Source organism: Kogia breviceps, chromosome 4 (genome assembly GCF_026419965.1).
Source record: "Kogia breviceps isolate mKogBre1 chromosome 4, mKogBre1 haplotype 1, whole genome shotgun sequence".
Taxonomy (NCBI): Eukaryota; Metazoa; Chordata; class Mammalia; order Artiodactyla; family Physeteridae; genus Kogia; species Kogia breviceps.
Genome location: NC_081313.1, coordinates 77,406,208 through 77,478,296, shown reverse-complemented (window position 1 = coordinate 77,478,296; position 72,089 = coordinate 77,406,208).

Genomic DNA, 72,089 nt, shown 5'->3' with positions numbered 1-72,089 from the left:
GGGGACTGCTGCCTTAGCATCTTTTCATCTCAGTTCCCTTATTTGTAAATGGAAGGTTATAGCATTTTTCCCAGCCTGCTTCAGTGTTTGGAAGATGACAAAATAAAATTTTATATATATATAAAATATGGCTACTTCGAAAACTATTAAGAGCTAAATAATTGAAGAATTGTTACTGTTTGCATGTTGACGTGTAAAAAATGGATATGCATAAAAATAGTGATGCTGGTTTGGGAAACCAATATCAACATACTGTATATCTTTAGTATGGGTTTTATTTTGCTATTTTGACACTACAAAACTATACTTAGTCATCTCATCCTACTCTGGAGGCTTGACGAGGAGAGGGAGAAAATTGTGTCGCATCACTTCTCCAACTCTATCCCCTAAATACTCTAAGGATTTGAAAGAGTTAAAAGCACAAAGATCTGCCAGGAACCACTAGGAGAAGAAAACATTGCATGCAAACATGGTGACTTAGCAAATGTCAGTTTAGTCAAAAAGACTACTGGCAAAGGAACACAGTGCATGTTTCTATTTAGAGCATTAAAAATTTTATTTTAAATAATAGTATTGGAAAAGAATGTAAAGTGAAGGGAGAACAAAAGGAGCTTTTTGCATATGTACTCTTTTCAGCTGTGCTCTTCTTAATAAATGAACTCTCCTCCAAAACATTTGTTAGATAGAAACAATCAAGGCTGAGGCTTTATCCTCCCTCCACTAATTAATTACCGCAAATGAGCCTGTAATGTGCATCATAACAACTTAATAAGCTGGGCCAAACTATTTTAGATTCTGCTGTGCTAGTATTTCATCATGGCTGGGCTATTTAAAATAGGTAAGTAACATCTGAACACAAATAGCTTTTGAATTACTGGTGTCCTTCAAAAGAAACTCTATGTCTTAAGCAGATGTACTGTTTCCCTGGAAGGAATGAAAGCAAAGAATGTCATAGTAGAAGTGAGGACAGGGAAAGGAGGATGAGACAGGGCAAACATGAGAGCTTACACAAACTGTCTTCAATAATATAATATCCATTCCCTCTGCAGCTGTCACACTGGCCGACCAGATGCCATTCCAACAGGTCCTTCACATTTTTCCATATTTGTTGGACATGAAGAGTGGAGTATCCAATAGCTGTACTGGCCTCTCTTTTTTGACATCATTTGTTTCGTTGCCCATTCTTACCTCAAACTTCTAACTGAAGCTGGATCAAAGTGTGACTAATACAAGTTCTTTAGTAATGTCTCTGCTTTTAATGAAAATTTAAAGGAAATTAGTGACTGACTCATTGAGTCGATGAATAGACTTTGTATATCTGAGGATGGGTTAAAATATGGCTTACTGTCGATAAAAGAGCCAAGGGCCCCAGATGAGCTGTGAATTATCTAAGACACAGTTATCTGAACCTTGACAGCCCTGATTTCTTTCAAATCAAAGGTCAATGTATCTTCCAGACAGTAACATCTGCTACCATCCCAAAGTGTTAATTGACTAACATCAGCAAAGTCAGGCAGATCTTCATTTCTCCCTCCTTGAAGCACAAAGAGTTTACCACCCATGAACGTACAATTCAGGCATTTCCAAAAGGAAGGATAAAAGGGGGTATTAGAGAGCCGATCTGGAGCTCAAGGAGAGCTCTATAAGGTGGTCTTTGCAGTGGACTATTTTTTTTCCTGTTTATTACTTGTATCAAGTTTCTCTACAACGTATAACCAGGGATTTTCATGACAGATGGAAAAAAGTGGAAGAATTCTCTCAAAATATTTTTTAAACATGAGCTGTTTAGAGGCAGGGGGAATGTACTAGTTTGATGGGTCAGAAGAAATTTTAGAGGCAAAGACCAGTAACAAGGAGAAATAATTAATTGTCTCCCTTCCTCTCTGTTGTCACACCCATCATCTCTAGGAGGAAATGGCTGAAAATGGAAACATATAAAAAAAATCTATGTTTGATCTCAGGGCAAATTTAATAATGGCAGAAAATGTATTTGATCACATTTCTTTTTTTTTTTTTTTTTTTTTTTGCAGTACGCGGGCCTCTTACTGCTGTGGCTTCTCCCGTTGTGGAGCACAGGCTACGGACACGCAGGCTCAGAGGCCATGGCCCACGGGCCTAGCCACTCCGCGGCATGTGGGATCTTCCCAGACCGGGGCACAAACCCGTGTCCCCTGCATCAGCAGGTGGATTCTCAACCACTGCGCCACCAGGGTAGCCCCGATCACATTTCTTGATGTCTGTTCCAAAATACATTGTACCCTCAAATTTGTGATGCTCCTGGGATAAGAAATAAATGTATGTATAACTTTTAGGAGTGTTACTTTGGGTAAATTTTTTGGACAGAATCAAGACTGGACTGTAAAATTGGGTCTCGAACTCATTTCTTCTCTCATAACTTCCCTCCCATCTCCCCCTCTTTCCTCTGCAGGATCTATTTTAGCAAATCCTTGCTAAGATGTCAAATGAGAAAAATTTCAAGTGGGTCCTCCACCAGGTTTACATGTAGTTTTAAAAGTTCATTCCGAAACCCCGAAGCCTTCAAAACTCAAAGGAATACAGCAGTTATAGAAAGACGGACACAAGGACAGATGGTCAAGCCTCAGGGCCCTCTCAGTACAGCACTGACCCATTTACTGCTAAGGCCGACCCAGAACACACGTGAGCAAGAATTGACAGGTGAAGAGAGAGATCTGCACTGTGGGTGCTCTTGACCCATGGAGTAGAGGTCAAAGAAATTAAAGTTAGGAGAAAACTGTCCTTGATTTAAACATTTTCTTAAGAATATTCTCGGGCTTCCCTGGTGGCGCAGTGGTTGAGAATCCGCCTGCTGATGCAGGGGACACGGGTTCGTGCCCCGGTCCGGGAAGATCCCACATGCCGCGGAGCGGCTGGGCCCGTGAGCCATGGCCACTGAGCCTGCGCGTCCGGAGCCTGTGCTCCGCAACAGGAAAGGCCACAACAGTGAGAGGCCCATATACCACAAAAAAAAAAAAAAAAAAAAAAGAATTTTCTCTGTGTAGAAAAATATCTCAACAAGCAATTTGGAAAGATTTAGGATCAGTTTAAATTCTGTTGATGCTTCAAAGGATAAGATGGTTCAGTCAGCAATATATGACCAACTAAAATCTTTTTCTCCAACAAGGAGAACCAGTCCTTTTATATACTGTTGTCACTCACTGACAGGCAATAAATCCCCTGTGTATTTGCTTAGAAGAGAAAAATGAAGATAGGGCCAGATAATATTGCTTATTATACTTCTGTGACTCCTGCTTTTCTCCAGCTTTTCTATTCTTGGTTGTCACACTGCCCATATGGTCTTGAGCAAAGCCCCAAATGCTCGAATCTGTTAGTTTAATGAGTTTATCCAACTCACCTAACTGTGGACGCCTTCTCTGAAGTTCCATCACTGCACTTCACAGAACAGCTTGGCAGCCTTGAATTCCAATAACAGAAAAGGACTCTTAAACAATAGCTCATTTGATTTAAATCAAATTTCATCCATGGCATATCAACTCTAGAACAGTATTCTCATTCAGAAAACAAACTCCATCAGAATAAGGTCTTCTCTAGCTTGTTCTTTCGGCACTAAGGCTGACCATCTTTTGAGGAAGATATAACTGATACAAAATATCTAAAGATATATCAGTCATACATTCCAAAATGACTGCATCATTTTCCTTCAATCTGTTCACATTTATTATACATTAAATCATTTGATTTCAGTGAAATCCTCCTCTTTGAGAGACAACAGTTGTTCCTTTTATGACCAGGTAGCTGAACAATTTAAGAAAATGACTGTATTAGCCTAAGAAAAGGGAATTTGATTTCTCCAGGACATTGTAGCAGTAAAAAAAGAAGTTATGAAAACTTCTAGTGAAAAAGTAGGATAAGAAATTTGTCTATAAGTTATTAAAATAACCATAATAAAACAAGCAGCAGAAATTACTTATAGATGGCCAATAAACACGACAGATGCTCAACTTCAATAGTCACCAAGAAATCGCATATTAAAATCACAGTGTGATCCTACACACACACACACATACACACACACACACACACACACACACACACACACATATACACACACGAGGATGCCTAAAATGAAAAGATAGAAAAGGCCAAGTGGAGGTACCAGGGCTCTCATACACTGCTGGTGGACAGGAGAATTAGTACAACTACTTTGGAAATCTGTTTGGCAGTATCTATTTAAACTGAATGCACACATTCCCTATCACCTGACAACTCCAATTTGAGGTATATTCCCAACAGAAATTTGTATATACATTCACTGGATTACTTGTACCAGATTGCTCATAGCAACAACTGTAACAACCTCAAACTGAAAACTATCCTAAATATCCATCAACAATTGAATGGATAAATGGATTTAATGGATAAATATTCACACAGTGGAAAACTCTATCGCTGTGAAGGTAAACGATCCACAACTACACACAACAACAAGAATAAATCTCACAAGCATAGTGTTAAATGAAAGAAGCCAGACACAAAAGTGTACACATTGTATGATTCCATTTATATAAAATACAAAGACAGATGAAACTAAGTGATGCCTTGTTTATGTTATCTATGAGGGTACAAAGAGGAAGTCAAGTGCCCTGAGGATAGGAGTGCTTGTCGTCCTCAAGCTCCCCCCTTCTCCTGCGTGAGGTCCCCACCCTGAGCGCTACACTCACCATAAAATGAAGATAGTTTTTCAAGTGAATGCTGATGCTGAAGCACGCGGCAAGCAGGCACAAAGCCATGGAGACATACTGGATGTAGCCTCCAGGGAGCACAATGTCCTCTTCCCCCAAACACAGAACCTTGAGACCAACAGGGAAGTTTTCCTTTAATTCTCCCATTTATGGCCCCCAAAACGCACAGAAAATACTTTGATTTAAGCTATGGTTAGAAATGGAAACTTGTTAGTTGTGATGTGGTAGAGGGAATGGGTTGGCAAAGGGGTATAAAAGAAGATGAGTGGACTTATATAATGCATTTCCAAAAACTATTAGAGACATTTACTTCACACATAATCCTTTTAGGAGAAGTTGCTGGTGGACATGGCACTCAGGTTCCTTTCAATTTGTTTAAACTGTGCACAAACAGGCCACATGAAGGCTAAGAAGATATAAATAGAGGATACTGCTGCAGCTGAATACAACTTACAACTTACAAAGAGAACCTGACACACATTTAATGATGTGTCTGAGAGCTAACTGTGCTGGGTAATAAATGGCAAACGTACACAAACAGTTAAAAGCGGGTTACTCCTACTTGGTCAGATGAGGTTTTTTTCCCCTAATTTTTCTCTTCTTTTTGTTGATTCCAGACCCTGCAACTTTTTCCATGGGAGACACCCTTCTTATCTATCTTTGTGCTGCTACAGCAGGGGCTGGTACAAAAGGTTCTCAACAAGTGACATCAAATGGAAGAAATGTCACTATTGATAGTTCACCCTGACGCTCTCTCTTCCATCAGGGATTCCTGTTCTCCATCCATTATCCATAAGGGCTTGTGAAAAAAGCCCCCTGAGGGGCTCCTGCCACTTCTCTTGTGTCTTCCTCACCTTCAGGTTCTCTGAGTCATTGTCAAACTGCCTGTTTCTTATCACCTGCAACACTCACCCTTTTCCACCCACACCCCTCATCTACCTAGTGCCCTGGGTTCGAAATATCTGGGAACAATAGAACTCTGGAAGGCACACAGATGGCTCATCAGCAAGGACTGTGCTTCTCAGCCCTTCCTACACACCAAAGTCACTTGGAAAACTGGTAAAACATACTGATGGTGGGACCCCCACTCCCAGAAATTCAGACTCAGTGGGTTTGGGCAGATATCTGGCAGCTGGATTTTTTTAAGTGCAACAGTTAATTCTGATGTAGCCAGGGCTGAGAACCACGACCTCGAGGATGAATGCATATTCACTAGATGTGGGGAACAGCCATGAATAAAGCAGAACACAGGACAATAAATACGGACTCTGAGCATCTTAAGAAATAAAGGAAGAGAGGAAGTGGAAGGTGAGGGGAGAAGCCATTCAACAGAGGTCCTGCCCTTGGCAGGGTTTGGGCTGTGAAGAGAAGAAGCTGGCAACTCCCAGATGTACCTGTACTCAGTCCTCAGCAGCGACTAATAAGCGAGCTTCGGATGGTTCTATTTAGAGTACTAAAGCCCAATTTCAATCTGACGGAGAAAGGAAATAGTAAGGACAGAGCACAGGACTCTGCATATGACACGCTGAGGAGGCCACACTGAGGGAAACCTGTTGTCACCGGCACAGTGGCTTTGGCCCCTCCTCTTCCCGCCACCACCCCCAACACCCCGCCCCCCACCCCGGTCCACTAGGCGTTGCTTCTCCCCAGCACCAGCGCACACTCCCTTCTCTCTGGGCAATTTTCTTCTTATCATTCGGTGACGTTTGATGGCAGTGTTTTGGTGGTTATCGTTAATGCTTTCATTCTAAATTCCGTTTCTAACTCTTCACAGTGAAGACCACCTCCCCAAGAAAACTTCAAGCACAGGCTTTAGAAGCAAAGTGACCAAGGTTTGAATGCTGATTTGATCACTTATCAGTCATATAATATGGGCGATTGATTCTCTGAGCTTCCGTTGTTTTCATTCTATAAGATGGAGAGAATAATATCTACCCTGCGAGGTTTCATGAGATTAAATAAGATTAATTTTTTAAAAAGTCCCTGAAGATGGGAAGGTGCACAACAAATATTAGTTTTCTCCCACTCTAGATAAGCCCTCTCTCTCAGACCTGCACTGTCCAGTATGGTAGCCACTAGCCACCTGTAGCTATTTAAATTTTAAATGAAATTAATTAAAAGTATTTAAAATTAGAAGTTCAATCCCTCAGTTTCCCTAGCCACACTTCAAGTGCTCTGTACATAGCCACATACAGTTAGTGATACACACACACATACATACATATACACGAACATATCTTATTGGGTAGCACAGATTACAGACCATTTCATCATTGCAAAAAGTTCCTGTAGACAGCACAACTACACCATCAGGCCTGCTTAAGTGCAACTGCAATGAAGACAGGACCCATCCATGGAATCCACTGGCCAGGCAGTGAGGTGCAGGGCTAAATCCTTCTATCAGAATATTCCATGTGTAACATAGCTGCCTTTTCTAGGTGTTCACTTCCAGGCAGAAGGGGAAAAAAAGATGTTATAGAAAGAAAAATACCACATGATCTCTCTTATATGTGGAATCTAAAAAATAAATAAATAACCATGCTAATAGATACAGAGACCAGATTTGGTAGTTGACAGAGGAGGGGTTGTGGGGAGTGGGAGAAATGGGTGAACAGTTTTTGTTCTGTTCTGTCTTTTCAGTTTTAATAAATTGAATAAAAAATAAATTAAATTAAACTAAAAGTATCAGCATGCTAAAAAAAAGATAAAAGTAAAAAGATGCTGAGGAATCTGAAAATAAGCGCAACTTAGCGATTCTGTCAAGACTGGGCAGGTTATGTTAGTCTTTAGCTCTGCGTAAGCAAATAAATACATCCAAGGTTGTCAAGCAAAGGGTATATTTGTCATGAATTTAATTTATTATTCACGCAGTACTTCTAGACACCGCCTTGGTCAATTTTGAATTCATTTCCCTAGCAATCTGGGCTAAATTAAGCAACATGACAGAGCCATGAGGCAGGAAGCCTTTTGAGAATATCTTAACCCATCATCTCAGACTTTAAAGTTGCCTTTTATCTTAGTTGCTGTGCCCATACCAGCCTGCCAACGATTGTCATCTGGCGCCTATAGTCCCCAGGTCACTAGTTCAGGTCACGACTTGTTTAAACAGGAAAAACAAGAACATGATGGGTCACAGGGTATGCTTGTGCAGGCTGTGCACTGCACAACGCCATGGGGAACCATTTACAAGGTTATCAAAAATTTGTATATTTATTCCAACAATTTCCCAGAAAACAGCAAAGTACCTGAAACAATGAAGACACCATCTAGCTTCATAAAGGTACTGTATGCACTAGCTGCCAGGGTGACTGGATGTGCCACTCTGAAGCTAGAGGGAAGAAACAGACAAAGAAGTCAAAATCCTTAATCTAGATACAATTCAGCATCGGGGACCAAGAATGTTCTGGATATCCACAGCAGTTCTTTGTTCCAGTAGCTGCCAGAGATATTCTGCCTTGTGATTCACTAAGCTGGACAGGCCTTGCCCTCTGATTTAGAGATTTTCACTGGTTTTGACCAGGTTTCAACACTAATACAATGTTTCTCAAACCTGGCTCTACAATTGCCTGAGGAGTTAAGAAAAACAAACAAACAAACAAAAGAAACAAAAACCCAAAAACCTCATAGATAGGGAGAGTAGATTGGTAGTTGACAGAGGCAGAGGGTGAAGGTTGGGCAAAAAGGGTAAGGTGGTCAAAAGATACAAACTTCCAGTTGTAAAATAAATAAGTCATGGAGCTGTAATGCACAGCATGGTGACTACAGTTAATAATAATATATTGTATATTTAAAAGCTGCTAAGAGTAAATCTTAAAAGATCTCATCATATACAAAAAAATATGTAACTATGTGTGATGGTGGATGCTAACTAGACTTACTGTGGTGAACATTTCACAATATATACAAATATCAAACCATTATGTTACACATCTGAAACTAACATAATGTTATATATCAACTATATCTCAATTTAAAAATATTCTGATTCTGAACCCTACTTCAGACCAATAAATTAAAATCTCTCTGGATAGAGCCTGGGCAGCAGTATTTTACAAAAGTATCTAGGGTGCAACATGGTGGATAACCGCTCCTCCAGCAGATAGAAAGAATGGAACAAATGTATAGAAGGGGAATCTGATGCCCCAAGTCTGGGAGAAAAATTGTTAAGATAGAAGAATTTTTAAATGTGTTGTATAGGGCTTTTAATTATTAGAACCAAAGATAAGCAGAAAATAGGAAGAAAAATGTTAAATAAGCAACATGATCTGGTGTTCATGATAGCAGAGTGGGTCTTCATCACTTGTTTTTAAAGTTTAGATTTATACTGCAAATATAAAGACATAACCTCAACCTTTATTGATAAACTGTTCTGGAGCACTCAAACAGAGCTTTAAAGTGTTAGAAGAAGCAAGGAAGGAAATAACTGAAAAGAGAAAGGGGGGACTTCCCTAGTGGTACAGTGGCTAAGAATCCACCTGCCAATGCAGGGGACAAGGGTTCAAACCCTGGTCCGGGAAGATCCCACATGCTGCGGAGCAGCTAAGCCCGTGAGCCACAACTACTGAGCCTGCGCTCTACAGTCCACAAGCCACAACTACTGAGTCTGCGCACCACAACTGCTGAAGCCCATGTGCCTAGAGCCCGTGCTCTGCAACAAGAGAAGCCACCACAACAAGAAGCCTGCACACCACAACGAAGAGTAGCCCCTGCTTGCCGCAACTAGAGAAAAGCCCGCGCGCAGCAACGAAGACCCAAAGCAGCAATAAATAAATAAATAAAAATAAAAACAGTAAACTGATTTTTTTTAAAAAAAGGGAAAGGGGAAATCTGGTCCATTTAAGAATAAAAACTAGGCCTCAGCTAAGCCCTGCAGGTAGCACAGCATTTCATAGTCCGAGCTCAGGAAGAAGGGGCTCACTGTGATGACTGGAAAGGTAAGTGGCATAACCGCAAGGGAAGCTGAGACTATTTTGCCAAACTGTGGCTTGTTTATTTAGAAGACCTCATAATTTCCTGCTAAATAATCCAAGTGTGGCCTAGTCCAGCTTGCTTCAGATGAAACTGGCTTAGTCATTTTACCCATTTTAAGAGTTCTCTGTGAATCATGGGTTATACTCACTTCACACTCAGGTCTAAGATAGCCAGTGCCCTTGAAATCTCTCTGGAGTTAAGTCTGCCCAGCTAATCCTTTCTGCACTATCTCAAAGATGAGTCAGTGCTTTGTTGTCTTCCTTTGCCACCCCAAGTTAGTGAAAAATATTCAGAATTCCCAGAAAAGCAGATATATTCTAATTGGTTCTTAATAAAACAGCCAATGTCATAAATATATGCTGTATTTTCAAGTGCATGTTCAGGGATAGGGAGGGTAGGAGGGAGACGCAAGAGGGAGGAGATATGGGGATATATGTATATGATAGCTGATTCACTTTGTTACAAAGCAGAAAGTAACACACCACTGTAAAGCAATTATACTCCAATAAAGATGTTAAAAAAAAAGAGCCCAAAAATACATATTCACTTTGAATTCCTCTAATGGAGATAGATGTTTAAAAAATTTTAGGGAAGAGAACATATTTTCCCTCACCTCCATTTCTTCTTATCCAAATCTTTTATTGTTTTCAAAAGCCAGTTTACCTCTCATACCTTCCATTAACTTTTCCCAACCCAAAGTAACCTCTTCCAGCTCAGGATTTATACTGAGTAACTGACCCTGTCATTTGGTATTATTCATATATTGTATTATTACATCTCTCATAGTCATTTAGCTTATTATATAGGAGTATCTTTCACACCTGTTATATTCTTCAAATATGTCCATGGGTATAGTGCACAGTGGAAGAAAATATACTTTGTAGCATTCCCTGAATGTTAGATGAAGTCATTATGAAACAGTATAAATTCATGAACCAATTTTATCCCATATCTGTCTATACCATTGTTCCCTCTCTCACAAAGGAGAGGACACAATAATATGTCAGGATGTAAGATAAGGTGCCCTGGTTTTCTCACAACTGTAGGACCCAAGGGGCTTGAATCCCTGAATTCCTTTAGTGTGTCAGGTACTAGAAACGTGGGCAGGGGTGGAGGGCCTCCAATGCTCCCCTAGTTGAATCATATGTCTTTAAGATTTTTTTAAAGAATAAGGAGGAATACTGGCAACTAAATGATGGCAGGCCACTGATTGTAAAACACATCCTGATTTCAAAAATGTTAAAATACGAAAAAATATGTGCTTTAAAATCAACGATTTATGGTAAGTGAATATGATCTTTTAAAAGAGGTAATATGTAATAAAAGTTAGAAACCTCCTTCATTAAAATATTAAAATATTTATTATCATAAATCAGAGAACAATTTGTCTTAAAGAAAGGCATATCTTAGACCTGCTCCTGAAACACTGAGCACCAGACAAGACTGTAGACCATGCTGGAGGCTGGTGATAACCTACAATATACCAAGTACCCACTTATGTTCCCAGAAGGTGAACTTGTCCAAAAGGAACAAAAGCTATGGTGTCACAGCCTGTTGTTTCAAGAGTGCACAGAAGTTTCAAAGTGCAGTTCTGAAAGAATACAATAACATGAGTTCCATGTTTATACAAAATGAGGTTGCCATTTTGTTGCCTGGGGTCCTTATGCAGCATATTCACAAACTGGTCCACACCAATCCAACAGCGGCCAGAATCTGCCTAGTCATAATCATATTCTACAGAGCTGTTACAACTTCCTTTACACCACCTTGTATGGAGTGTACCACACACATTCCATGTTTTGTATCATGTTTACTTTTGCCCCTGTCAATGATGGCAGGGAGCGTGCCTTGTGCACTGTTTTATTTCCCCAGGTGCCTTGCACAGTGCCTGCCACATGGTGAGTAAGCTCTCAGAAAACTGTGAAGAACACATGCACAAAGAACTGACCAAAGGAAAAGCAGTGCTAACACTTAGTTCTGGGGTCAGCATTTACCTAATGAACCCATAAAGAACAATGCATGAGACTGTTGCTTTGCATAATATTAATCAAAAGAAGGATGAGTGATGGGGTTCTGAGGAGAAGGCCCAGGAAGAGTATCTTTCCCCACTCACTGTCTCTGTCTGGCTATGAATGAAAAGTAATCCAAAACAATTTTTTAGCAACTGGTGTCAATGTCAAAAGTAAATTCAGTAATTTTGCCTTGTATCCTTTCTATCCCAAGATAGCCCAACTTTCTTTAACTGTGAAGTATACTCAAACTGATATATCTAAACTTCCTGGATGGAAATCTTTCCTTTTTTTTAACCCCAATAGATATGTAACCTGTCGATGTTCCTGCATACAATTTACAACATATTTAATCAGAACCCAACAGTGTAGGGCTCCCTCTACACTGCAGTATTGAACTTGAAGCCTAGGAAGCCATGAGTCCAGAATCCTTCTAAATTCAGATAAGAGAACAAATTAATTTTTCTATTGCCCTGGACTTCTCTTCTTCATCAAGGCCTGCACTGAAGCACAGGGATGAATAGCCCACAGGCAGCAAAGATCCACACAACTGCTACAGAAGTGTTCCTTCTGGCAGTGCTATGGATGCTGCTGCCATATTCTTTTCCTGCCCTACGATCAGTCAAGTGCCATCTGGGTTGCCTGTCCTGAGAATGCACAAGGGAAAAAAAGATGGCATCATGCAGATTTGTACTTTGTCTGTGGTTTGGGCCATTTCATGTTACTAGCTTGGCCACAGCTAACTGGGCCAGGAAAGAAGCATGAGAAAGAAGTCATAATCTGCCTTGTTATCAATTAAACACCCAACAAGTAGTGCATTCCTGGTGCCCCATGCCTGTGCTAGCACTACCTGGTACTGGTTTCTGTGGGGGAATACTGCAGAACATTTAGACTCATAAGATCAAATAGTAACAGAAAAATAACCAGGATGTTATGTATACATATTTTAATCACCCATACTGACTTTCAAAAATGAAGTGACTGGGACTTCCCTGGTGGCGCAGTGGTTAAGAATCTGCCTGCCAGGGCTTCCCTGGTGGCGCAGTGGTTGAGAATCCGCCTGCCGATGCGGGAGACACGGGTTCGTGCCCTGGTCCGGGAAGATCCCACATGCCGCGGAGCAACTAAGCCCGTGAGCCATGGCCGCTAGGCCTGCGCGTCCGGAGCCTGTGCTCCGCAACAGGAGAGGCCACAACAGTGAGAGGCCCGCATACCGCAAAAAAAGAAAAAAAAAAAAGAATCTGCCTGCCAATGCAGGGGACACAGTTTCAATCCCTGGTCCAGGAAGATCCCACATGCCATGGAGCAACTGAGCCTGTGCACCACAACTACTGAGCCTGCGCTCTAGAGCCTGCAAGCCCGCAAGCCACAACTACTGAGCCCACACCGCTGCAACTGCTGAAGCCCGCACGCCTAGAGCCTGTGCTCCACAAGAGAAGCCACCACAATGAGAAGCCCACGCACCACAACAAAGACCCAATGCAGCCAAAAAAAAAAATATATATATATATATATATATATATATATATAATGAAGTGACTGATTTCATATCCAAATAATATCTTATGAAGCAAGTAAGAACAAGCATTATGTGAACTGTTTTAAATGACCCATAAGTTGCTTGAGGACCAGGAAGTATCTTACTCACATTTCTATCCCCATAGCCCAACATGGTGCTCAATACATAATAGGTACCTAATACTGCTGAATGAATGAATGACTATCTTATCTGGAGATGAGTGCCACCTAAACAGAACAGCCCTTAAAGTTTAACTACCTGACATAGCCTCCATCTTAAGGAAAAACAGCACCAAAATTCTGTGGTTTGGGCCACAGAATTTCTAGCTTGGCTACAACCAACTGGTCCAGGAATTCCTGCTGAGGCCAAAGTACTCTGGGGCACCATGGTTAAAGATAGATCAATAGGAGTGTCCCATATTGGATAGTGGCCAATAGACTGCATTCCTCCCTCTCAGGAAGTACAAATACAAGTAGCACAGAGAAGAGGGTCACAAGCCCTGCTCTTGAATCAGGCACGCCAGTGTACTTTAGGCCCAACGTACGGGGGCCCCGAGGGGCTGACTGCCAGCTGTGTACTTATGAAGAACCCTATCACTCCTGGCAGCTTTCCCCTATGTTCTGAGAAACTTTAGAGTTCTAAGAGATGAGAATAGATACTGCTTGATAATAGTCTGGGAAATGCTGAATGCCATGTCCTTTCCTGATTAGTTGCAATGTCCACTTGCATTTTAAAGTCTCTTTAGAAATCTTGCTCCAAAAAAAAGAGTTTAATCCTATTTAGCAGTCTATTTCGAAGCACACATAACTACCAACGTGTAGCATAGGACACCTGATTTGAGAAATGGTGCCCTAAAGTGACCTAGATGTATCTCTTTTCTCACAACTATGTCTAACCAAAGAATTTCCTTAATTATGGGACTTACAAATATTATCCTCAGCGAATGAGCCTCCAACTTGCAAGAATGAAGCACAGGCTAAAAATTAGATCAGGCCCTTTTCTATAAAGCAGTTACTCAAATTGTAACATGAGTCAAAACTTTGGGTTCCAAAATTCTTAAGACTTCATGACTTCATTCAGGAATCCTAAAAACAACTGTGGTCATCATCCATTAAAAATGCACCTTTCACAGTGTTCCACAGACAGGGAGATAAAAGTCCTTTGGGCTGATTTATTTTCATTAGTGCCTTGCCAGTAAATATGTAAACAATTTCAAACTGGGCAAACACACATGCTGAGCATAATAAAACCCATCTTAATTGCTGCTCTACTACGGAAAAGAACTCTGAGTACCTTGTCAAATAAACAAATGATCTATGCCTTTTCTTGTCACTTTTCTTCAGTAAGTTTAATAAATAAAATTGATAGTTTTGGAAAGAGTTTTAGGTCAGCTCTTCCAACTGTAACATTCCTTCACTTAAATATCAGTTAACACAACATTCCAAATTTTGAAGCAAAAGCTGTTTCCTGCATTTATTTTGACACATATCATAAAGCAGCATCAATAAAGCTCAGCCCATCAACCCTGGCTGGAGTTTTTCCTGATACATGCCTGATTTTTACTTTTTACTTTTCTTCACCTCCCTCCTACCTCCTGCCAATCCCCACTTTGCCCCAGAGCATGACTCATTAAGCTCCTGGTAGAATAATTACTTTGTTTTTTTAATCATTTGATGTCTGAAACATCATCTAAAAGGAAATGCATTTTAATTCATCTAGAAATTCTAATTAGGATCATGAATAACTGAAAAGGTTTAGCAATGAGCAAACATGCCTAATATACACTTGTTTTTTTTTTTTTTTTTTTTTGGCCACACACTGCATGGGGAGGCATGTGGAACTTCCCTAGGCAGGGTTCGAACCTGTACCTCCTATGGTGGAAGCACGGAGTCTTAACCCCTGGACTACCAGGGAAGTCTCAAACGTGCCTAATATAGAAGAGAAAATGTGAGAATGGACTCCAATAGTCACAGGAATAGAAAAATCATAGTCTGTAGAGATAAATATTAGTGCTTTCATGGAGAATTCATTGAACAAAAACCTTCTCACCTGCTCCCAAAATAAAATATTCCTGAAATTAGACACTCTTCTCCTATCACACATCAATCAATGCCTACTTTTGTAACTAAGAGAATAACTGGGTAAGATTCCAATAGCAAATGTATACATGGATACATGCTGGCTTTCACCCTCAAGAACTGAGGAAGTAATGATTCTCGAATTTGGAAACTGCTATTCAAAGTGCAGACATGGAAAGAGAGATTAATAAGAGGGGAACACAGTACAGACAGACACGAGTTGTAATAAGCTGTTAGTATCAATGAAAAGAGAGAAATAAAAGCTACCCCAAGGGAAAGAAAATTCAAAGCCAAGGGAAAAAATGTGGGGAATTTAGTTTCCATTCCCGCTCTTTGCGAATTGCTTTAATCTTTAGATTAAGCCCTATATTGTGTCTGTTTGTATTTTGTTTCTGAAATGAGCATAAAGTCACCTAAATAATATCACTTAAGACACACTGAAAGAGGAGAAAAATATGTAGTAGTTTTGTGCTCTGGAGAAGGTGACCAGGAGGGCCAGCAAAATAGACATTTCTGTAAAGTGACTGGAAGATCATGACTATCTTCACATTCTGTTCCCAAGGTTTTGTCTCTCACCCTACATTAGTTCTGAGATAAGTCAATCTATTAATATTCAAATAAGAATTGGAAGCTATGTTAAAAAATATATAAAAGAATTAGAGTTTATAGCAGTACTGTCCTGACTGGATCACATCCCACCTCACCCCACCCCACCCCAATCCCAAGGAATTCCTGTGACTTGCCAGAAGGAAACCTCTCCTTTCTAATGGGTGCATATTTCCTAGCCACTCCCATAAAACGTTAGAGGCAGGCAAAATGACTTTGATAAAGCATATACCAAAATAGATGAAATTTTACAGCATTCCTTTGAAATGAAATATGCTGTCATAGCTCTTGATTTTAGATTTCAGACATTCAAATTATTACATTTCAAATACTTGCAATAGGGATAAATGCAAATTTTTCCACTGAAAAATCCTCAATCCAAAGTGATTATTCATTTTCCCTCAACCTTTTTTTTCCCAAGAATTGAATAACAATAAAAGCAATAATGACAATAATTTTTAACTCTTATGTACTAGGCACAGTGCCGTGTGCTTTACATGCATTAGCTTTTTGAAACTCCATGACAAGTTTAAGAGACAGGAACTTTTATCATTCCCATTTTACAGACAAGGAAACTGAGGCTTGGAGAGGTTACTGATTTGCCTAAGTTCACACAGCTTTACCAGTAAGAAGATGTAAATTCTACTCTCTCTTACCCCACTGCCCACACCCTTATACTGAAGAATTTGACAAATATAATAGGCATTACCACCTGCCCATAAAAGAGGAGGAGTATAGGCATTCTAATCTGAATGTATAAATGTTAAGGTTAATGCACAGAAAAATGTAATAAATAGGCGAATACACTTTAGGTGACTAGAAAATCAGAAATATTTTGATACCCATACCCTTCTGTATTAGCCAAAATACCTTTAAAAAAAAGCAACTGAGGCTTCAAATGCTCTAATTTGCCACTGATTGTTTCAGGGTGTCCATTTTACATTCCCTGTACAGGTAGAGCTGTAAGGATAAAGGGACAAAGATAGATATACAACAAGGCTCTGGGCAATCAAACATATTTACATTCCTATAAATTTAAGTTTTCAGAAAAATCTACTCAAATCTGGGCATCAGATAAGTGTTTTCACACATTTGATTTTAGGAATCTAATTCAAAGCCAGGGCCACACAAGCAAAGCAGTTGTCTAAGCTAAGATGGGATAGCCATCTAAGTGGTGACATTTAAGAAGTACAGAAGATTCTCCTGCTTGAAATATTTTCTGCCCTTACCTGAATGTTTTCATTACACTGTGTCACACTGACCAGAATATCCATTAGGTACTGATTTCAGAAATTCAGATGACACTAAAAGCTGTTCACTCTTTAGTATCAATTACCTTGATTTGATTTCTTTCCTTTCCAACAGAAGTGGGAGTTTCTAGCTATTCTCAACCCTGGCTGCACAATTAGAATTAGCTACAATTATTTTAAAATAATGCTAATGCCTGGGCCGCACGGCTGGAGATTCTGTGGCTCTGGGTAAACTAGGGCCCAGGCAGCAACAAATTTTACAAGCTCCCCAGGTGGCCCTGGTATGTGCCAGGCTTGGTTCAAACACACTCTGCCTCCTGTAAAAAGCAATAATGACATTTGCTGACCATGCCCATATTTTCTGTGGTTTTCATCCTGGAAAGAATAAACCCTCTCATAGTAGGCTATGTTAAGAGAGATAGTAACCACCACAAAATCTAATTTGAAATAAGAAATGAAAGTTGTGTGGAAAGAAGGTTAAAAGGGGAAAAAAATCTCTATTTTTTGTTATTTAAAAAGAAAAATACATGTTATTTGACTTCTTTAGGATACAGGAGACATGATCCCATCTTCTTAAGTAATCCTTCAAATGTGATTCACTGCTTTAAAATACACACTTCCTAATTGCCTGTATGTCTTTTTCAAGTTTACCACAGCTGCCATATGATGAGTCAAACCTTAACTGGTAAGTAGACTCCAGTCATTCTGAGACCACTAGAATTTTGACTACAAAATAGGTTCAACAACCAACAAATTCAACTGCTATTTCTTTTCATGACATCTTATCAATAGTTCAGATCTGCAATATATGAATCAACCTGGATGAAACACCTATATTTCAGGAATCTAGGTCAGAACATTATTATTACCGAAAGAGATTAAAAACAGACATCCAACTTCACCTAAGGTTCTTATAGTAAAATTTCACATATAAATAACTCTTTACATTAAAATGTGAAACTTAGAAGAATTAACAATTAACAATCTCTGCTATTAAGCAATCCAGATGGATTACCTAACTTCTGTGAGCTTCAATTTCTTCAGTTTTCAAATGGGGCTATTTCTTACTACCTACCCTACCTCCCTTGAGATTTTCTTAAAGGATTTTGTTACAATGCTTGTGCACTTGAAAAACTCCAAAATATTATACAAAGGTAAGCTATCAGTAGCCACTTAATCATAAGCTTTATGAGGGCAGAAACAGTTTCTCATATATTTTTGCATTCTCAAAACTTAGCACAATGCCAAGCATATAGTAGGTACTAAGTAAATGAGTACTATTCATTAAATAAATGAATAAATGAATGTAAAAATATATGATAGTAATTGGAACTCAGAGAGAACACAGGCTAATGATTATCAGGTAAAAGCAAAATGCATTCTTGGGCTTGTTTCCCTCTACCCCCAAAGCTACCATTGCCTTTATGAAATCAGTAACCATATATTTAACCATACTTTTGCCACTTTTTCCTAGGGTCTAATGAAAAAACTGCTGAAGAGAAGTCTTCAGTGACTGTCAGATAAAATTCTACTAGAATCAAGGAAGAGTATGGGGAGATGAGACACAATTTGCATTCATCTACCTATTCTTGGATTGTAGTCTTACATTCCACTCCTATCTATTTCTAACACAAAAATGAAGAAGTAGAAAACAACATGAAAAAGGGTATACTCTTAAAGTTCGCCTCGTAAGTGAAGTTAAATGCCAGCATTCTTGGTGCTGAAACCATCATTCCGTGTCTAATAAGCCCAGAGAATAAACTAACTGAGGTAATTTTTCCAGGTTTTTTTGTTATAAAGTCAGTTACTCATCACATTATTTGTATTCATTAGACTTAGGCAAGAAGAAGGTCCTTGACTATTACCACCACAACCATCTGCCTATGAACCATAGCTGAGCTACCTAGGTCTGGTCTGAGCTACTTGAGAATGTGTATACTGGTTGATGTCTATAATATACCAATCCATCTTCTTACCTCATCTCCTTTCACTTTCAGAGACTAGGTACAAGCTTCCAGGACTCCTTATATAATAAGTATGCATTTTCTTTGGTTTTACTTAGAGTTTTTCCCAGAGATTACTACTATGCTCCCCCCCCCTCCCCGTTCCAGTGAATCTGGGATTCTTGGACAGAAAGAAGTTAACAACAGTGCAGTTAGGTGAATTTTCCATCCCCACAAGACTGTACTCTGGAGTAATTTCTTAAAATATTATTGGCATTAATACACATGCCATAAAAGAACTTTATTAAGTGACTTACATCTTCCTAAAATGACTTTATAATTATGCCATTTATTCATAGGCTTTTTAGTAAGTCTTGCCCTTATGAAGAAATTAGCACAACTGGAAGCTGGTTTATGGGCCTACTATATTTGTACATTGGTTATAGTGCAGAGCAGAAAACAGTCCAGAAAAGAGCAGGCATTCAACTTTCAACAGGTAGGAAGCCTTAGAAAACATTCAGATTATTGGCTCTAAGCTCAAATGAGTTGGATAAACAAAGATGTGTCCAAGTAAGGACTGCTCTGTACTTTTTCTCTGATCTTTCATTAATCAGTACCATATTCTAGAAGCAGGGTTTCCAGAGACAGACACAGTCTCATCCTACCCTTCAGGGTCATCCCACATCTAGACTGTTATTGAAGTAGGGGAGCCATATTTCAGAAGAGGATATTTTAAGGGGATATCCTGATGCAGATTACCCATTACTTATCTTATACCTAGTCTACTCTTTTTTTTTTTTTTTTTAAACTTAAAGAACCCTGCTTTTATTCAGGGTGGTAATAAAACTTTGCTTTAAAACTACATTTCTGGGCTTCCCTGGTGGCGCAGTGGTTGCGAGTCCACCTGCCGATGCAGGGGACACGGGTTCGTGCCCCGGTCCGGGAGGATCCCACATGCTGCGGAGCGGCTGGGTCCGTGAGCCATGCCCGCTGAGCCTTCACGTCCGGAGCCTGGGCTCCGCAACGGGAGAGGCCACAACAGTGAAAGGCCCACGTACCACACACACACACACACACACACACACAAAACCTACCATTTCTGGGCTTCCCTGGTGGCGCAGTGGTTGGGAGTCCACCTGCCAATGCAGGGGGTTCGTGCGCCGGTCTGGGAAGATCCCACATGCCGCGGAGCGGCTGGGCCCGTGAGCCATGGCCTCTGAGCTTGCGCGTCTGGAGCCTGTGCTCCGCAACGGGAGACCCCACAACAGTGAGAGGCTCGCGTACCACAAAAAAAAACTACATTTCCTTGCCTCTCTTACATTAGAGTTGAGCATGTGACACAATCTGGCCAATAAGAAATAGAAGCTGCTGTTAATGTGTACAAAAGAGCTCCTTAAAAGGGAAGGTAGACTCAGGAGGTTTGCATCCTGTTGATTTTGGCTCTTCCCATTTTTTCCTGCCTGGAATGGGAACACTGGTGGCTGTAGCTACATTGGTCACCTCCAGAGTGTGAGGATGAGAATCACACCTTCAGGCAGAGAAGAAACCTAGAAGGTCCTAGGTCCCTGATGAATTTGCTAAGTCACTATGCTGCCTTTGAGCTGTCTACTTCAGGATCTTTTCTATGTGAGAGAAAAATAAACCCCTTCCTGTTTTAAGCCTCTAGTTTGGTGGTCCCTGTTGATTTGTAGCAAAATACAATTTCTAACTGAAGCAAGTCCAGCTTCAAAGTTTATCAATCGTAACATAAGAGGACTTGAAATCATGTCATTTGAGAAAGGTTGAAGGAACTGGGGATTTTCATTTGGGAAATGAAGGAAATGGTGAATATAGAAAATATGTATATTCAGACTTGTGAGTCACTGACATATGAAGAGACACAGAAGCCAAATCAGGAAGGATGAGTGAGAGCAATAGAAGTAGACTTCAGCTCAACCTAAGAGATCTTTCTAGTAATAAGATCTGGCTCCTCATGGATGGGTTGCCTTAAGTGGAAGGGTTCAAGTATTGGGATAAATGTCTACTCTGCGAGAAACAGTAGAGGAGAAGAAAACACTGAATGAGGCAGTTGGAAAGGATGATATTTACTTACATGTCCACACCCAACCCAGAGTCTATGAATCTATGCATTCCTAATACCTAGTAACCAATCCTCTCTAATACAACAAATATTTATTGAATGCCTGTGAAGTAGATTTTATTGCTTTCCTTTGTTTATTGTGTTCAATCCACCTACATTTTATGCCACTTGTACGCCTCTTTCAAGGACAAGTGCCTTTTCAGTTAATTTTGGAAGTGTCTTTATTTTGTCAGAATTTGAAAATAAATTAATTTGCAGCCAGAACAACCTAAGCAGTAGTTACAGACGTGTGTTGCATCTTAACTACATGTAAGGAACTAATAAGCTATGTGCTTTAAATTCATGATCTATAATTTCACAACAATCCTATGAGGAAAAAAGTTTTATTATTTCCATTTTTAAAGGAGAAAAATAAGGCACAGAGAGTTTAAATAATGTTTCACAATCACATAACTAAGGGTGATGCCAGAATGGAACTCAGCAATCAGACTCCAGAATCCCTTGATTCTATACTCTCCACATTTACTCTATATCTGGCTTCAAAAAGGCATATTCATCTAAGGATCATAGTAGAATTGAAAGTGAATCACAGGTATCATAAAATCAAACTATAAATTATGAAGGCAAATGTTCTGTGTATTTTGAATATTTCTTTACCAATACTTTCTTCTTTTACGTGCAATGTCATTTTATCCTTGTCTCTAAGTATCACCTTGTGAAAAACAAATCTTAAATAATACACATTAAAAAGGCATATGGCAACTAGGTGACAAAGGACAATATTTAGTCCCTGGATAAACTGGTGAGGGGTTATGAGGTCAACCTTTCTCCACAAACAGCTGCAATTACCTCTATAAAGCAAAAAAGCCCCAACAGGAATCTGAATCTTCTCCCACCAATAACTGAGCAGAAGCTCACAGATTAGAAAACCTTAAACATGTAAAAACGTAATAACTTTTCACAACAAATCTGACAACAAAATTTTAAAGTCAATATTTGAAATTAACTCAATATTTGAAAAACAAAACACCTCTTTTGCAAAGGTTCTAAACTTTTCTCTTACAACTTTTCTCTTAATACAAGAATATGAACGGGTACAAGTTAGCACATTATTTCATTGTGAGTCATGGTTAGTACTTAAAATTTGTCGCTTAAAAGTTGAAATTAACTGCTTAATTATTTTTTAAAAAATAGTCACTGACATTACAACTAAACAAAAACATTAATTTAATTATTAATTAATTTTATTCTAACGCATTTTTCTCTGGCTTTATTTTTAAGTCTTTTTGAAGCTCTATCCCATTTTGCCACTTGTTCTGATATATTCTGATTCTGCCTTGCAAGCTGATCAGTAAAGATAAACTCAGGATCAGAACTTTGAAACCTGTGACTTCAAATATGTCCAGACATATGACATGCGTTTCATCTCCCTTTGACACAAAAGCCTGGCGCATTCTGCCCCCCTCACCATGGATATCATCCCATTTAGTGCAGCCTGTATCATCCTGACTATTGACACTGAAAGTTCCATGGTCATTAAAACGATTTTCCTTCTCTTTACACTCAGCCAATGTGCACTGAGTGATCATGTAGTTAAATATATATATACTTTGGGATTAGGACCAAAAGGAAGACGGAGCAAAGGAGAGAGACACAGGAAGAAAGAGAGAGAAAGAGAGGAAGTAAAATTCATAGAGATAAAAAAAATAAAGAAGCCAAGAATGCTTGGTGATGGCTGACATTTTGGGCAGGTAGATTTACGGTGTTAATGGCAAAGAGCAGAAAGCCAGAAGGAAGTCCTTCTCACTGACCTCAAAGGTATATGCATCAATTACTCATTTTGGTAAATATGTCTCCTATAAGCAGTGGCCCTACCTGTCACCACCAAGAGAGCTACTGTGACGGAGCCTGTAAGTCAGGAACATCCATCCTCTTGTACCAAAGCAGTGTGTGTCTCTCACATGGCCGCTTTGTGGCACCAGTCACCTTGCTCAGGAGAGCAGCCAGGCCAGTGGCATTTTTCTTTGGAGATTGCACATTAGTCCTTTGCTCCCATAAGATAACCCTGCAGATGCTTTTCTTTGCTGTGATTATCAGCACGTTAAAAAGAGTTGCATTTTCCTAAGCTACCAAGCACACAAGGGTTTGTGTGGTTGTGAGAGTTGCCAAGCAATTTTTCTGGGGGCAAAATAATAGGAAGGAGAGAAGTCAGGTCTCCTTCCTGCTGCAGTCCAGGACCAGCATGGCTGCTATCCTGAGAGGGAAAGAAAAAATCAATGATCTGACTGTGTTTGCCCGGCATTCCAACTGGACATTGCTTCTTTCTAGTCTGAGCATGTGAAACAGGAACTCGTTCCAAGTTTTACACTATAGACAATAATAGTGTCTATAGACAATAGTTCCTCAGCTGTTCAGAACTAACCACTCCAACAATTCAGAGTCCTCTGAGACACAACCATGCACAGTAAACAAAGCAAACAAGTAAACAAAACCTCCTCCTGAGCAGCCAAATACATGTCACGACATTCCTCTCCCAGAGCTGGATAGTTATTCCCAGGAAAGAGTGCCAGACATCTGCCCAGAATCCAGCTCATTCTAATTAAGACCTAGCTCTCAGCAGTTTGGCTATGTGGTACTACAGCCCGCAAATATTAGAAACAGAAAAAATGAAGGGCTGTGTACTGCCCAGGCAAAATACTGACAGCGGTACAGATACAGCTGGCCTTCAAGGAACAGGCAGAGCTAATGGCAGCACAGAGGCAAACCAAAACCAGTAACAACAACCTAAGACAAAAATGCAGGAGAAAATGGTCTATCTACCTCAATGACTTCCTTAATATATTGCATAGCACAGTAAAATAAATCATATTTTAATGACAATTCTGAATCATCAAGAAACATACAAAGGTTCAATACTTTGTTTATGAAAGCAGATGAGTTTTAACGCTTTTTTAAAAAGGTTTTGGCACTTCAATAGGTAAAGTTGCACTTCCATTTTCTGGAACCTCCACTAATTACTGAAATTATTATACATCAATATTTATCTTTAAGGTACATGGTCACTAGCCACCTAATAAATGGCCAGGGCAAAGTCAAGCCAGAAAATGGGAAAGTGGATGAAAAGGTCAAATTCAGATTACTGTGCAGCAAAGATGTCAATTTGAGAGAGACGGATGGAGTCTTAAAAGAGGTGGATGTACTGAGAAGCTTGCCCTGAAGACGAGGCCTTACTCTTCCACAACACATTGGTGGCCATTCTTGTGCCATACATGGCAACAATCGTGCAGGTGGAGCAAACAGGGAGGGTTGCTCCTTCCTCACAAGGGACTTAGAATGGTAGTGGGGAATCCTAGCTGATCTTCAGGTTACTTGTTAAGAAGGCAGATTTCCAGGATCCACTCTTGGATATGCCAGTGTGGAATGTTTGGCTGGATCTCTGGAGTCTGCCTGTTTTAAACCTCAGCCAAGTTTGGAATCACTGACCTGGGAGGCTGTGGTTTGGGGACGTGCTCTGAGTGCCCGGGCTTCTCAGTTCTACCACTTCCACCTGAGGGATCTCTAATCCAACAGGCAGTTGGTGCTGCTTCTGGGATACACTCTTGTACAGCCTGGCTCCCACTGTGAACACACCAGAGCCCACATCCTCCCATGGGAGCCCAGTGAGACTCCTAGCCTGCACCCTAAGGAGCTGCAAGAGAATAGGACAGAAGGAGAAACATAAAACTAGCCATAACTTGATTTTTTATTATAAGATAATTGACCTCTACCCTTCACCACCAATAAAAAGTGGCTGAAAAGAAATTAAAAGGAGACCATATATTTTACTGTATCAAAAGCCATTACAAGGGCTTCCCTGGTGGTGCAGTGGTTGAGAGTCCTGCCGATGCAGGGTACACGGGTTCGTGCCCCGGTTCAGGAAGATCCCACATGCTGCGGAGCGGCTGGGCCCGTGAGCCATGGCCGCTGAGCCTGCGTGTCCGGAGCCTGTGCTCCGCAACGGGAGAGGCCACAACAGTGAGAGGCCCGCGTACCGCAAAAAAAAAAAGCAGTTACAAGAAAAATACAGTGTTTTTATTTTGTTTGTTTTTAAGTTTCTTCAGGAAACTGACACGGGTGGTCAGAATGCTCCATCTCTAACCACTTTCTAACCTTCTGCCACTCTGTTTAATAATAATAAAAGCTCACACTTAGGTACTGCTTAGTCTATTTTGTCCTGAATCATTTATTCAGGCATTTGTACTCTCTATCTAGATTCATTCTTTTATGAATTTCTTTTACCAATTTAAATTTTCACAGAAATATTACAGTCCAACTGCATAGATTTTTCATATACAATCTCATGTAGACCAAGTCTTTAAAATAAAATGAAGCATTAGTAATGAATTTGAACATACAAAACCTTCCAGCATGAGTAGAACCAAAGTCTGGTTATGCTTCTTTGGCATTTCAGCTGCAGGAGTATCCACTCATTACCTTTATGGGTTTTTTTCCATTACATGGAAAGCAAACATTGATATCTCTGAGCACACAGAAAATTTCTTCTGCACAAACTAAGTAAACTCCACTGTCAATGGGGGCAGCTTATTTAACCTCTTCCCTTCTATTGCTAAAGAGGTATAATATGTAGCGTGAGATTGAAGGGATGAAAAAGAGTAAAATTTACAGTATTCTGCACTTTTCTGCAAGACCCCCATTATGAGTGCTAGAAAAGGTTAGGAATAAAGTGGTTGCCTGATTTGTGTATAGATGCTATGAAAGTTTCTGAACAATCATTAGATTCTAGCTCCTTGGAGGCTAGGATGGTAACTATTCATCTCTGGCCCTATACAGATGTGTCTAAGACTGTAACAGCAGGATTGGTATATTTGGGACTCTAACCAGTTTCTAGAAATTTCCAGCTCTCTTCATCAAGTAACACCCTTTACATTATTACTGCATAGAAATGCCCTAAAATTAAGTGAACTAAAATTCTCTAGAACTTAGAAAGGTTTCTAAACACACCATTATATGAATGTATATTAGATGAATAGAATAGATCGAGATTAGGGGAAGAGGAAAAATAAAATTTTTCTGGAGTCAACCGAAATAAATTTTGAGTGGATTATCTAAACAAAAATTTAAAATAGCGATCTTCCTTTCCCTTGACTAGTAGACATATTTTACATTTAATCTAAGTAACTACAAAGTTCCTTCTTCTACATTTTGCCATCCCCGTTTCCTAAAACATATCCTCCGAGGCTACATTTATATACATTCATGGAGACCTTACCCACATAGTCACTCAATAAATATTTAATGAAAGAATAAATAAACACCATTTAAAATTTTCAACTTAACATCCAAACATAGAAACAGATTTTCACAATTCAAGAAAACGAAAGTGTGTCATTGTAGGAGAGAATACAGGCTTTGTAGTGAGTAGAAGTGGGTTAGAATTCTCGTTAGCTGCTAACTAATGGACAAGCCTCAAACATTCAGCTTTCCCATCCATAAAACAAGGTTAATACTATTTGCAGACTTGTTACAGAGATTAGAAATAATATCTGTAAATCTCTTAAGCTGTATCTGGTATATATAATTTTAATGGTCATGATGGTGAGTTTTCTTTAAAAATTAATACTACTATGAGCACATTTATTTCTATCATTTTGCGTGTCTCAGCTTTTTCTATGCCAGGTAATCCTACTATTATTTTATTATTTTGCTTGACATAATTTCCCAGAACAATGGAGCACCATATTCAGAAGGAAGAAGAAAACACACTCCAAAGTAAATATAAATAATTTTTAAAATTTTAGAATATTACTTAATTCCAATGTTTGGAGCTTCACTAAGAGTTTCTCTTTATCCATCAAGAGTCTTGGATCTCAAGGAGAGAAAGTTGACACAAAATGAATTTATCAGAAGGATACAGGGTAGCTCATAGAATTGGAGGAAATGCTTTATAATCTGGCCTTGGAGGAAATGACAGAACTAGGTCACTCTGGAGATCTAGGTAGAGGAACTACGAGTGTGTCTTAGGGCAGCCAGGCAGAATGTTCCAGCTCTAATCACTTTCTAATCTTCTGTCACTCTGCTTAATAATAAAATTCACACTTGTATACTGTTTACCCTGTGCCATGAATGCTTCTAAGTACCTTGCATGCATTAACTCACTTAATCCTTACAACAGTTTTATGAGACAGTAATTCTCAGGAAAAAACACAAAGTCCCATCTGTATAGCTTGAGTCACATTCCCATGCATTGGGTAAGGAGGTACCTCATTTGATAGCCCCACCAAGCTGAGATGGCATAGCGAAAAGCCAGGGTAATTTTAGCAAAAGAAAGGTTAAATGAGGTTAGGCAGAAAAAATCCACAAATGTCTACTACATTTGATAAAACCCACATGCCTGGCTCTGAAGGATCCATGTCTCTATTCCTAGTTGGCAAAGTATTTTCTATTAGTGATATGCACTGACTAGCATGTAGAAAGTTCAAAAATAAAATGCCTATCTTCCAGAAGTGGAAGTTATCTATGTCTTCTATCATATATGTGGATAGAAATATAGTAATACTTAAAATGAATATATGATTGCATAGATTCCAGTGATTAATAAAATGAAAAACCTATGTATTTAACAACAAAATACTTAAAAGAAATTTTAAATTCAGTCAAGTTTAACTTTCCTGACTTCACTGAGTCTAGGAACCATAGAAAAGAGGAGGAAATTCTCCCTCCATTACCCCAGGATTAGTGGGATAAACATTCTCCCAATCTCTTGTAAGCCCCTGGTAAAATAATTCCTTCACTGAGTTACTCAAATAAACAAGACCCCCATTGCCAGAGAGAAAAAGACATTCTATTATCCTGAGTACTTCCATTTTCAAAAAACAATTCTGATGTTTGACCTGGAAAAGGGAAAAAAAGCAGTTGCTGCCAGTAAACTATATGTGAGGTTCCTGCAGGAGGGTAGGAACAATATAGTCAACCTTATATCCATTGTACCTAACACAGAGACTGCACTTTGAAGGAACAAAGTCAAAAGTTATTTTACAAGTGAAGGAATAAATAGTTAAACTTATTTCAAGAGTAGTCCCAATTTTTTTTCTAATCAGAACCTGATTTCCATTACTACCATTTGAAGTATCTAGAAATATAAAGAAACCTCAAAGTTTTCAACATATAAAGAATAATACAAAAGTCATATGACAATTAGTACCATTTAAGCTCAAGATCATAGTCATTCTTTGTTTAGTCATTAGCTGTTCTTTGAATGTCTGTTACATTCAAGTCAACAGGATAATGTTAAAAGAACTGGATATATGAATCAAAGCATAAATGCCTCACACCTCCTATTCTCAGATTTCCACTGAAATGTTCAAAGGGTTATAAAAGATGAGAGAAAGTCACCTTCAAATTAGAAACCATGGCGATAACCATGCACAAAGCAGAAACTTACAGGAGTTTCAGCTATATAGAGAGTAGATCAGATAGAAAGCAAATAAGACCAGTCAAGGAATAACTCTGAAATTCTCCAGCACATAGTCACTTATTTATAAGGACAAGATCTGATGGCTGAACGTTCTAAGACAGAAGAGAGCAAACACACTCCTTCAATTTGTGTTTCAATTTGCTGAGGCAAATCACTGGCATTTGAAAGGAATTTCTTGAAGCCCCCAAATTATTACAGAGGCCATACCAAGCAGTAAGATTGCAGCTGGGCACGCTGCAGCTTATATAAAGCAAGAAGCAAGCTGGCTAAGAAACAGGCAGTCAAGAAACCTGGACCCAGAAATCTGACACTTGCACAGTACCTTCACCATATATGGAGAGAAAACACTGCACAATCAACATTCCTCTACTGGACTACCCAGGTGTCCATCTCCCTTCCTTCTCTTTGCAGTCTGCAGGAGAGCAATCTGTTAACGAACAAAAGAACTAATATCAAGCTTAAGAAAGATGGAGGGGCTTCCCTGGTGGCGCAGTGGTTGGGAATCTGCCTGCCGATGCAGGGGACACGGGTTCGAGCCCTGGTCTGGGAGGATCCCACATGCCGCGGAGCGGCTGGGCCCGTGAGCCACAACTACTGAGCCTGCGTGTCTGGAGCCTGTGCTCCGCAACGAGAGAGGCCGCGATAGTGAGAGGCCCGCGCACCGCAGTGAAGCGTGGTCCCCGCTTGCCACAACTAGAGAAAGCCCTCTCACAGAAACGAAGACCCAACACAGCCAAAAATTAATAAACAAATACATTTAAGAAAAAAAAAAAGAAAGATGGAGTCTAACCTACCAGTTTGTGGGCACTGGGTATCCCACTGCTTGCACAAAAATGAGAAACAGAGAGAAAATACTGAGATGGCGTTAAAAAAATATTCTGTGGCATAATAAATTGAAGGCAACATTCAAGACTTTAAAAAAATCAAAATTCAAAAATTACCTACTGTATAGGAAATACCAGTAAATGTTAGAAAACATGTGCTTCATGTCCCCAATCGAATTAAGAATACATGACCTATAAAAGGTGAAATGGGGTTTAGATTGAAAATTAGATGGAAGTTTACTTGAATAAAAGGCAGCAAAAAGAAAAGGGGGAGGTAAGGAGACCAAAAGATGCAATATTATAACTTTAATCTATGTTGACACTGCAGAAAATAAAATTAGAAATAATAAGTTTGCAGCACAAAGTGGTATGTACAATCATTTCCAATGCAGTATTTTTATTGGCTCCTACCTTATTACTTTCTCAGCCCTTATTAAACAGAGAAGATATTAACATAGGAAAGAGGAAATAACTTTAATATTCATCAGTGGTGGAAGTAAATTACAGTATATCCAAACTGTGGAAAACTATGCACCTATTAACAATGATTAAATAAGATTTTAATTTTATAACATTAAAATATTATCTAAAAATTATAGAAATGTAAAATTGCATACAGCATGCTGCCATTTTAAAAAATATATGTACAGAGAGAAAAGGAAAGAGAACAATCCAAAAGGATATGCCCCAAAAGGTTAAAATTTGTTAAACTTGGTATTTGGATTATAAACCATTTTTTAATTGTTTTTACCTTGCTCAACATCATTTGAGAAAATAACACTGTATTTAATTTTTTTTTAATTATGGGAGATGGTTTAAACTGGTTTTGGTTATACTTATCAATATATAATCTTTCATTATTAAATCAAGAAATAATGAAAATGAAAGAACTAAGCATACAATTTCAATAAATTAGAAGGTAGAGCAAACCTAAAGAACAAAAAGAAGTAATTAAAGGTAAAAATATACTTTAATAAATTAAAAAAAGGAAAAAGACAAAAACAAATCCATGAGAAAATCCTTTGGATAAAAATAAGCTTTAGGAAAAATTAAGAATGAGCAAGGAGACAAATCAACAGGTATAGAGGAGATTTTTTTCCCATTGCTAAAAATATGTACATACAATTTTATGAAAAGTAATGTGTGAATAAAAATGATATGCTTATAGTAAAAAAAATTCCAACTTCCAAAATTCAATCAAGAAAATATAGATGGGCTTCCCTGGTGGCGCAGTGGTTGAGAGTCCGCCTGCCGATGCGGGGGACGCGGGTTTGTGCCCCGGTCCGGGAGGATCCCACGTGCCGCAGAGTGGCTGGGACCGTGAGCCATGGCTGCGGCCTGCACATCCAGGGCCTGTGCTCCGCAACGGGAGAGGCCATGGCGGTGAGAGGCCCGCGTACCGTAAAAAAAAAAAAAAAAAAAAAAAAGAAAATATAGACAACCTGAATAGATCAATGATTATGATTATGAAAAGAATTTAAAATTTTGTTAAAGACTATCTCCAGAATATGGTTCCAGGCCCCTTTAGTTTTTGTATACAAATTATAGAAAATGTCCAAGAAATTGATGATTTTCAAACTATTTGTGATCTCTTCCACAGGCAAGAAAAGAATATAAAAGTTCTAGACAACATTTTAAGAAACTGATTTATCCCTAATTCCCACATTAGGCAAAATTAGAAAACAGATATACCAAAAATAAAAACTCTTAACCACACATTTGAAGAAAGATTCATATATGTAAAATTCTAGCAGAGACAAACCAAGGATACCAACCCCGATATGAAGGTTCTGAGGCGGCCCACCATTCCAGACCACTCCCCTCGGGGCTGTTCTCTCTCCCTGCAGGACAAACCTCTTAAGGTCCACCTCAGATGCAGATATATGACCTCCTACTGAGGACAGACCTCAAATAGTTTTAATTTCTGTTGAATATCAGTGAATCCGAATCGATAGAAGGGGAGAGGTCTGTCATCTAACGTCACTCACCAGAAGCGTCTAGGTCTCAGCTTTACTTTGAGAAATGCTTACACAACTATATATCAAACACACAAATAAAACTAGAGGCAAGCTATAGGACTCAGAGGAAGAAGATATGAATTCTGATTGGAAGGATGGGGAATCAGGAAAGAGGCAGCATTTGAGCTGGTTCTTCAAAGACAGGGTTTGGACATGTTTGCATCATCACATATGGGGAGGAATGTAAGACAGTCAGAGAAGAAGAACCCAGGTCCAGTCAGTCATGAGCATAATAAACACAATGTTCATTGGAGATAAAATACAGGCCACCCAATTAAATTTGAATTTTAGGTAAGCAAATAATTTTTAGTATAAATATATCCAAAACGTGCAATATTTGCACGTTTTCTAGCACCACAGGGCTAGAAACGGAGTATCAGAAAGTTTAGCAGCAATGCCTCTGACACACTTTTTAGACATTCATAGAATGTTTTGTTTTGCCTTTCCTCCATTCCTAATCCCCTCAGTGCACTTAACAGTTCAGAGGTATGCATTGGAAGTACCCATCCAAGCACATTTCAGACACAACTAACTCTGGACTGAGAAAGGGGAAGGACTCCAGAGTCCCTGCAGAAGGCAGTCCTAGAGAAGCAACTGCGTACTGAGCCCAGCTCTGGTCTCTATCAGGACACAGTGTGCACCAAGCTCTCAGAACTGGCAACTGCCCACTGAGCCAGGCCGGCAAGCAAAGAGCCAGGCTCAAGGCAGAGAAGCCAGGAGCTTGGCAACAGCAGCCACTTTTCCTGGACATATCACTGAATTGTGAGTTTTAAAAGGGAAATAGAGCTGACCATTATGGTATTTGGGATTTCCACAAAACTGTGTCCAAAGACGGCTGTGATAAATATTTCACAAGAATAGGTAATTCCAAAACCAACCACAGTATAGCATAGTGGTTTATAAAATGGGGTGTGAAGTCAGAGCTGGGTGTGAATCCCAACTCCACCCACTGTGAGTCAAGTGACCTTGGACAGAGTGCAAGTCATCTCTGCAGACTCAGTTTCCTTTCTGTAAAATGGGAATAATCACAAGGTTATTAAATGAGATAATACAGAAAAAGTACCTAGCTCATAGTACTTACTTAGAAAGAGGTAATCATTATAATATTCCAATATGTTTTGGATGTAATCAAAGGCAAAAGAAATGACAAGGAGAATTAGAACTGTTGATCTTCCCAGGATTTCCTTAGACCTTTGGGAGAAATCAGGAATCATGCGGTCTAGAATCAAAGTCCCATAATCTAGGGTCAATTCCAGCATCCCAGGCATCCTAATGTCTCTGGAGTGCTAGGATCATTCTCAGGTTCCTGCTCTTAGAAAAGGAAACCAGAGTAACCCACAGAGCAGGGAGGGGGTGGGGAATTATGCTCCAGTCCCTGAGCAACTTCAAAATAGAAGGATTTTCAGAGGCAGGGAATTTCTGAGATTCCAAGAAGATATTTGAGAACTTTCTTCCCCCAGAGGGAAGAAACTAGGTCATGTGCTCTTAATCCAATGAGGTTTAGGGTCACCGTGGAGGGAGAGAGAAGATAGTTGGCCTTAATTAGCTCCAAAAAAAGCCCAGGACTCCTGGGATTAATCCAAAAGCAAGCAGAACTTCTAGTGGAGACATCCAAGCTCCCAAATGTAAGTACTAGTTTCAGTAGAATGAAACCAAATCTAGGACAGCTTCTGAACAATTACCATTTAGCTAGCATTTACGTGCTGTAAGAACTAAATTTATCCTTACCACAACTCCTGTTTATAGAAAAGGCTCAGTCACCACCAGAAAGTAAGCTCTGCGAAGGGATGGACTGTGTCTGCCCTTTTTACTGCCATATGCCCAAGGAATGGCTGAGTGCCTGGCACATAGCTGGTACTTAATAAATATTCATTGAACTAAATCATTCAAACCCACGCAATGAGTTAGTGGAAGGAGCTGGGATTTGAACCCTAGTCTAACTCTCAAAACCACACTCGCCTCAAAATCACACTGCCAGCCAAGGCAGACAGACCAGAAGCTATCCCAAAGCAAGCTTTTGCCCTGGCTCTCTCCCTCCAAGCTCTCCTGAGGTCCACCAAGTTGAACTGGGAAAACCACTTGGAAGGGCACCCTGAGGAGAGTTTATGAATCAAGAAATTGTGGCAGATGCTGCTAGTTGCCTCTCGAGTATCTAGTTTTCCCTTGCTAAATGAACTTTGATTTATTCAGGTGACAAAGTTCTCATTCATCTACTAGAAATATTTGGTACCTTAATTATCATAAATATTTCATAAGTGTACACAGAAGTCTATTAGATGGCGCTTCCATCAAAGCTATTGTGTTACTGTTTAGTTGGAATGAACTTTTGCCTTTCGAGTTTCCCTTTTCTTCCTGCCTAGAGGTGAAACAGCTATCCTGAAAGAATAAGGACAAAAGCCTCAAGCTAAGGCTGGTGAAACAGGAAGCTACAACCCGAGTCCTTGATAACTATCTGGAGAGGTTGCACCTGCTTTGGCCTGCCCACCTCCTGATTCCTTGCTTTGTGAGCAAAATAAATCTCTATTTGGTTGACTTGATATTGCATGGTTTCTTCATATACTGCTTTCAATTACTGAATGACAATATTCCCAAGCAAAGCATAATGAAGAGAACACTGCACCATTCCTCAAAAAGTCTACAGCTGCTGCACAGTAAGACCCAAAGCTTCCCCAGTCTCATCCCCTACTATGGCCTTCCATAAACATGTCTTTCCAGCCCCAGCAAGCTCTTTATCATATTCCAAACAAGCAACGTATTTTAATATTAATGCTGTTCTTTTAACCTGATATATCTTTCTCGCATAATCTTTTACAGACCCTGGAAGGTTCAAAGAATTGATGTCGACCACAGTGGCCGGTGGAAGACTTGAGAAGAAAATTTATGTCTTCTGAATATAAGCCAGATGCTCTTTGCCCTGAACACCCATTTTTGGAGTAGGAAAATCAAATGCTCTGGTAAGAGACCTGATTTACTCTTGGCTTTTTTTGTTAATGTGAAAAGCCATTTAAAAAATGATTAATAAGTTATCATGTATTTGGAATATGTCAGAATGGAAAAGCTCATTTACAGCCACGGTCATAAGAAAACTCAAAATTTTAAGAATATTTTCCTCTTCTATAGTGTCTGATTATACATGAAGATATAGATTTTCTGTTTTATATATGTAACAGAACATATATGTGAATATGTTATGTTGTCTCATAGTAGAAACTATAAAGGTTTAGCATTGTGTTCTGACATTCTATGTGGTGGCCAAACCCCCAATTATTGACCAAAATATTTTATTTCCTGAGCTACTTACTATGTAACTAGGAGAAAGTAATTAAACCTTCCAGTTCACCCATCTGTTAAGGAGAAATTATATTATATTTGCCATCTGTCCAGCTTTCAGGTATGGCAAATATTGATGGGAGGATTTAAACTAAGTATAGGGCTTTGTGTCAGCTCATTTAAAAGAGCTGATCAGTATTGAAAATTCTACAAATCAATTTTTGTTTATTGATTTTGTTTTTTGAATTTCAAATATAACAGAAGTTAATTATTTGCTACCCAGGCCTAACAGATGTTAACATTAATTCATCTTGGCTTCACGTTTATTTACTCTTTTAATAAAGTATTCCAGATACAGCTAAAGCACTAATCCCACCCCAAGCCTTCTCTCTCTTCTTTCTCCAGAGCTGTCCTGAAGTTCGAGGGAATCAATTCCATGCAAGACTGCATAATTTTACCACATGTGTATGCCGGAATTAATGTATAGTATTATTTGGTTTTTAAGTTTCATTTATTCTATATCGTATGTACATATCTTTTAGTAATTTAGTTTTTACATAGAATATTTTGTTTTACAAGTCTATTCATATTGATATATGCATACTGATGCAAGCATTTCATTTTAACTGTCAAATAGCAATAATCTACAGTTAACTTATCTGTTCCCTGACTAGTGGACAGTTCGGTTGTTTCTCAATTTTTACTACACCCAGCAATGCTGTAAAGAATATCTGTGTACACATATGCAAGTGCTTCACTAAAATAAATAACTGTACTGTAAAGTAGAATTGCTGTGCTCTTTTTTGCATTTTTACAAAAAGTCCTTCAGGAATTTCTATTGGAATGGTATTAAATTTTTAAATAAATTTGGCCTTTCTGCTTTGTATCAGTGTTCTCAAACTTAGTTGCATAAGAATTACCTAGTTAGGGACTTCCCTGGTGGTCCAGTGGCTAAGACTACTCGCTCCCAATAGAGCAGGTCCAGGTTCAATCCCTGGTCAGGAAACTAGATCCCACATGCTGCAACTAAGAGTTCACATGCCACAGCTGAAGATCCTGAATGCTGCAACAAAGATCACACGTGCGGCAGCTAAGACCCGGCTCAGCCAAATAAATAAATAATTTTTTTTTTTTAAAGAATTACCTGGTTAACTATGTGAGGTGATAGATATGTTAATTAGCTTGTTGAGGCAACTATTTCACAATGTAGATGTATATCAAAATGTCAAGTCCAGGTCATGCTCTTTAAATATATACAATTTTTATTTGTCCATTATAACTCAATAAAGATGGAGAGAAAAAAAAGAATCACCTAGCAACATTATTAAAATTCCTTCAGGGCTTCCCTGGTGGCGCAGTGGTTGAGAATCCGCCTGCCGATGTAGGGGACGCGGGTTCGTGCCCCGGTCCGGGAAGATCCCACATGCCGCGGAGCGGCTGGGCCCGTGAGCCATGGCCGCTGAGCCTGCGCGTCCGGAGCCTGTGCTCCGCAACGAGAGAGGCCACGACAGTGAGAGGCCCGCGTACCGCAAAAAAAAAAAAAAAAAAAAAAATTCCTTCAATCTTTTATCACCCTACCCTGCAAAGATATTCATAGGTCTAGGGTGGGATTGATAAATTTTCATTTTTTAATAAGTACTCTCTCCTCAAAATACTGATAAGAATTGACCCTGGTTTTCAGAGAAACACTTCTCTAGATAAAGTATGCACCCATGGTTGTGGTTTATACCAAATCTATGATTTTTTAATCCCTTTACCACCAACACATACCATAATTTTTTTAAAGCACAATGGCCCTATTGGCATCTCACCTCTACCCCATCCAGTCCTGATTAGTAAAAATAGGTTAGGCACCCACTTGTAATTGAGACTGGCACCCTGCACCAGATTCTTTTAAATAACCTTCTGGTAATCTCCTCTGTTCTGACATGCAGTGATTTACTGAATAGCATCTAAACACCTAGGCACTGCCAAAATTCAATATGTGTGTTTTTGCCTTTATTTTTTTTAAATGTTGTTATTTACAACCTAATCATTCTGTTCCACAAGGAAAATAATAAATCATAAAGTAGTACTTAATGTCATTGTTTCATGTTATTATACCATAATTATTTTTAACAGCTTTACTGGGATATAATTTATACCATAAAGTTCACCTGTTTAAATGTGTTTAAGTATACAATTCAATGGTATTTAGCATATTTACAGAATTGTGAAACCATTACTATAATCTAATTGTAAAACATTTTCATTGTTCCAGAAAGAAATCCCATACCCATTTAGCAGTCACTTCTAATCCTTTTCCCTCCCTTTCCCACAAACCCTGGTCAACCATTAATCTACTTTCTGTCACTTTAGATTTGCTTATTCTGTGTTCTTCATATAAATGGAATCATACAATATGTAGTCTCTTGTGACTGGCTTCTTTCACTTGGAATGTTTTTGAGATTCATCCATGTTGTAGCATATATCAGTACTTCATTCCTTTTTATGGCCAAATAATATTCCATTGTATGGATATACATCATTTTGTCTGTCCATTCATCTGTTGATGGACATTTAGAATGTTTTCACTTTCCAGCTATTATGAATAATACTCTTATGAGCATTCATGTACAAGTTATTGTTTAGACTTCTCTACAATTCTCGTAGGTATATACCTAGTAGTAGAATTTCTGCGTCATACAGTAACTCTGTGTTTTAACATTTTGAGGAGCTGCCAAACTGTCTTCCAGAGTGGCTGTACCGTTTTACATTCCCACCAGCAATGTATGAGGGTTCCAATTTCTCCATAACCTTGACAGCACTTGCTATTGTCTGTCATTTTTATTAGAGCTATGCTAGTGAATGTGAGGTAATATTTCATTGTGGTTGTGATTTGCATTTCCCTAATGGCTAATGATGTTGAGCATCTTCATATACTTGTTGGTATATTCTTATCCTTTGCCAATTTAAAAATTGTATTGTCATTTTATTATGGAGTTGTGAGAGTCTGGATATATGCTCAAATATATGATATATATATAGTTTGGATATAGTCTGGATATATGTTCAAATATGTGATTTGCAAATATTTTCTCCCAGTCCATAGGCTGTCTTTTCATCTTCCTGATGGTGTCCCCTAAAGCAAAACAGTTTTTAATTTTGATGAAATCCAAGTTAACAACCTTCTCTTTTATTGCTTGTGCTTTTGCTGTTGTATTTAAGAAATCGTTGCCTAGCCCAAGATTATGAAGATTTACTTCTGTGTTTTCTTCCACCATTTTTATTACCATGATGATTTTTATAGATGTGGATGAATGTGAAGTGAAATTTAAAGAGGTATAAGCAGAGAGCTATCAAGGGAAAATATTTCAATTACTTAATTTTACAGATATTAATTATTAGGATTATGGGAGAGTGCCTGGGCATTAACTCCAACTACAGATAAACTGAAAGAGAAAAAATACCAGTAAAGAGAGAACTGCAAGGTCATGGTGGACCTAAAAGGACTTAAGGAGTAGGTAGGGAACCTGGATTGGTGAGAAGTCAGAGGACAAAACTGTCCCTCTGGCCAGGGCAACTCTGGGGGACATTCCAAAGGCAGCTCTGACAGCTGTCAATCATAAGGGAGAAGTCAGGAACCCTAACTCCTGCCCTCATACTGCAGGACATCAGCTAAAGGGAATGGAGTCATTTCCGGGCTATACAACGAAGTTCAGACTTGGTACCATACAGGCTTGATCATTCATTTGTCACTGTGAGAATGGGAGGTTTATCTTTCTCCAGCTGGTTAAGAGCTATATCTGAGCATAAGAAAGTATTTGCTTTGTCACCCTCCCTGGCACTCCATAGATGCTACCTCTTAGGTCCAAGAGCCAAATACCAAGAGTCATTGATCAACTGTTTTCCATGTCCAGATGGGAAGAAAGACCAGAAAGACACTATTACTTTATAAGAGAAGGAACATAGGTGAGGGTAAAAGAATTTACTGATGGCCTATCAAAATAACTTCATCAAAGAAATGAATATCATGGGCATTTTTAATCTAGTTTCCCCTTCACATTTCCTACATTATGTGAAGAAATGTCTCCTAATTCAACGAATGGATCATATGAGTGAAAAACAGGGCACACTGTGTTGAAACGTTATTCCTTCCCTTTAAAACAGAATACAAAGCATAATGTTCACTGTGAATTATTTGATATATTTTACTATACATTCAAGAGATTTAGGACCCTCTAATTTTTTTAAAAATGTGTTCTTTAAAGCAACTATAGTACTGCTTCCTCAAGCTTCATTATCTTTATGCTACTGCTACTGCTATGGAAATCATGTCTCTTTTTCCAATGGACACTTTCTCAGCTAAGTCACTATGCCATGAAGGCATTTTAGAAGGCATCATTCATGGAAAACAAACTCAATCTCAACACAACGGTAACATGTGAAAGGTCATTCGCCAGCATGGTGGAAAACAAAATGTCTTCTAAGGACCTGACAGAGAAAAGAGCAAAGCGTCCTTTGTATTTGGCATCCTTCATGTAATAATCTAGAAGTACTCAACACATGATTTGATATGTATTCATAACACAGGATCATTCTCTCTTCTGTACAGAAACAGAGAACATTTGGAAGAGAATCCATTCTCACCTGAGTGGAATGTTTTGATGGGTCCTCTCTTATAACTGAGTAATGGATAACCTGAATTTTTTTAGTCTTTTCAACCCTAGAATTCTGTGGTGCCACAAAATGGTTGTTTTAAAGAGAGAGTAAACCAATCAGGTAAGTTTTTTTAATTACACAAAAAGAACAGATCCAGGAACAAAGCTCAATTTTCAGATAATTTTCATCTAATAAAATTCCCTGTATTTTGATATATTGTTACCTACACATTTTATTCTTACTTTTTAATTTTTCATAAAATATTTGCTCATATTTTTCCATTTTGATATAATGTTATCTACTTGCTCCTTAAAATACTCTCCAGGATAGAAATTTGAGGTTCTGAAATACAATCAACTTTGTAAGCATGCTGACACATTAAATTCTCTGAGTATTACTGTGACTCAGAATAGTTACATCTTCTCAAATCAAGGCTTTCAATATGTAAATGAATCATCCAATAATCTGGAACTTTGTCAAGGCTTTCTGTGCAGAGATGAATTATAAACTTTATGAGAGTTTCTTTGGCTAAATGGATTGCAAATGCAGACACTAATCTGCAGGACAAATAAAAATTACTGGAGAACCACTCTTAAAAGCAGGTTTAATCAAGACAATAGATATTTAATCTGGTGATGGAACAGGGTAGAAGTGAGGAAAAACTATGAAACAAGAAATTAGAAGGCCTGAATTCCAGTCAAGACTATGCTACTATGTTCTTTTATGAACTTGAGCAGATTAATTTCTCAGGGTGTATTAATTAGAATGTGCAGAGATATGAGTAACAGAAAAACTGACTAAAAGTAGCTTAAGAAATAAAGACATTTAATTGTCTCACACAGGAGAAAATCCAGAAATAAGATGTTCCAGATTTGGTGCAGTAGCTGGCTACAGTCATCAAAGATCCAAGCTCTTTCCATCCTCCTGCTCTATTGTATCTCCATCCCTAGTCCTGCCATCTCATAGCCCTAAGATGGCTGCCAAGCTCCAAGTATCACACTCCCATTCAAAAACATGAAGCCAGGGAGGCTGAAAAAGATTTTTATCTTTTATCTAGCTACTTTCTCTTTTTAACAATGAAAAGATTTTTTCCTTGAAGTAAACCAGCAGGATTATCCCTTTGATATTGTTGGCTAAAGCTTGGTCACATGGTCACCCCTATATACAAGAGAGTCTGGGAAAGTCTGTATCTGGCTTATCCATCCTCTATAGAAGGTGACAGACAAGGTGGAAGGGAGCCTCATGGCTCTGTCTAAAAAATGTGGGAGTTGGGTAAACTGATCTCTCAGGCATAGTTCTAGACTAATGAATGAAAAAAAAGTGATCTGACTTTATATATTTTTAAGAGGCTTCGGTTTTTTTTTTTTTTTTTTTTTTTTTTGCGGTACGCGGGCCTCTCACTGTTGTGGCCTCTCCCGTTGCGGAGCACAGGCTCTGGACGCGCAGGCTCAGCGGCCATGGCTCACGGGCCCAGCCGCTCCACGGCATGTGGGATCTTCCCGGACCGGGGCACGAACCCGCGTCCCCTGCATCGGCAGGCGGATTCTCAACCACTGCGCCACCAGGGAAGCCCAAGGCTTCGGTTTTTATACAAATTTCCTGTGATGGTACTTTTCCCCCATCTGAAAACAAAACAAAACAAACTTCTGCCATCCATGATTCTAAAGTTCTAAAGTGAACAGTTTCTCCCCTCTCCTAAATAGAATAAAAAAACTTCTGAGTGGTCCAGACACTGAGTCATTCAATTTAACTTTGATGGGGCTGCATCTATTTTTGAGGTCTTGCCATCGTGGTTTAAGAACACTGACTGTCTGCAGATACTTTAGATATTTTTCCCAGCACCTCTCTGAATTTACACTGCACTAAATTTAAAATGGAAAATTGATGAGGTGAAAGGTTGAGTAAATAAGTCCATTGGAAAAAACATGAGTAATCTTTTTCTTTAAAAAAAAAATCCAAAGAATTCAAAACGTATTGAATTTGTCCAAATGACATTCCATTTATGGTATCTCATATGCCCATGAAATATTACAATGTACCTCTGCTTCATTCTTTACAAAAAATTACACAGCTGCCCCTTATTATTAAAAGCACCCCAACACTGAATAAACGTTCGTGCTGAAATTAAAACAAGGCACTACATGAGAAAAGCTTGGAAGCTAGAATGTCGCCATTTGTGTACACCAGGTATGATTCTAAAGTGACAGCAAACAATGCTGCAATCAGCCTATTGGTTAGCTAGAAACTGAGGACACCCAGATGAGGTTCCGCCTGAATACATACCCAATGGTGTGCTCAAAACTACCGTGTAAAATGTTTGTTTTACCCAGATACCCTATAGGAATATTTAGCTGTTACATTGTAAATGCTGTTATTTTGGTTTCTAAAAATGTCATGACAGGAAATGATTCCACAGAATAGGTGCCAAGATGGCTGTTGGGCAGAACCAAGAGGGGGGAAAATAAAGTTAAATCTAGACAACAAGAAGCTGGAAAAGTTGAAAATACTACTTACTTTCTTCAATAAAACAGATTCTTATAACCTAAAATAAATTTGATTTTTTTTTCCCCTCCAATTGTCATTACCCAGAAGCCTGGTTATGTTTAAAGAGTCCCTACTGCTCATCGTCCCAGAGGTTATAACGTCATGCTCTTCACCTTTGGATCACTCGCCAGGTTGATAAAGTGACACTAAAGAAAGATTTCCAGTTTGCATAAAGGCAAGAGATGATTCCTACTCATCCTTACCTCCCAGTTGCTACAGCCAATGGGAAGTCAAGGCCTTTTGGTAAGAATTTCTGTAGGTTCAGAAATGCCCATGCTCATGATATTGGTTTTATTTTCTCCCTGTCTGAGAAGTGCAAGGTGAGGACAGGTAAAAATAGAGGTTGGTCAGGAAATAACTATAGTTAATGCCACATTAGGCCACATTTATTTTCCTCAGAGGGATGCTAAGGTAAGTAGTTTAGAAACTTAAGAGCTGTAGACATTCGAAAACGTAGAAAGGGGAAGAGGAGAGGGGAGGATGAGGGAGAGTAAATTAAATTGGTTTTTTTCCCCTAATAGGTTCATGTTATAGAACAGCTTTCTCCAAGTATAATGTTCCTGATTTAGCCAACTTACTTCCCATCAGTAATATTTACCTATCATGTACCTATCTTTAAGTAATAATTTGTCTTACTTTATTACTCTTTCTGTTAGATCTACAAATATTCAAAAATTACAACAGACCTCTAAAAAATCACCTGAGAGAGAAAAAACGTATCTACATATACATTGTAAGGAGGTAGCCATAACTCATAAGTAAAATCTTTTCAGAAAATTTCCAACATATCTATAGTTTTACTTTCACTGCTCTCCAAGTAAACTCAGTATTCTCCCCTCTTCTACAGAAGAATGAACGAGCTTCTTCCACCCTTTATTTTTGGACTCCCACTTAACCCTTTACTATCTAGTATGTTCCTTATGTGTTTTAAAGTGTGAGTTGCTCAAAGTGTTATATCCCTATATTCTCCCATATTATACACTGCCTTACATGTAATAAGTGCTAGTGTATAGGTATTGTAAACTTCCATAAATCTATTTTTTAACCAAACAAGGCAGAGAGAAAGTGAGTAAGGGAGGAAAGAAGGAAAGGAGAAAGGAAGAAAAAAGAAGGGAAGCTAAGTCAATAAATTTGTTAAACACCATTGTTGGCAAATGACAGAGAAGTGGTACAATTGCCTCTACATTCATGTTCATAAGTGGAGAAATTTAATTTTCATCCCTTGTATATGATATGATTTTAAGTGTAGAGCCTGATGTAACGTCAAAGCTGGAAGAGTTGGTCCATGTCTTCAACATGTAAGGTAAGCAGCTGTGCTGCATTCTCCTTCCCCTCCCCCTCACCCAGGCTCTTGCAGTACTAGGGCAGTTAGAGCAGGGCCCTCTTTAAGGAGAGCATTTTCTTCCTTACTTATGCCTGCTCCTCAAGAGATGTGAATGCACAAGCTCATAGGAAATCTGACTCTAGTTCAGTTAGGAAAAAATAAAGCACACATGGTTACTAACCTTAGTACTGGGCACTTCACACTTTAAGTGAGTTTATCTAATTATTTGTTCATGTATTCATGAAATTAAGAATTAATTTTATAAAAATATTTCAACAATTAAATAATCCCAAATATCAGGAAATTATACTGAATTATCCCTCATTATTATGGTGTATGTAATAGTTTCTAATTTGGCTTTCTTTCTCTTACCTATTCCAGAAGCATTACTTCTGGATAAGCATATTAATAGACAATTATGAATCTTTTTTTTAATTGGGTTAAAATTAAAGAGTGCAAAACAGATAAAGATCAACCAATGTGTGAAAAGAGTTTTTCTTATGATTATTTTAAAAATAAGACAATTACTGATATTGATTACTTGAATGTGTGAAAGACAATTCACCTTTTACATTCTGTCTTAAAATGGATGAGAGAATATAATTCAAATAGATCTGATGCTTGATTTTTTTCATTTCTTCACTGGGTTACCATTGACTTTTAAAATTCTTTTTAAAGTTATTTGTGATTCATCTGGTGTTGGTCTACTTTTCAGATCTGAATCATCCTTTATAAAAATACATTCCCCGATTATCAGTCAACAGTTTAGATAAATGTCAAGTTCACATGCCTAAGGAGAAGAAAAGGTTTCTAACAACCTTCCCTTATCACTGAGGACACCGTTTGTTGTCATTTAAATGCTAGAGAGCACAGATATAATTGCCTCAGAAGTGTAGAAACATAAATTTCCATTTCTTGAGTCACCTATAACACAAACATTAGAGGTCAAAAACAGAGCAATAGGGGCCATGAAGATACAATGCTGCTTAGCTATTATTGTTCAAAAATGATAAATTTCATAGCACAAAGAATAGGAGAAGTTACAGAAGCACTGGTTGAATGAAATCTGAAAAGAGCAAGCAAATGACACATCTTTTCATAAGAGCAAGTATATCTGCTCCTTCAGTCTTCAAAGCTGCTCTTACAACTCTTGATCTAGTGATTTCCCCAAAGCCCTAACTGCTGATCAACATGAATTTCTTGACAAATAAAAATTTCATATATATGAAATATATTTTAAGGAAATAATTATATATTGGACATTGTAGGTTTTGCTATAATAATGAAATAAAACATTGATTATGTTTACATCATTGAAAAAACTTGGAGTGTGGTATGTAAATAGAAAGATAATTTGATGGAGTAAGTAAAAGAAAGGAAATGTGTACTGTGAGTTGAATACATAAGCAATAAAATATTGTAGAATTGAGGTTACATTGCACTGAATGAATCTGAATATATTCTAGATGAATTTCTGGCTAATTTTGCTATTACAGTGAGATATTTAGCACTATAACACTAAATTTACTGTTATGTATCCTTTTAATATTAAATTCAACAACACCAACAAGAAAATATTATGCACAATTTGGGCTACCAACTAAAAATAAAACATGCCACTAACCTCCAGTAATTTACAGGAATTTTTCTTCCTAAAAAGAAGAGAAACCAGATAAATACAAAACAAACCATAGTGTAGTACTTTAATTAAGTGACCTGTAAAGCAAAGCACTAGGACTGAGAAGAGGATATAGCATCATGACATGAAGGAACTTGATAAGGGTCATAGGGTAGATACTTGTTGGTTTGGGGCCAGCTGGCAAACTTCCTTTGGGACACCAGACTGCACCAACTCTCAGTCCATGTGGATGAGTGGGCCTTCACCCTTGAACACGGGGAGCTGAGTGCATGACTCAGATCTGGCCAATCAGAACACCTAATAGCCTAGACATACCAACGGATTCAGGGGTGGGCATGTGACCCAAGCTGGCCACCTCAAAGTGAATTCTACTTCTTGTGTGGAAGCCAGGATAACAAATGCTTTCTTCTTCAATCTACTTGAACCCTGAGGGGAGCTTTGACAACCACTGCCAGCATGTGTCATCTGAGAAGGTGAACTAGTATTCTATGGCTGTCATAACAAATCACCACATATTTGGTGGCTTAAAACAACAGAAATTTATTTTCTCACAGTTCTGGAGGGTAGAAGTTTAAAGTCCAAAATTAAAGTATCCTCAGGGGCATGCACTCTCTGAAAACTCCAGGGGAGAATCCTTCCTGGCCTCTTCCTAGCTTCTGGTGATTGCCAGCAGTCCTTGGTGTTCCTTGGCACATAGACACATCACTACAATCTCTGCCTCCACCTTCATGTGGGGTTCTTCTTGTGTCTCCTCTGTGTCTCTGTGTCCTGTGTCCAAATCTCTGTTTCCTCATAAGGACATCAGTCATTGGATTTGGGGTACACCCTAATCAAGTATGACTTCATCTTAACTTAATTACATCTGCAAAGATCCTATTTCCAAATAAGGTCATATTCACAGGCATCAGAGGTTACTACTTCAACATATCCTCTTGGGGGACACACATCAACCCATAACAGACTAGAGAAGACAAAGTGACCTTCAGGTCATACATAATGACCTAATACTGCTTAATTTAGCACTGAAAATATATGCTGTGAATGAAATTAACTACAATCTCCTTTAGTGAAGCATACAATTTATATATAATGGCATTGGGAAGTGATACAACTCTTCTATCTCTGATAAGTGATACTGGGCAAGGGCATCACAGAAAATGTGTTGGGTTTCTCTTCTGCAGAATAACTGAAATCATGGTACTTTTATTTCAAATAACTTATTAAACTCAAGGAAGACTCTCAGTAGAAAAGAATGTCAGATAATATCATTAAATAGCTAACTAAGTTCAGAACTATTTAGAAACGAAAATGAACCAAACAAGTTGAATCATTTCAGGTGGTCACTTACTAGTCACAAATAGTTTCAATGGTGTAGCTACATATGAGTGATGCCTTATTTATCAAGGAATCTCTTATGGAACTAACATTGAATATAGTCTTCTAGCCAGCTCTGTAACTCCAGGAACAGCCTTTAATTGCTCTATCCAGCTCTATAACTTCGGGAGCAACCTTTAATTGCTCTGGGTTTCTTTTTTCTGTAAAATGAAGAGGGATAATCAAGATAATCTCAAAAGTCCCTTTCTCCTCAAAAATGTTTGCATAAAAAATTATATCTTTACCATGGTCATTTTATTTACATAGCCTGTACTTCACAGGCCAATAAAAGAGATTAATTTTAATATGTTCCAGTGTGCCTGATGGTGTCTTTTACCATGTGAGAATAAAAAGCATGAGGAGGGAATTCCCTGGCAGTCCAGTGGTTAGGATTCCAGGCTTTCACTGCCAATGGCCTGGGTTCAATCCCTGGTCAGGGAACTAAGATCCTGCAAGCCACATAGCACAGCCAAAAAAAAAAAAAAAAGAGCATGAGGAAATTTTATAGTCATAAGATGGCTGCCACAGCTCCAAGCATCACGTCTTCACAAATCAATGTCCAAAGCAGAAAGGATAGGAAGGGTAGAGACTCCTCTTACATATCTTTGTGCTAAGGAGGCAAACCCTCCTCAAAAGTCTCCAAGCAAATTTCTCCTCAGGTTCCATTAGCCAGGACTGAGTCACAAGTCCACGCCATTAACAACAAAGGAGGAAGGGAAAACCAGTATTTAGCATTTTCAGCCTCTGCTATGAGAGACAGCAAGGAAGAAAGGGGAGAGAGCATTGTTCATTAGGCAACAAATAGGGCCAGCCAGAGGCCCCAAAAGAAAGTGACTTTAGAACCTTTGTAATAGACACTGACAGTCTCCTAGGAAGAGAGAGAGCAGGGTCTTCAGTGGATTCAGTGAGAGAGAAGGATTTCAGAGATATCAATTTTTGTCAGTCATGCCAACAACTTTGGCGTGTCCTATGTAACATCACTTACTAGCTGCATGACCTTGAATTATTTAGTATCCTTACACGGCTCAGTTTCCTCATCTATAAAATAGGTATAACACTTACCTCATAGGTTTATTCTGAGGATTAAATGAAAGAACATATGTAAAGTGCTTACATAGTGCCTGAAATACAGTAGATCCACAATAAATGTTAGTTTCCCCTCTACTCCCCTTTCTCAGAAAAAGGGCCCTTAACATAATTAATTCATATTAATTACATATAATCTGTCTCTCTGTCTTGCTCTCTTCCTTTCCTAACTATATATTGCTTGGCAAGGAGCTGTGGGTAAACAACCCTTAAAAGTGGGTTATTAATGGTCTGGCAGAGTATATACTCTGATACCTAGCTCCACTCTTTCAGGAATAAACTGAGCAGACCTTTCCCTGAGGAGATTCCTCAAAAAAGGCATCCCAGGGACATGGTCACTCAAAACCCTTGAGTACTTCTTTTAATATTCTGTGTGATATAATTTAAAGTAGGCATAAAGGACCTCTACTGCATCCCAAAGTACAATGGATGAAAAGAACTCATGAGGTAAAGAAATTTGTTTGAGTTGCAAAATAAACTAGTCACTTTTATCACAGAACACTATTTTTACTTGAAAGAATGACAGGAAAACTATGGTTATTGAGAACTGGGCATTTGGCAAACATTTTCTTAAAAATAAATGAAGTGAGCCTGTAACTTCAAGGAAAATGACAGGCAGTCTTTGATAACAATGATAAAACTTGAGCTTTCAAACCAAAATTAGAATTTTGGAAAACATATCTACCACCATAAACTTGACAGCTTCCCAATATCTAACAACTTTACTATATGTGATTTTTTAAAAAACACTATATGAGGAAATATACAAACATGTGGAGGATCTGCATAACTAAGTATACCAACATTTTTCAAATAACCAATGCACAATACAAAGTCATGCCTGGGTAAAAGATCCACTCAAATTTCATGTAAGACCAACGGATTTTATTGTAACAGAATATGAAAAGTTTGCTGATATGGTTTCAGAATCCACGTTACAACTAACTTTTTTTTTTTTTTTTTTTTTTTAGCGGTACGCGGGCCTCTCACTGTTGTGGCCTCTCCCGTTGCGGAGCACAGGCTCCGGACGTGCAGGCCCAGCGGCCATGGCTCACGAGCCCAGCCACTCTGCGGCATGTGGGATCTTCGCGGACCGGGGCACAAACCCGTGTCCCCTGCATCGGCAGGCCGACTCCCAACCACTGCGCCACCAGGGAAGCCCACAACTAACCTTTAAGAAACTACCACTTGTCAAGTTTTAATGTAGTATCAAAGAAGAATATCCACATTTATCTAAAAAAAACAATGAAATTACCTACGTGAGGCTGGGATTTCTTTAAATAAAACATATACCAATAGATCACTGGAGAAATAGAGATAATAAATCAGCTATTTTCTCATAACCAATTGTTAAAGAGATTGCAAAATGTAAAACGAGGCCTCTATTCTCACTAATTTTTTGTTTGGGGAAAACAAAGAGATTTTTTTAACAAAAATATGTTATTTGTGTTAGCATGCAATGAGTTTAGTATTTTTTAATGAATATATATAAGTATTTTAAAAATTTTTCAGTTTTGTATAATAATATGGCAAATATGAATATCTATAATCTATATAATCAAAAGCTCTATAGAGTCCTCAGTAATATTTAAGGGCATAAAGGTCCTCAGACCAAAAAGTTTGAGAACCTTTGCTGTACAATATTTCGTTGTGAGCAAGGATTTAATTTTAACAGTAACTTCTGGGAATATACTTGAGATAGTATATATTTAGCTTAATTTCCTCATCTGGCCTTTCTGCTTGTGGTTTCTTCTACTCTCCAACCCTTCTTGCACTGGGCCAATCAGATCATCCTCCAGTCTAGTACATACAGTGGCTGTTACATCAGGTGCACTTTCTTCCTCCTGGCAGGAATATCCCAGAAGGATTTACCAAGAATGTGGGACTGTGCTGTGGCTTTAAGGATTTGGCCAGAAGGAGGTCAGAGGAGGACAGAGCAAACTAGAGCAATGTAAGCACAAGACTTTTTCTTGGATTATGGATATAATTTCCTGGGCTTCTCAGTTTAACAGCATCTTCTAACACCAAATATACAAAATTCTCCCTGTGTCTCTATAACACATAACCCCATTTTATTCTCATCAAAATGCCTAATACAACCTGGGTTTTTTTCTTGATTTTTATCCCTTTATTTTCATTCCTCCTCACTACCTTCCCCAGAATATGAACTCCAAGACTGCAGAAACCTTGTCTGTCTTCTTTATTGACTAGAACTGTGTCTGGGACACAGTAGGTACCTAATATATGTTTGTTTAATAGCTTAATCATCCCCTCTTCATAAATCTGTTTATTTTGCAATTCATAGAAGGCAAATGAAAATTCCAAGATCTAAAATTCTCTTTTACTTCATGGGATATTAGGCCTTCCCTATTTGAGTATATAAGAAAACAACACCATAAAGTATTCTACAAAGTTTCCAGGAGCTATATTTTGACTTAAAATACTGCCTATAATCCATGATTATATCACTTGATAAGAAAAAGCATTTGACAAAATCCCACACTCATTCATGATAAAAACTTTCAGAAAACTAGAAATATAGGGAAACTTCCTCAACTTGATAAAGCTAAAATAGTTAATAATGAAAGACTAAATGCTTTCCCCTAAAGATCAGAAATAAGACAAAGACACCTACATTCTTATTCAACATACTACTGGAAGTTATAGATATTGCAATAAAGCAAGAAAAGGAAATAAAAGGCATACTGATCAGAAAGAAAAAAACAGATCTATTTGCAGATGACATGATTGTCTACATAGAAAAATCCCAAGGAATCTACAACAAAACTTCTAGTAATACTATGTCAGTTCAGCAAGGGTACAGAATACAAAATAAATATACAAAAATCAATTCCACTTCTATATACTAGTAATGAACATCAGAATTAAAAAACCAATTACAATCAATCAAAAAAACCCGAAAATACTTAGGTGTAAACCTAACAAAATTTGTACATGATTTGTATGCTGAATACTACAAAATGCTAATGAAAGAAATCAAAAAAGATTTAAATAATGTAAAGACATATCATGTCTCTGGATTGGAAGACTCAACAAAGTAAAGACATTAATTCTCCTTAAATTAATACATAGGTTTAATCCAATTCCTATCAAAATCCTAGCCAGAATTTTTGTAGATGTAGGCAAGATTATTCTTCCTAAAATTTATGTGGAAGGGCAAAGGAATTAGAATAGCTGTAAAAAAATTTTTTAAGAAGTATAATGGAGGAGAAATCAGTCTACCCAATTTTAAGATTTATTGTGTAGCTACAGTAATCAAAATTGTGGGGTACTGGTGGAGGGACAGACATATAGATCAATGGAACTGAATCGAAAACCTAGAAATACACCCATACAAATATACCTGACTGACTTTTGACAAAGGTGCAAAAGCGGTTTAATGGAGGAAGAATAGCCTTTTCAATGAACGGTGCTGGAGCAACTGGAGAAGGAAGGAAGAAAGGAAGGAAGGGAGGGAGGGAGGCAGGGAGGGAGGAAGAAAGAAAGAAAGAAAATAAATAAGTAGGAACCTCAACCTAAATGTCTTATACAAAAATTAACCCAAAAAGGATCATGGCCTTAAATGTAAAATGTAAAACTATGTTACCTTCCAACTAGTAGGAAAAAAAAGGAGAAAATCTTTGGGATTGAGATCTAAGCAAAGAGTTCTTAGACTTGACACCAAAAGGACAATCCATAAAAGGGAAAATCAATAAACTTTCCTTTCACCAAAAGGAAAACTTTTTCTCTGCAAAAGACCATAAAAAGAATAAAAAGACAGACTGGAAGAAAATATCTTCAAACTACATATGCAACAAAGGTGTACTATATAGGATGTATAAAGAACTCTTAAAACCAAACAGTAAAAAAACAAACCATGCATTTAGAAAATGGGTAAACGACATGAAGGTGTGTTTGTCCGTGTCACAGCAGTTGTTTGCAAGAGACTTAATTTAAAGACATAAAAAGTATATGCAGGGACTTCCCTGGTGGTGCAGTGGTTAAGAATCCACCTACCAATGCAGGGGACATGGGTTTGAGGCCTGGTCTAGGAAGATCCCACATGCCACGGAGCAACTAAGCCCCGTGTGCCACAACTACTGAGCCTGCACTCTAGAGCCTGTGAGCCACAACTACTGAGCCCCCGTGCCACAACTACTGAAGCCTGTGCGCCTAGAGCCTGTGCTCCACAACAAGAGAAGCCACCGCAACGAGAAGCCTGTGCACCACAATGAAGAGTAGCCCCCACTCACTGCAACTAGAAAAAGCCCACGCATAGCAACAAAGACCCAATGCAGCCAAAAATAAATAAATAAATAATTTTTAAATATATAAATATATATATATATACGTATCTGCACATATATATATGCAGATATGACCATCACTGAATGCTAGAGGAGAAACTGAAAAAAGAAACAGGCTGGACTTTGGAATTCCTACTCATGATGTTATTTAGTACTAAATAACCCAGAATATATAGATGCTGAACTAATAAATTATAGGCCAACCTCTGTGGTTATAGTTGGGATCTTCCTCATATGGTGTTTTCACTGTCAATCCCAGGAGGGGTCTGGAGTGGAAACGTAGAAACTATGGAGAGTCGGGCTGGCAGTGGAGAAAAGAAAAATTCTCTCCTCTCTAGGGGCCTCTTGGGAGTACTTAACACTCCCAAACTGAGCTAGAGAGTGAGAAATCCCTTTAGCTGCCCTGAGGCAGGGCTGGTCTTACAGGCTTTGTCCTGGATGTAAGTTATTCTATGTAGTACTTCCCAACATGATCCGGTCCACATTCCATGTTGGGTGAAGTTTTGTGGGAACTTGCAGCCTGGTCTCTGCTTGTGGAATTAGAACTGGTTTTTGCTTGGAACTGAGTAGCTAAGGGCACAGAGAAGACTCTCCCCATCGCCAACACCAAGTCAGAGAGATAGTAAAAACATCTTCACATCAACCTCATGAGGGTGACTGACAACAGAGGCAATGTGTCGTGGCTTTGCAGAAAGCCCAAATGAAAAACACGAAGACCTGCTCCATCCTGCACATCCTCAAGACAGCACCCTTGGGAAGGGAGGGAAAGTCAGTGCAAATTTTGCGGGAGGGGCCGATTTCAGGCGATCGGGTTGGTCTGTGAGACTGGAGTTCATATCACTTGGGTATTTAGAGGAAATAAGAGAATATTTTGTAGTCATTGGTTGTTGAGGCTAGGACATTTGGTTTCACTAAGCTAAAAGTTCACTCTCCCCTTTTCAATAACACGTTGTCTTTTCATTAGAAGCCTTAAATAGCAGGGTTTTTCTCTGCTCTTCCATTCCTTTGAAACCCTACTCATAATTAGCTTCCCACAACTCCTCCTAGGTTTCTTCCACCATTACTCATCATCCTGGTCTATTTGTGTTACAGATTATGATTCTCAACCTCCATTGGTTTCACCAAGTTTAGTACCATTTTGTTATTTTAAGTTCATATTGCTAATCTTTGGGGGACATACAAAACTCTCTTATTGCTAGCTTCAATGCTTTCAAGTTAATCTGATAATGTTCAGTAAAGTTCTTAATCTGAGGTCTGTGGCTATGAAGGTTAATGGATAAAATTCAAGCTATCTATGAGTCTGGAAGGAACACATTTCACATCTTTATATTTTTTAAATTTTATTTAAAAAATTTCTTTTTCTTTCTTTCTTTTTTTTTGGCTGCATCGAGTCTTAGTTGCGGCATGCACGTGGGATCTTCACTGACGCATGCGGGATCTGTGGTTGCAGCTCTCAGGCTTCTCTCTAGCTGTGGTGTGCAGGTTTTTCTCTCTAGTTGTGGCACTCAGGCTCCAGAGAGCATGGGATCTGTAGTTTGCGGCACATGAGCTCTCTCATTGAGGCATGTGAGCTCAGTAGTTGTGGCGCACGGGCTTAGTTGCCCCTCCCCATGTGGGATCATAGTTCCCCAACCAGGGATCAAACCCACATCCCATGCACTGGAAGGCTGATTCTATACCACTGGACCACCAGGGAAGTCCTCACATCTTTATTATTATTAACCTTTAACTGAAATTGAGCATTTCCTTATATTACTAAGGTAAGCAACAAATCACAATGAAGTAAATGGAACACAGCAGCTACTATTATTCTAATTGCTTTAGGTATCTCAAAACTCATTTATGTTTATCACTAGTTAAAATTATTGTTGTTATTAGATGTGCCATTAGATCTTGTTATTTGTTTATAATGAGGCACATATATCACAAATTTTAAAAAATATTTTGAAAACACTTTCAATATAATTGGTTTCTTCTGTAACCCTATATTTTTATGCAAAAAAAATTTATTCTGAGAAGGGATTCACAGGCTTAACTAAACTGTCCAAGGCAATAATAGCACAAAATTGATTTTAAATTCTTGGAATGGCCAAAAGTCTCTACAACATAATAGCTAAAAGATTAAAAGCAACCTAAACACCCAATAACAGATTAGTGAAATAAATTATGATATATACATAAACTAGAATATTATGCAGTAACTAAAAATTCTGTAGAACACTATTTAATGGCTTACATGGATAGATATCACAATATATTATGTAAAAGAAAAAGTTGTGCATATGATCATTTTTGTAAATCACACATACATACATATATATACATACCTACAATACACATGTACAGAAAATGTGTATCAAGACACACAAAAATCCTAATGGTGGTTACTTACAGTTGGTAGGAACTGCAGGTAATCTTTATCTCATTTGTAAAAAGTTTCTATCCATTTGTAATTATTTTTGCAAGAAATTTTTAAAAATTATTATCTTTAAATAAAGCCCTAAGAAAATATCCAAAAAGATGTATTATTCTTACCTCTGATCAGTTCTTTGTAAATTCATTCAACAAATAAACCTCAGTTCGATGGTCAATGATATAGAATGAATTAATGCTATCTATAAAATCTGCTGTCACTATGGAAAAATAATCTACTGATTTTCACACAATGATTTAGCAGCTGAACCAGCAGAACTTTTAATTAAGCACCATTTATCAACTTTCTAGGCTATGGGACCTAAAGTAACTTGTCTTTGGCACAAGTATCAGATATTCATTCCTTTCAAAATCATGTCCCACCAATTATTAAATAATTTTATCTTCACAAAGTCCTTTTTGTTTTGCCAATTGGGATTTTTGCTTTGTGAGTGTCGTTTAACAAAGTAAAAATAAATTCAGATCCCCTCATACAAATTCTCCTCTTAAAAATAAGCATATTTTATAACAATACATGTTTCTGAATTCACATTCCCTGAAAAAAAAACTTTTCTCTCCCCTAGGATTGTGCCATACTACACAATTTTGAATGATTCTGAATCATATTGTCACTGGAAAAAATATTCACTGTTATTTTATTTTTATATCTGGGTATTAGGAATTCCAAAATGCCTATCATATCCCTTTATGCTAACATTTTGTTAGCTGGAAGAAATATGCTAGGTTCTAATAATGCTCCTAAGTGAGGTTTTATGACTTTTAAACACAACTTCTCTAAAAGCAGACATTCATCTAATATGCAAGATGTGACTATAAAGGAATTGGCCTGATATTATTCTTTTTGTTCATAAAAGCATCAGAATTTACATAGGAAATGAATGTTATCCCCTCTGAGCAGTCACCTTGGGACTCTACAGGCAAACCTTGATGATGTTTGCCTTTGCTCAGAACAATCTTAGGACCTTTCTTTTGGACTTGCCTTTACTCTGTTCCTTTATTTTAAAAACAAATGTCTTTAAAGATAGCCAAGTGTTGCCCTTTGGAGTTAGATTTGATCTTCATCAATAGCTAAAACTAATCTAGAGTAGGAGATGGGGTCCTGGGTACACTGGGTAGAAAAATATTGGATGTGACAAAAGGATTAGGGGTAATGCAGTGTGACAATTTAAATTAGGGGTGATATTTTAAATATTCAGCAATAGGTATGGAAGGACACAGATCAATCAGAATAGATGTCACTGAAGCAAGGTACTAGAGGGCTTTGCCCAAGATCCAAGTATTAACTCTTTAGTAGCAGGATTGTGAGTCCTTCTAGAGGGTCCAGTAGGGGAAACTGTAGCGGTGGAGATGAGTGGGCACTTGGGGGTTTCTGAGCTGTGACATTAACCAACCAATAAAGGAGATTTGGGGTATTTTAATGTCAGCTGAATATTAGTCCTTCCAAAAAGTAAAGAGGCCACTGCTGTTTTTGTGGGGCTTGGGCATTGACTCTGAAGGCACTTGCCCAAAAGTTGTTTGAAGGTGTTGAAAGCAATAGCAGCAATATTGGAATAAATGCATAGGATCTCAGGATAATGATTTTGAAGGCATTGCTTATCTAAATATTTAGATTCTCTAAACTCATTAAGAACAGGCACCATACCTCTTTTTACTTTTTCTCACTAGCACCTAATACAGTGCTTTAGATATAGTAGTTGCTTAATAAATATTTGTTGAATGAATGGCATGTGAGTTAAAGAAAAATAACTTCCAAGAAAAATCTCATCTTTAAGGCTTTTAAACATTATCTTTATTTTTTAGATCTATAAACTTTCTTTATTTTATTGGAAATAATTCTAAAAATCTCTTTGAAGAAAGAAATCCACCAATATTTATTCCTGATTCAAAACCTTTTGATAGCTATCTACTTCTTTCTGGAAAGCAGTCGTTTACCATGATCTTTTAATTATAACATAACTTGAAAACCACAGGCAGCTGTGAATCTGTCTTTTAACTCCTGGAATCCAGTTCCTATTATTTCTAGCCAAAAAGAGTCTTCCTTTTAGCACATAGGATTTGAGCTTTCCCAGGGTTAGGGCTACTCTACTGTGGCTGCTGGCCAATATTTATCAGGCAAAGGGTATCTAGTACTGTGAACTTCATACATTAGTTCCTTCTCCTAACCACCCCTTTCATAGTTGAGGAAATTCAGCCCCAGAATAGCTCTGCGACCTCCCCACATTTACACAGCTAGCAAATGGTGAAGGTACCAGTTGAATCTAAGCAACTTGATTCCAGGGCTAAGCACCCTTGACCAACACAGTATAATGAGCAGGAGCTGGTTCATCTTCAGTCAATCAACAGGGTAGGAACTGAAGGATTTCCTGTACCTGAAAAATACCTCAGAGCTCCTATTACATTGACGCTTAGAAACGAGCTCTCAAGAAGGAAGACTTAGGTGTACATTCACCTTACAAGTGTTTACTGAACACATACATATGTAGGCATTGTTCTAGGTTCTAGGAGGACAGGTAAGAGAACCACAATCTCTTTCTGCTTGGTAAATGCAGCACCTAAATTTACTCAAGTCTCCTAGGGCTCCTTTTTCCACTACTACAAATGGGGACAAAAACTGAACCCCTGTATTCAGTTTGAATTCTGGATCCTTAGCAATCATCCTCCTCGATGAATTGCAAAACAGACATATCTCTAGAAAGCAGGAGATCTACTGCTTTCTTCTTTCTGGATTCCCCTAGGGGAGTATTCATTCGATCTCCTTTGACATCCTGTCCTTATAAGGAAAGCAACAGGGGCAGGAGGAGGCGGTGGAAGTTAGGATTGAAGCACATAGAGTATTTGGAACACAGATGATACATAAACATTCCATTGATGTGGCAGCATTTTCCTGTTACTGCAGGATTCCCCTGTATAATGCTGATATTGAGCCAGTGCCCCACAGGCTAGTTGTTTCATATATGAATTTTATGTTTTAGGAGGCATTTAAAGTTATACAGTGGTCTTATGTGTTATCATAATTAGGAACAATAAAACATTAACTGAACTTTGTACCTTTCTTGAACGATTAAGTTGTACTTTAAAGGGAAGTTAATAAATAACCAACGAGAAGGCTATCAAAGAACTAACCCTAGAATAGTAAACTGTACTAAATGCCCCAAGCAAGCGGAGAGATTAAAAAACACTAACTTTTCACCAAAAATTATCTCCCATGTGTTGAAAAGCTGGTCTGCTATAAGGGAGTTGATGACTCCACCAAATCCCTGCCCCAGTAAGATTTCAAGAGAAAATAAGAATTTCTAACAAAAACAAAATAAAGAGTTCTTTCCATGTTTCCCTAAAACCCCCAATACCCAATATTAGAGTCATCCTAATGTTCTCAATTATTTATTTTTAATTTTTTTTAATCGCATGAGGCATGGCCTTAAATCTCCCTTTTGGAACAAAGTACAAAGTAAACTTTAAGAAAGAAGCAAACAGACAAACAAATACATAAATCAATAATTGAGAGGATTCCACTCTTTCACCTGAAGATTTGATCCTTGTGAAACTACAACTTCCTTTGGGAGAGAGAGATGGTGTTTTAAGCGGTGTTCAGTCATTTTCACTTTAGTGTAAACAAGTACTTGAGTCTTACTTAAGAATAGATTTTGCTAGAAGATAAAAAGTGATATTTTTCCCCCTTTTCTGAGAGGCAAAGATGCCTCTCCTTGCTCTGATTTTGGCCCAAGAACAGGACTGCTCTTCCTTTAAAACTGAATGCCAAAATCTTTCTCTCTCAAAAGTAAAATGCTGGGGTATACCCAACTTCTATTTTTTGGAAGAGAAATTATATTTAAATCTCAAATTTAAAAGGAACTTCTTCCTCAGACTCCTTTCTTACATTCAAAAGCAAATAATCAAGTTAATCATCTTGTAGTCACATCACCCATAAGAATAAAATGTTAGAGCATTTTTGTCAAAGAGATTATAGAAAATCAGTCCCTTTATCTCATGGAGTGTTTTGAATTTTCTGGTCCTTTAAGCTTTCCCCTCTCCTGTGTTTAAGTCAAAAACATAGATCAATAATACATGATGTTCAAACTTTGCAATTTCAGGCTCAAGAATGATATGGAGCATGCAAAATGGACATTACAACACAGAGTTGTGCTTCATGGAAACTATGGTGTAATATGCTGAAAAATAGCTTCAAGTCATAAAAATGCAGTGCACTGACCCCCCGGAAAGAATTGTGTCCACGGGTCCCGGAATGATGTCTGCTGTCCAACACCCTCACTCCACGTCTGAGCCCTTTCACTCCATGTGGTTTTTCCCTCAGGGATCATTATTGGGTTTCATAATGATTAGTTTGTGTATGAAAAAGGAAAGCTCAAGACTATAATTTCATACATACTTAAAAAAAACATATAAAGAAAATTCAGTAGCGAGACAAGTAATCTCCTGGAGCCTGCTGTGACCAAGAGTATACCTGTGAGAGTGACAAGCTGATAAATGAATGTCTCAACACCCAAGTAGACAAACCACAGAGAGGAAAGCTTTGTGTCCCTTTAGCTTAGGGAGCTCTGATCTCCTGGTCCCTGCTTCAGACATAAGGAGAGCACCCACAGAGAAGCAGACAGCTGCTGGTAAAGCAAGTCAGAAATTCAGCGATAAGGAAACGGAGAATATTTCTTTTAATTTTGGCAACCACATACTTAAAAAGATACTTATCAGTAAAGACCTAAGTGAAGGGTAGATTGAGGTAAAGTGGGGCTCTGAAAGCAAGGCTCGGAGGTAAAAGGTGGATTAAGCACAGAAAGTCCGGAGGAGGAGTTAGGGCCACATTGGGAGTCAGGAAGGCAGGGCACGTACCTGGTGAATGGTTCTTCAGCACCACACCTGCAAAGGCTCCTTTCTCTACAGATTCCCAAGTCCTCTCACCTGGAGAGGCAGCATAGCCTAGAGAAGAGAAAAAGCTGGCTTTAAATCCTGGGTTGGCCCCTCACTCTCTATGGGAACTTGTGCCAATTACTTAATAGCTATGTACCTCAGTTTCCTCATCTATGAAAAGGGATAACAATAAGAGAATCAGTACAGTAAAACATTGGACAACAATGCTTGGCACATAACAATCACTTAATAAATGTTAGATTTTATTATATTCTTATCAACAGCCATGTCAACATATTACTTCCCTTTTTTAAAAATTTTATTTATTTATTTTTTTGGCTGCATTGGGTCTTCGTTGCTGTGTGCAGGCTTTCTCTAGTTGTGGCGAGTGAGGGCTACTCTTCGTTGCAGTGCACAGGCTTCTCATTGTGGTGGCTTCTCTTGTTGCAGAGCATGGGCTCTAGGTGCGTGGGCTTCAGTAGTTGTGGAACATGGGCTCAGTAATTGTGGTTCATGGGCTCTAGAGCGCAAGCTCAGTAGTCATGGCACATGGGCTTAGTTGCTCTGTGGCATGTGGGATCTTTCCGGACCAGGGCTCAAACCCATGCCCCTGCACGGGCAGGCTGATTCTTAACCACTGCGCCACCAGGGAAGTCCCATATTACTTCCCCTTTAAAAAAAGTTTGAAAATATGTCTCACCCCCTCCCCTGTACTTATGACTCAATGAAAAGAAAAGGTAGCTTGTTCACCCTCCCTTCCTTTGGTGGAATAAATTGAGGAGTTTTCTACATTTTTATTCATATTTATCTCTGTATTCCTCTATATACAAAAAATAAATCCCTCAAAACAACAGCATAAAAATTAAGATCTGTGTGTCTTTTAGAGTAGACAGATGAGGAGGGGAGAAGTTGGGAGCCTGTGTTCCTCTGAGGACAGAAAATTAAGAGGTAGAAACTGGAAAAAAAGAAGCCTGTGGGAAGAAAAAGGGAAATAGCAGAAATAAGTGAGTGTTGGTCTCTAGATTTTAACTGGGATGTACAACATTTGGCCTGATAAAGACCAAGCTGTCCTGCTCAATCATCTACCCTAGTGATTCTCAACTGAAGGCAGTAGTAAGCTAAGAGCACGGAGAAATGAAACTAATGACATTTGCTGGACATGTGAACATTAAGGCTGAATACAAATTCAGGAATCACATGATTCTTGTAAGAGACACATAAGTGACCTTCTTGATTGAGAATGTCTGTTGAAAGGGGCATATACGTGATTTTCACATACATTCCCTCAGTCAATAGCTTTATTCTAACTAGTCATCACCTCTAAACTGAACTAAAGCAGCAGCCTTCTAGCTGGTCTTCCTCATTCCACTCTTAACTGACTGTGGTGATCTCTACACAGAGTCTGAGTTATCTTTGTAAAATACAAAAGTATATCACTGCCTAATCAGAATTTATCACACTTAGAATAAATTCAAATTCCTATCACGTGTGAGATTCTGCATTATCTGGCCCTTGCCTCTTTTTTTTTTTTGACCTCCTTTCCCCACCCCCCCACCAAGTTTTCATTACAATGGTCCTACACTGACCTCGCAATTCCCCAGCTTATTCTAACCTCGGGCCTTTTCACTGGCTATTGTCTCTCCCTGAAGCTCTTCTCTCACAACTGCTCAGGTCTTGGCTCAAATATCACCTCCTCTTCCAAACTACCCCATCTAAAGAAGAGTCCCCCAACCGTTCTCTGATCCATTTAATTTTCCTTACAGCACTTGTCACTAGCTGAAATTAGTATACATTTACCTGCAAGTTTATTATGTCTTTCCCTTTATCAGAACATAGCTTCGTGACAGCAGGGATCTTATTTACCCAATATCTAGCCTTGTTTGTGCCTGGCATAAAGTTAGCTCCCACTAGGTTTCTGTTGAATATGTAAATGAATAATATTCAAATAGAGCCTAGATGCTAAAAGAAGAGAAGGAAAATGTGTTTATGAGAATATATTTCTAAGGCACTGAATGGCTCAAAGGATATTAGAAAAAATTTTCTCAGGGGTTCAAAAAATTTTGAGCAATGTTTATATATTCAATTGATTGATTCAATTGATTCAGTTGATTGATTGTTTATATATTCAATTGTTTCTTATGCCTGTAATTCAAGGCCTAGACACTTGTCAACAGTTGAAAGCCTTTTAGATCATCTATACAGAGAAGAATGGGATAGAATCTCAATAGAGACAACAGTCCAGATCAGACTACAGACTCTAAAAACTAGTTATAGGATCTTTGGGCCACTCTTCCATTCTGCCTTGACAATGCTATTACTAAGACAGTGACTCAAGCTATAACAAAATGAAACATTCACAAAAATGAAAAATTACTTCAAAATAACAAAAGTTCAAATTAAAGTCTTCTTCCACGGAAATAAACATTTTAAACCAATATGCTATTAGAGATTGGAAAGAATGAATCACTAATCTTGTAAATTAAAAATTTTGGCACAAACATGTTATCTCTGGCATTTTTACAAATCCATATTTCATAATTAGGTCCATAACTCCTTTTCCTCACATGAAGCTAATTCCTCTTTCAAGCTCAAAGCAAACCATGTTTTAAAAAGAGTTCAGTGCTTTCATTTTGTGTTGATGTTCAGATAACCAATTGTTTCAGATGTAACTTTTAAATAACCAATAATAAAACATTTGATATTAAGTGAATATTCAAATGTTAATGCCATAAATAAAGTTCTCTTTACGAATTTATAGACTCTTTCATCACAGATGCTCAGATGTTGGAGTTCACTTCATCTAATTGTTTTCCATGGCAGCAGGCAATTTAACTTACAGTCTCCTGGGGTGCCTATTAAACATACAGATTCCTTAGTCCCATTCAGAGAATTTCTGTTTCTATGCATCTAAGCAGAGGTCCAGGAATCTGTATTTGTTTAAAAGGCTTTCAGGTGTTATTAAGGACTGAAAACTGATTTTAATCCAATTTCCAACTTAGTCCAGAACACTTTTTCCACATTTCCTTTTTTTTTTTAACTTGAAGTATAGTTAATGTACAATGTTGCATTAGTTTCAAGTGTACAGCAAACTTATTCAGTTATATATATTATTTTTCAGATTCTTTTCCATTATAGGTTATTACAAGATATTGAGTATAGTTCCCTGTGCTAAACAATAGGAAATTGATGTTTACCTATTTTATATATAGTAGTATGTATATGTCAATCCCAAACTCCTAATTTATCACATTTCTAACAAAGTGTTACTCAGATGTGTTTTGAGCTCTTTCGGCGAGGGGTGGGGGGTGGTGGTGGTGGTGATAATCCCATCTCCGTGTAGTTTGTTAACATCTGTTGGAAAGGTCTGATAATCAGAAAAGTTTTGTTTACTTTAAACTGAAATGGGTCTGCAGTGACTTCCTCCCATAGGTCTAACTCTGCCCTCTGGCATAACAAGGATTATTATATATGAAAGCCCTTCATGCATTTTAATGCAGATTTCAGGTACCCACAAGTTTTTCTTCTACAGCTAGAGAGCTGGTTTCCCAAACAACTGCTTACAGACCCTGTATCATCCAAAGTATCCCTGCACCCTACTGCACCATCCATATTCTCTTTTCAGAGCCTTCCCTTCCACCACTGTCAGAAGTAGAGTCCCTAACCCAGCTATGCACCACTTGACCCTGCCTAGCAGTGAAGCAGCATGTTGCCAGAGATCGTATGAAACTATACATACCCTACACTGTTGCTTCTCAAATGCTGACATACCAAATGACACTACAAGGTGAAGAAAATGTCACCAGTCTATGCCGAAAGGAGAAAAATGGCTAAGTTCATTCGATCTAAAAGACTGTAGTACTTTCTTCCTATATCGTGATCTGCCCAGGTCCTTTCGAAATTTTTGTTTTAAATGAAACTATAAGGATAATAGAGAGTTTGCTTAGTTGGTTGGTTTGTTATACTAGAAAGTCAGCCATCCTATGTTGATGAGTCCTATTTCTTTAAGAGTTGTACTGGTCCCTGAAGACCAAAATCTGGGAACCACTGACCTAGACTTGCCTCCTGTGCTGATACACCAATGTTCTCTAATCCAACACTTTCCTCTGGAACACCTACCACTTTACAAGACACAGTGGCTCACAAATCATTAGATCATTAGAATCAATGGAGTTTTATGAAAATACAGATTCCCAGGGCCCAACACCAGAAATTATGGTTCGGTAGGTCTGAGGTGAGTCTTGGTATCTGCATTTTTAAAAGCTCCCCAAATGATCCTGATGTTCGTCCAGGATTAGAAAGCACTTTCAAGATATGCATTTATTCAGTACCTCTCTTCCAGGTATTTATAGTTTAAAATCACCAGGGAGTGGGGTTGATCAGGAAAGCAGGAGTCTGATCAAGTCTATTAAAGCAGCCAGGCAGATCGTGATATATAAATGTTTAGCCAGCTTCCTCCGTTAGGTATGGACACATCTGCAATTGGTATCCTTTCCTCCTTTTCTAGCCTTTCTCTTATCAAGCCAGGTGTTCTCTGCTTTAGGTTTAGACATACTTGCTCTACCTGCCCAATTCTACCCAGAAAACTGACCTCAACACTCTTGGGTTCTATCAATATTCCTATTGAAGGGTAATACCCATAACTGGACATAATACTAATATATAATAACCCCCTTAATAATTTGGATACTACACATTCTATTAATATAGCTTCAGATCACCTTCACTTTTATAGAGGCACCAGCAAACTGATGTTACTTGAGGTTTGGACCAATCCATACTATTTGGTTTTACCTGAATTTCAACAAGCAGGTCTCCTTCATTCAATACAACTGATGTTTACAAATACAATTTCAAGTTACACATTTATTCAAGTTATATATGAAGTTATTTATAACTTCAAGTTATAACTTCTATCACCTTTGTTTCTGTATCTTTTCAACAGATTATATCATTTTCAATTGTAATTTTGCCATCCAACATATTGAATCTCTTTTCCAGAATTATCTTATGTAATGGTCTGATGTTATATAAACTTGAGAATTATAACATCTATATGGTCATTCAAATAATTGATAACATATTTTAACAATGACGGCAGAAAGCACGGAGTTTCTTAAAAATTTTGCTTGAAAGTGGCTAGTGTCACTTCTCACTTTCCACTGGTCATACATAGCAAGACACATGGTCAAGCCTGACATTGATGGGGTTGGAAGTATAATCTTCCTGCACAAAAGGGCCCTAATGAAAGGTGCTTTCAGGAAAGGGGAGTAAATATTTAAAACACACAATATAACCCATCATCTCCCCCTTTTTGAAAATTGGGATCTTATGTACCTTTCTACAATCTTTTGAATTATTTTCCCTGTTCTCCAAAATTTCTCAAACAATATGATAGTACTATGATCATATCTGTAAAATTGTTTATTGCCTAAAATGTAATTTGTCTGGGCCTGGAATTTGAATTCATCTAAAATATTTAAGTTATCATTAAGCATCTTTTATCTTGGATGTCAGTGACCTCTTAATGCAATGATCTTTCAATGTTGCCAGATTAAAGGTCATTCTTCTAGGTATAGACAGAAAAAAAGCGGAAGTACAGTGTTTTTCGTTTAACATGATACCCTCATTCTCAAGCAATGGACCTATAATTTTCATCTATATATTGTTCTGAAAATAGCTCTAAAAATTGCTGCTGCTGTCTCTAGTGGTTTTTGTGAGACTCAGCTAATCCTTGGCCTTGACTGTCTTGAAATTCTTGTCCTATTCCTTTGTATTCTCCTTAGTTATATAGTCTCCTATCCATAATTTACGCAGATATCTTCCAGCCTTATCAGACAGTTTACAGTGCACTATGCCAGCTTCTCTTCATGCCTCCCCATTTTCTTTCCATTGACAGTATTTTTAATTGTGTAGCCAGAATTCCATAATTCAGCATTCCTCATCACCATGGAATTACATGCACTTTTTTGTCTCTTCTTGAAAATGTTTTATTTTTTAAAGACAATATTTCATCAGCTATTATTTGATACTCCACCTTTACTCTATCCTCATGTTTTACTTTTTTTAATGACATGATTAGGAGAGGCCATATAGCATAAAGGTTAAGAGCTCAGACTCAGGAGATGAAATCTGAATCTTGGCTTTTTTACTCATAAGTTGTGTGACCCTGGAAAAGTTACTTAAACTTTCTGTGCCTCAGTTTCCTCATCTGTAAAATGGGGACAATTATAGTACTTTCCCTATACTGTTATTATAAGAATTGAATGAGTTAATATATATAAAGCACTCAGAACAGGCCCTGGTACATAAGTAGTTCTGTGTGCCTGTTATTATTGGATCATATAGTTAAAGTTCCTCAGATACGGTAGTTTTCTGCTTCTGCTGGATATAGAAGTTATAATTTCTTACAATCTTATAGGATAGTATTCTTCTCTAAAATAATTCCCTTAAAAGCTTGCTAAAGTACGCATCAAACTGGGAACCAGCACCTACAGTAAGAGTATGGGAAAGGAGTTCCAGTTCAAGATAGTGGGCTGACAACTCAGGTTGTCTTACCTTTTTCCTGAGACCATGAAAAAGATAATAAAGAAATTCACAAGAGAATGAAGCCTTCACAGCAAAGAGAACAAGAGAGATGATCAGTAAACTCCTAGGGACAGAAAGCAGATAGAATTCTATGGCTACATGAAATGGAGCACAGGAGGCTGCAGCACAGAACAGCAGAAAGGGCCACAGCAAAGGGTGGAGCCTAATTTCCAATAGAACTTTGGAGAGACTGCCAGCTCTGGGTGAACAGATAGAGTGGTGGACAGTGAAAAGAGGGGGGTTATCAAAAGTCCTTCAATAAAATAGCTGTACTAGTTCACGCACACACACACAAACACACACACATGCTTATACATCTAACACACCCAGGACCTCTGCATGTAAAATAAAAGGCAACCCAGTGTTCAGTCCTATGAGAGAAAAATAGCACAGGCACCTAAAGGAACTGAGTAAGCTGCCTGGGAAAAGTATAGGGTACTAGTGTGAGCTCTGGTTTCTCAGTCTCTCACCCACCCACCCTTACGTAAATCCTGCAGATAATAAGCCCTACCTACATATAAAGAGCCTTCAATTTAGGGAAGAGTCATCCTGGGGAAAGAAACGGACCTATAGAGCAGCGGTCAAGGAACTTGCACCCCAACCTGGAATAATCAACCTAAACATTTAGCCTAAAATAGGAACAGATGATCAAGGACTACCAGACATATGAGGAAGACTAACAGCATTAAAGACAAAGATCAAGATAAAATCAGAGCCACAGGCCCAGGAGAATATAGTAGAAATGCAAGGAACATAAGAAATCTTTTTCTTAAATTCTAACTAGACTCCTCATGAGTTTTTAAATGATATTGTAACCTTAAAAACAAGAACAAGGATCTACAAAAATGGGATAGATCTCAGTAAGAACTAGCTCTTAAATTTTTTAATGCAAAAATCAAAAATTCATAAACAGGCAGAAAGATTAAAAAAAAATTAGAACATAGAATGGAAAAATTCAAAGATGACAAAGAAGATAAGAGTCACAAAGTATCAATCCACAAATTTCAATGTTCAACCAATTGGGGTTCCAGAAAGAGAACAGAGAAAATACAGAAAAGTCAGTATTTTTTTAAAAAAATGAAGAAAATATAGAAAGATACAGCCACCACATTGAAAGGGCCACTGAATATTATCACTATCTTACTTAGTATTGATTCAAGAAGTACACCTAAAGTTGAGGGAACAAGAAATAAAACATACTATTATTGCAGACATGGAAAAAGTAACAACAGAAAACCTAAAATTAATAATATAATAACAGGGGCTTCCATGGTGGCGCAGTGGTTGAGAGTCCACCTGCCAATGCAGGGGGCACGGGTTCATGCCTGGGTCCGGGAGGATCCCATATGTCACGGAGCGGCTGGGCCCATGAGCCATGGCCACTGAGCCTGTGTGTCCAGAGCCTGTGCTCCGCAACGGGAGAGGACACAACAGTGAGAGGCCCGCGTACTGCAAAAAATAAAAAAATAAAAATAAAAATAATATAATAACAAACATTGGGAGAAAGAATGGAAGAAAAGTTGAGTAGTGTTTCAATAAGTTAAATCCACAGTATTCAGAGCAGGAAAACATCAATAATTAAAGTTGATTTAATCAAGAAATAACAGTATAAATATATTACTATATTTATGGAAGAAACTATTGAAAAAATAAAAGTGATTTTAACTGAGAAGAATGTGATTTGCAAAAAGGACAGAGAACAGTATATTTTACTACTAAATATTTCTATACTAGATGATTTTTTTACTTAGTGTCTCATTCTTTATTCAGGCTAGTACTTTTTTTGTGCAACATAAAGGCTTATGCCTATCTAGTCAGCAAGTAATGAATCATGTGAGGAAATATTAGTATGACCCACAGTCAGGCTCTATGGGAGAATGTAGACAGCCCCAGATGGGAGAGTGGATCAGTGACTGCGCTAATCAAAGGTGAGTGTCATCCCTTGGGTAACTACAAAGGCATTTGGAGTCTCCTTCCAAAACCCCAGGCAAGAATCTGTTTTCATCTTGACTAAGCTGCCAAGATTCCCATACCTTAGTAGACATGAGGTTCTTCACCAGACGCCATTCTGCCACTATCAAGCTCTACCTCTATCAAGCTGTAACCTTACATTGGAACTAAAAAGGAGATAAAACACAACACTTTTGTAGTTGTTTTTAATGTCAGTAGTCTCTCATCTGAGTTGAACTATTCAACAAAAACGATTGAGTGCCTACTTTGTGCAAGGCACCATGGGGAATACACAGTAAATAAGACAGATATGTTCTCTCAGGGAGCTTAAGAACCACTGAGCAAGAGAGAATTGTATGCAGCTAATTTTAACACAAGGCTGAATGCAAGCGAATTGGAGCATAAAGAAGGAAGAAAGTGTTTCCAACTTAGGAAGGGATCAGGAAAGACTAAGTGAGAAGGGATTCCCTGGTGGCACAGTGGTTAAGAATCCGCCTGCCAATGCAGGGGACATGGGTTCGAGCCCTGGTCCAGGAAGATCCCACATGCTGCGGAGCAACTAAGTTCGTGAGCCACAACTACTGAGCCTGTGCTCTAGAGCCCATGAGCCACAACTATTGAGCCCACGTGCCACAACTACTGAAGCCCACACGTCTAGAGCCCATGGTCCACAACAAGAGAAGCCACTGCAATGAGAAGCCCGCACACCACAACGAACAGTAGTCCCCGCTCGCCACAACTAGAGAAAGCCCGCGCACAGCAACGAAGACCCAACGCAGCTAAAAATAGATTTTAAAAAAAGAGACTAAGTGAGAAGATGTCAGAAGTGAGGTGGGATCCTGGGGCCTTGCATCAACAGGATGCCTGCAGGATAGTGCTGTGATGTAGCTGTGACTTGGGATGTAATCTGAGAGCAATATTATCTGAACTGTACCTGTCCTGGACATGGATAATGTTGGTATCTTCTGTTTGGGGTGACTCTGAATTTCTGTGATTAAATGCTACATTCATTTCAAATGCCTCGCTTACTCACATATATGCATTTTTCTTGGAAAATATGAATTGGTAAACGATAAATCTAGCAGAGAGAAGTCTGTGTTGTGGTATAAGCAAAACAGAATTCATAACTCCAACTAAATCCGAAATTCTAGGTAGTTTCTATTTTTAATACCATATCTCAACATGTGTTCATGTCCATGTGTCTACATTCTGCCCCCAAGTCCAAAAGATTAAAGAACCAAAGATGCTAAAGTTGGAAAGGACTTCAAATATTATTCAATATAATCCAATCATTTTACAGATGAAGAAACTAGGCCAAGATAGAGTAAATGTGACTTCCCAAGGTTATGCAACCACAAGGAGCAAAGCCTGGACTTAAACCAAGTTTTCAAATGCAGGTCCAGAAGTTCTTTCTTCTGGATACTATGCTGAAAAAAAAATGAGAGGACAGGAAAAAAGTCAAAGATAATAAAGAAATTAAAAATAATGCTTGGGCTTCCCTGGTGGCGCAGTGGTTGAGAATCTGCCTGCCGATGCAGGGGATACGGGTTCGTGCCCCGGTCTGGGAAGATCCCACATGCCACGGAGCGGCTGGGCCCGTGAGCCATGGCCACTGAGCCTGTGCGTCCGGAGCCTGTGCTCTGCAACGGGAGAAGCCACAACAGTGAGAGGCCCGCGTACCACACACACACACACACACACACACAAAATAATAATAATAATAATGCTTAATTGAGTTATTGGCAATAAATGTAGAATTATCACTGTTTCTGAAATAAATTCCAAATAGCTTTTAAGGGATCTATTTTTCTTGAGATGTTTTTCTACTTGGACAAAATGTATACATACTGGCTACCAAAATACAAAATATTTCTTTTCAAACTATTTTAATTAATTTTTAAATTATTTAAATTATTAAATAATTATTTAAAGTACACATTTTTATTCTGTTAAAGTAGCCAGGGAAATGGTAATTAGCTAATCATCCACTTACATACAATTTTTGTTTTATCAAAGCAAAAGGAGGAAATATTTTTTAAATAGGTACTTACTTAATATTTACTTATATTTATAGCTAAAGGCATTGTATTTTAAAAACAGACTGTATTAGAACAGAGACTGTGTTGTGTTTGCCTATGACTATCAGCATCTACTGGCATCTATCACAGAACCTGGTTTATAGAATATACTAAATAAACATTAGTTGAATGAATAAATGAATTAATACTATATTGTATTAAAATTCTCCATCAAACTTTGTATATCACACATTATGTCCAATATTTATATGGTAAAAATCTGATCTATAACACTAATATTTGGAAGAGTTCAAACTTTTGCCTACCCTTGATTTAAACACAATCTATCCCTTTCCAGAGAGGACTCCATGATTAAAGGTCTTTCTTTAGACCCACCCATAATTAAATCCTAGGTGATAACCAGAGCCTGTGCAGAAGTAGAATACTGCTTTCCTTTCCTTATCCCAACCCAGAGGAGGGCTCTAGAGGTGAAGCCCATGCTTTGCTTCAGACCCTACTCCCAAGCACAAGTGAGGACTTCTTGACTGGCCAAGAGTCTCCAGTTCAAATCACCAGATGCCTTCTCATTAGTGCCCTACAGACCACTAGCAGGCTAACTAGGAAACACCCTAGGAAATGTGAAGGGAACTTCTAACCCAGAGGGCTATTTGCCAGGGCATAAAATGTGGAAAAGAAGAGAAAAAGAGAGAAACTCAAAGTTTTACAATATTCAGAACCTCACTGAGGAAGTTAAAGATGGATACTAAATATAAAAGGCATTTTTTTAATCACAAGGACTTTATTTAAATGTTATGCATATAAATAAGAAGTTAACACAGCTCTTAACTTCCTCACTTATTTTATAGAAATGAGAAAAATGTTCTGTTTTGAAAACTGGTGTCACTGAGGTTTTCCAATTATTTAAAAAAACAGCAGATGAAACTGCCACTTCTAATCTTCCTTGGCATGTTTATATAACAAAAAAAGAATGTTACAACCTCTAAATTGTCTATTTTAATGTCTGTGTATTTATGCAACTAACTATAAATGAAATATTGCGAGTTTGGCCCTTTTTTCAGTTTCCTGTATATAAAGTCATTTAAAGTATTAAATGATATTTCTCCCACTCCCCTAATAAAGAAATAACCACAAACAAAATATTGAGAAAAATAAATATACAGAATCAAAAGTTAGGGAAGCTGTATTCTTCCTAAATCATCTTCTACCATGGAGTCACCAGTGATGCTCCAGCTGTCTGCACCTCACTTTTCTCCTTCTGAGAAACAAAGACCTGAGTCACAGTTACATGATAGAGAGAAATGAGAAAAACAGCAAACAGTGGCTTGCAAGTCTTGCTAAACCTCTTGGGAGGTCAACTGTGGCTCCTTAAGTCCATTTGTTGCCCTGTGTCCTAAGTCCACCTCAGAAGGTAACAGCAGTCCCAGGAAGGAGGCAAAAGAAAAAGCAGGCCCCTGATACACAGAATCTGGAAACTCATCAGGATTTGCCCAAATTTTCATTTCAAGAAAAATGTTTGCACTGACTCCAGAGGAAGAAAAATCCTGATGTATAAGTTCTGAACTTTTCTAATGAAGTTGAATCAGGGACTAAAAGTAATCTGGAATATTTCACTCCAGATGAAGATTTTAAGAGATTCTATCAGGGAATGAAGAAATATCAGCTTGATCATTTTATAAATGTAAGCATGTTTCCTGTTGTGAATATTCTCAGAGACACCAGTGCATTCTTTATCTGATGGCAAGAAGAGAAAACAAGTACATTAAGGATGTAAAAAAGAAAAAGAAAAGTAGGGATCTATACGCTTCTTCATTTTTAACTATACGTAGAGCCTCAAGAAAAGCAGCAGGAAGCCTTTCCGACCCTTGAGAGAAGCTGGTCACAGATTATAACAAATGTGTCATAACTGTGAATATGGCTCATGCCACCGAATTCTGTATCTCACCTCTTATTCTCTAGCAGTTCTAAACCATTTGTAGTTTCTCTACACATGGCAAGCTCTCTCATGCTCCTGGACATGTTATTCCATCTGCCTCAAATACTCTTCTCTACATTGTCTTATTTCTCCCTCAAGTGTGAGTCAGTTCATGACTGTAATAAACAAACATTGATGAGTCTTGTGAATACATTATGTGGAACTCTGGAGAAATTAATTTTGAATAGGAATTAGTCATTGAAATGATATCAAAAGTGCCAACTGTTCTTACTAGACTTAACTTTAATCTTAAAAGTTTTCATTAAAAATTTTCATTAAAAACATTACTTTTCAAATATATGTACCTTGTTTATGGTAAACCAAATCCTAATATTATACATTGCCTACAGTAAACAAAAGGAAAATGAAAAAAAAGTGAGTCAGTTCAACTCCACCTTCTCTGTGACTTTCTCTGATTACTCCTTGCATTCATTCACCTGCAATTTGCCAGGCAATATGCTAGATGCTGAGTAAGTACCATAAAAACAGTGCACCTGCCCTCAAGATGCGTGATGCACAGTCATCAAAAGAGGTACAGTGGGAACATTTTGTGATGGGGGCCAGGAAGG